The sequence below is a fragment of the Plecotus auritus genome, assembly GCF_963455305.1.
Source record: "Plecotus auritus genome assembly, chromosome: 2".
Lineage (NCBI taxonomy): Eukaryota > Metazoa > Chordata > Mammalia > Chiroptera > Vespertilionidae > Plecotus > Plecotus auritus.
The window spans coordinates 75,845,446-75,917,534 of NC_137771.1; the positions used below are offsets into that span (position 1 = coordinate 75,845,446).

Here is a 72,089-nt window from a genome sequence, read left to right on the forward strand (position 1 = left end):
AAAGACTAGTAGGTATTTATTTCCTCTGCTAGGCCCTACTTCTGTAAAGTCTACTTCTAAGTCCTCAAAGGGAGTTTTCCCACAGTGCTGAACTCCTATCGGTCCCACAGGACCCTGTTTGGCATTGTTCTGCACACAGAGGAGGCAACGCTGAGAAACTGAGGCACACAAGGAGGGAAGACGGGCATTTAGGTAGTATCTGCCTAAAAAAGTTTCTAGAGCAGTCTTTCCTAAATGAGTAAGTTCATGCTGCTGGAGGACTACCTTATGGGCTAACTATTCTGGGACATAGACCCTATGATCTGGGAGTATCCACCAACCTTCTTTTGTTCTCTTGCCCCCTTCTCGCTGAGCCCATTCCTCCTCCTGCGGAGTGTACTTTGGAGGTTCAGGTAATTTGGGAGCCAACATGATCCGTGCTGGTGCTGCTTGTTCTTTGGCAGCCTGCTTTGCTGCGGCGTCAGCACACTGGTTTCCTTCTGACACTGAGTCTTTCCCTTTCTGGTGACCTTTGCAACGAATGACAGCTATTTCTTTAGGCTCCCAAACTGCTTCTAGTAACCTTAAAATCTCATTTTGATTTTTGATTCCTTTTCCTCCTGCCGTCAGAAGCCACCTTTCCTTGTATATAGCCCCATGAATATTCAGGGTAGCGAAGGCATAGCGTGAATCAGTGTAGATGTTGGCACGCTTATCCTTACTGAGTTCTAAGGCTCTGGCGAGGGCCCAAAGTTCTGCCCTCTGCGCTGACCATCCTTCAGGCAGGGCCTGTGCTTCAATTGTCTCAAAGTCTGATACCACTGCATACCCGGCTTATCTTTTTCCTTCATCTAAGAAGCTACTGCCTTCTGTGAACAACACTAAGTCCGGATTCTTTAGGGTCTTATCTGCTTCTTTGAACAGCCTCATTAACAGCCCATAAATCCTGTACCGGGCGCTAGTCATTAGTCCCAGACTTTTTGACAGGCAAGAGGGGAGTATTCCATGGTGACTGGCATCTTTTAAGGAGACCCCACTGAAGTAGCCTGTCTAAGTGGACCTGAATTCCTAGGTGTGCCTTCTGTGGAATTGGATATTGGTGGATTTTGACAGGTTGTGCCCCAGGCTTTAAGTCAATTAGTATCGAGGCATGGTCTTTGGCCAGGCCAGGGGGATTTCCTTCTGCCCAGACCAGCAGGAATTCTTCCTCTAATTCAGGCTCTAAAGGTGAGGCCTTTGACTGAGGGGCATAAAGTCTCCATTCTTCCTCCCGGAGCACTGCTAAGGACAGGATCATTGGAGAAGTCTCCTCACTTAGGCAAAGCTGTGCTGAGCCATTTGGAGCAAAAGTGATTTCTGCCCCCATTTTGGCTAAAAGGTCTCTACCCATCAGAGGTACTGGACAGTCTGGCAAGTACAGGAATTCATGAATTACTCGGTGGCTGCCAAGTTGGCATCGGCGAGGCCGGCAGAACGGTCTATGGGTCTAGTCCCCAGTACCTCCAATAATGGTGACCTCCTTTCCTGAGGGGACCCTATTTTCTTGCTCTGCAGTTTGGGACATTCATTTTTCCAGTGTCCTGTCTCTTTACAATAGGCACACTGGTCCCGTCTCAGGCTTGCTCTTCCTTTCTCTCCTGATCTGTCTTCTTGCTTCCCTTTTTGGCCTGACTTGGGGCCCGAACCTCTGGAAGCTGCTGCTAATACATTGGCCCTTCTTTGTATTTTCTTTTCTTCCTCCTTTTTTGCCGCCCTGTCTCGGTTGATGAAAACCTTGTTGGCTATCTCTAGCAGTTCACTAGCATTTTTTCCTGCAAACCCTTCCAGCTTCTGTAATTTTCTCCTGATATCAGGCTGGGCTTGGCCTACAAAAGCGGCATTTACCATGGTTTGAGTGTCCGGGGCCTCAGGGTTAAAGGAAGTACAGATTCAGTATGCCTCACACAGTCTCTCATAGAAAGCTGCTGGACTTTCATCAGGCTTCTGGAAAACCTCAGAGACTTTAGCCATGTTGGTGTGCTTCTTGGCTCTGGCCCTGACCCCCTGGAGGAAAGCCAGCTGATATCTTTCTAGCCTGGTCTTTCCATCTTCTGAGTTCGGGGACCAATTAGGTTCCTCATCAGGGAGGGCCTCCCTTGCCCATCTGTCTGTGTCTAATGTCCCTGCCGGGGCCTGGGTCTGGAGCCACTTCCGAGCCTCTGTCATTACTCTCATGCTCTCCTCAGTGTTAAAGAATGCAAAAAGGAGCTGCTTGCAGTCCACTCAGGTGGGCTTCTGGGTCTGGAAGATCATTTCTAGGAGGTCTACCATGGCCTGAGATTTTTCAGAATAAGCTGGAGTGTGTTGCTTCCAATTCAGGATGTCACTTGTGGTAAAGGGCTGATAATAATAGACCGGCCTTCCTTCCTGTAAGGTCCCATCTTCACCAAGCACTTGGGCACCCCGAATCTCCCTGAGAGGCATCTGACGTGCCGGCTGTTGTTTGGGCCCTTGATCGGCTGAACGCAAGCGCCGCCCAACTGGCTCTGGAGAGCCTGGTTGAGGGGCGACGGAGGGAGATGGTGTTTCCAGACTCTCCGGACCTTCCAGACCAGCGGGGGGGCACTTGGTGCTGCCTGTGGCTCATATGGAGGTGGTAACACTGGTGGGACTTCCTCAGGGGGTCCTGTAGAATAGGGGGTTGAACTTCCTTCTGAGGGACCTGCTTCTCCTCTCTTGCCTGCTTTTCCTTAGCCTGCACCTGCCCTGCCTGCCTCTTCACTCCTGCTACTAAAACCTTACTCTGTCCCTTCTTACGCACGCAGAACTGGACCCAAGGCGTCAAGGTTTGAGCAATTTCTAACCAGCTGTCTATGTAGGAAAACTGATCTGGGTGTCCAGGGTCTCCTGTGACTCATTCCAGACCGCCCTGACCAATCCTTCATCTAAAGAGCCTTCCGAGGGCCAGCCAACCCTGAACGCTGGCCATTCCACTTCACAGAATTTCCTCAGTGTTTCAGAATTCATTTTAATTCCACAATCCCCATCAAATCCCTTTTTAAAATTTTTCAACATGCAGTTGAGAACAGTGGGTTTACTCTGTCCCGACCCCATGATGATCGGTGGCGAGAGACAGACAAGGGAGGGGGTGACCTGTTTTCACAGATCTTCACTCAGATACCTGCCTGGCTGCATCCCTTGGGAGCTTAGATTTGTCTTAGCTAAGGTGCACCCATATAAACCTCGGGCCTGGTCACCTCCACATGGGGGTGAGTCACCGTTATGCCATATGACGAATTGTGGAACCGCAGGTTGGGGCCCACTCGGACTCCGTAACCAAGGTTGTGGAGCCACACAAAGGAGAGGAGAGAGCAGACCCTCTCCCTCCACACTCACACACTTTCACCAGACATTCACTCAGAGTTTAAACAACAATCCACCCAATTCCTTATTCCTGATTAATTTGCCTGAGGAAGCTGTGTGGCTTCCGGGGAGGTGATCAAGCTCCCCCTTCCACTCACTTGGAGTGGCTGAACTGACGGGGCCCCTACCTTACTGATTCTGTTGACAGGTCCAGAAGTGTCCGTCTGCTCTCTCCAGATGCCGTCTGGGTCCTGGGCTGAGGTCCGGGAGCGCCCAGAGTCCCCTGGTTTAATTCTGCTAATTAAGCAGAGCGGCATCTCCCAGAGGCCTGTCCAGCGCCCCCAGAGCCCCAAACCTGGTCCACTCACCAGAGGCTAAAAAGCCAAGCATGGGTTGGTTTCCCTGGAATCACAGGGAACCAATGTTACAGAGAACCAGAATAATCAAACAATGCTTGGAGAGTTTGGAGTCACACTTTATTCACTGGTGGGCTTAGAGAAAATGAATTCAAATTCTAAGCAAGGCTACAAGCAGAACTTCCCTTTTAATTAAAGAGCCAGCCCTATGTGCACTTAGTGGTTATCTTGCTGCTGGCCTTGAAAACAACACAGTTCTATCCAATTAAAAAATGCACCTGGCATGGCATTGAGAGTCTGGGCATATCTAGTCTCTGGCCTACAAGGTCAGACAGCTAAGTTTATCTTCCTCATTATTCAAGCAGGCTAGAAAGCAAAGTTTGTTTTTTTTTTTTTTTTGAATAAGAGTCCACCTAAAAAAACAACAGAGAATTCCAAACAGTAGTTAGCCTTCTCAGGGGTGGGGGCTGTCCCTCAGCCTGGCCTGCACCCTCTCCAATCTGAGACCCCTCGGGGGATGTCTGACTAATGGACTATTTGGATTTTGTATTCCACATGGTCCATGTATCATATTTGATTTTACAATTTGGAAAAGTTGATGACACTGATCTTCATCTGGAATTTCTGCCTTAACTATATGGTCAATGTCATCTTCTGTTCGTAATTTGGATTCACTATCTAATATCTATAATATGTGAGGGTGAGGCAGTCCGCATTTCTGAAATTCAATGACATGAATTTTGGCTATTACTTTGCCAAATAAATAGAATTTACATATATCATTTAAAAGAGCATTCAGCTTAATATTAAAAACTCTGGCTACCAAGTTAGGTCTGTTTTCAACTTTTTGCCAGCATTGTAAATTGTTTGTAATATCTGCCCATTTGGGGTTGCATGTCATGGTTATGAATAAATCAGGCTTGCCATACTTTATTACAATTACCATAGCATCCTGATATCGCTGCTGCATATTTCTGGGACTACCCTCAAAAGATGATGAAAGTATTATCATTTTACCAATCGGTGCATTGTCATTTTCAGATTTAGATGTGAGATAATCCATCAAACCACTATGTTTTTCAACTCTCAACTTAGATTGGTTTGCTTTAATAAAATTTATCTGATTGGCCTCCATTTTTGAATATGAATCCACAATAAACTGTTGAGTTAACTTTCCTGCATTTAAAATATGATTGAATGTGTCCCGTCACAGAGATGAAATCCACAATACTGAATTTGTGTGACTCGTGTCCTTACATTTTGTCTAATATCATTGATTACACTGTCGTCTCTGAGTCTTAATGCAATATCTGTTCCCCAGCCTTTTTCACCATGTGGAAAAAGAATAGGATATGTCATTACATCTCATGTAGGAAACAGGATACTGATTTATTTCATTTTAGTGGCATTCAGATTATTGGGATCTGGTTTACAATGAATGAGCAAGTCCCTTTCAAAAGGAGGTTCTCTATCTTCATTTCTGAATATGATGGCAACCTCAGTTACACGGGGAGAATTACACTGAGTGGCCAGATTATTATGATCTCTGAACACTTAATAATCTGGCCACTCAGTGTATATTCTATATAATAAAAGGCTAATATGCAAATTTTCCCCTCAACCAGGAGTTCGACCAGCAGGCAGGCTGGCCAACCACCCATGTCCCCTCACCTTGGCCAAGCTGGCCGGACCACACCCATGCACGAATTCATGCATCAAGCCTTTAATATATATATACTATATACACTGAGTGGCCAGATTATTATGCATTCAGAGATCATAATAATCTGGCCACTCAGTGTATATCTACCTGGATCACTGTTATGATCATATTTAATCACCATTGTTACTTCTTTTTTTTAAAAATATATTTTATTGATTTTTTACAGAGAGGAAGGGAGAGAGATAGAGAGTTAGAAACATTGATGAGAGAGAAACATCCATCAGCTGCCTCCTGCACACCTCCTACTGGGGATGTGCCCGCAACCAAGGTACATGCCCTTGACCGGAATCGAACCCGGGACCTTTCAGTCCACAGGCCGACGCTCTATCCACTGAGCCAAACCGGTTTCGGCACCATTGTTACTTCTGTGGGAGCAATACCTTTTGCTGCTGCTTCAGATTGGGCTTTCTTTTCTACCTCATGTAGCATCTTGTACAATTTTGTTAATTCATTTATTTCATGCATGAGGTTGTTGATGTTGATCATGAGTCTTTCTGAGCAGCCCTGGCTTTCTGGCATTGCTAATCTTTTACTTGTCGCTTCGGCAGTATCTAAAATATAGAGTTGAGCAAACTTCTGAGAAACACCATCCGAAGGATGTAAAGTTCCAATACGGTGGTAAACTTGTCTGTGTATTCTAAAACACTATGGCCCAAATCCTGATGGTGATGCAATATTTGTACCCATTGAAGCAAAAGCAAAAGAACTATTTATGGAACGAATATTTTCCATGAAATTTTTACTGTCAGAATCTTCGTTTGTCATTAATCTTTTTAAATATGCCGGGTATTCTGGAAAATGTATATCATTTGGGCAAACTTTACCTTTGCTACAACAGCGAGTAAATTTTCCATCAGATGGTTTTTCATCAGAGAAATTTAGTGAGAGGCAAAATTCACATCTAACAGTCATTCTACCACAACTATGTTCAAGAGTTGCATTCTCATGTACTCCATTTTCGCTGAGAAGGCAGTTCCTACCAGTATTGGTAGTACTTGTTGATGACTGTTCTCTAGACATATTCTGTCGTAGCCAGCGCCTTCTTTCAGCTTCAGAGGCACATTGTTACTCAGACATTTTCTGTCGATGATGTCGGCTTCTTTCGGCTGCAGAGCTACATTGTATCTATAGTTGCTCTTTAGACATATTCCCACCTCCCTGCTGTCAGGGTCTGGGATGCAGGTGAATGAGAGTCCTGGCGGTCAGGCTGCTGAGAGCTGGCTGACCAATGGCTGATTCTGTGGGGGATGGGACTCCTTCCTCCCTGCTGTCAGAGTCTGGGCTAGCACCACGGGGACACAGTGTCAAGTCTGCCTGTGCCGGGAGACTCAGAGTAAAGTCCCCGCTAACTTGCATGTGCCTCAAAATCCCGCGAAATCCAGACCTGCCTGCGCCCACGCAGATGGATGCAGCATCAAGCTGTATGGAGCCTTGGGACCCCCCTGCGGAGCCGCCCCTGCGGCGCACAGGGGTGAGGGAACCCTGGTGGAAGCTGCACGGAGCAGCAGCCAGGACCTGCCCCCCCAGCAGGGCTGAGGGAACTCCAGCAGAAGCCACGTGGAGTGGCCGGCCCCGCCCCCGCTGTGCACACCTCCATCTTGTGACAGCGTTACGGAGTGAGGGTTAATTTGCATATTACCTCTTTATTATATAGAATTTTTAGATGCAAGCTTAAATTTGAGTTGAAAATCCTAACTTTAGAATTCACTTGCATATTACTAACAGATTCAAATAAACCTTTGCTGATTTGTTTGTATGTGTCAGAAATAAAATTTGCATATTGGGTAAAACTGTTTTTTGTAAATTTTGTTCCAGGACAATTAAAGCAAAAATTGCATACATAAATAGTTTAGACAAGGTTTTTAGGTTCAATAGAAGCAAGTCTAAGTAGTTGTAGGATATAATTCTTTTTGTAGTGTTCTTTTAGTCTCACTGTTGTATATTTAAATGGGTATAATTCTGAACCCAATTCCAATATGTGGGTTCCCCCCCCCCACACACACACACCCCAAGCTATTAATTCTCCAAAACCATCTGGATATCCTACAATTCAACGAAATTCTGACTCTGTCCCCCTAGAAATGGCTGCCGAACCCACAGGTTAAGGGCTCAGTCCCACAAGACTATCCCTTTCCTGTAGGACATCAGACACCAATCACAAATTCAGGTTGTCAACTGTGCTTCTGACCCAACAGCTATAGGTCTGATGTTCCAATGACCCCCCCTCCTTGGGTTAGATTATATTGCTAGAGCGAGCAGTTGACAGAACTTGGAGAAACATTTTACTTACCCATATGACTGGCTTATTATCAAAGGATATAACTCAGCACAGCCAGATGCATAGGGTGAGGTATGAGAAAAGGGCTCAGAATTTCCATTACCTCTCTAAGCACACCTCTTTTCCCAAATCTCCACATGTTCACCAATCCAGAAGTTCTCCCAACCCTGCTCTTTTGGGTTTTTATGGAGGCTTTCTTATACAATTGGGATAGATTAAGTCATTAGCCACTGTTTTACCTTCAGCCTGGCCCCCCTCTTCTGAGGTTAGGGTGGGACTGAAAGTTCAACCCTCTAAGCCAGCCGTGGGCAAACTATGGCCTGCAGGCCGGATCCGGCCCGTTCGACTGTTCTATCCGGCCTGTGGAGCCAAAAGAGCAAAGGGTTCTCTTGCTCTCCCCTCCGCTCCTTTACTTTGAATTTATATTAGTTCACACAAACACTCCATCTATGCTTTTGTTCTGGCCCTCCGGTCCAGTTTAAGAACCCATTGTGGCCCTTGAGTCAAAAAGTTTGCCCACCCCTGCTTTCTAAGCACTTGCTTGAGTCCCCAGGCAACCAACCCCCAAATTTAGGTTACTTGAGGGCTTTCCAATGTCATATCATTAACACAACAAACAACACCTTGATTGCTATCATCACTTAGGAAATTCCAAGGATTTTAGGAGCTCTGCACCAGGAATGGGGATGAAGAACAAATTTATTGTGTTTTATTATAAATCATAATATCAAAATGGGCATCTTATAAATGGTTATGAATATTGATGGTACCTTTCAGAGGTTGCTTTCTAAAAGGGGGAACCCATATTAGAATTGTGGGCTTCTGGGGAATACTTGATAAATATTTTATTTCTCTTGGGTAATTCTATGGCAGGCTGGAGCCATGGGCATAATTAGTCATGCCCAGAAAATGGTAATCAATAAAGCACTTCCAGCTTGGGGAAAGATAATAACCTCTCTGCTGACCCAGAAGCAGTTACAGTATTTAAAAACCAGTGGTTTAATATTGTATCTCTCAAATAACTGTTTCTGTGATTTCCACATTGCTTTTCTCTTTTATAGGCACAGCCAAAGAGGAAGGTCAGAGTTCTCCCTTGGGTTCTGTCTTGTTTATCTAGTTGGTTAGAGAACATGAGAGAGAGAAAGAGAAAGGACACTCACTGTAAGTCGGCTGAGGACACTGGCCTTCTGGAGAATCAGATTAGCATTTAATTAGAGGTTAGAAGCACAACTGAGTTCAATTCCTGCTAAGTTTATCTTTTTTTTTTTTTTTTGAGGGGGAAAAGCAGGCTTAATAAAACATTTATAGGATTCAATGTGATTCACTTTTACAAAAAATTTTAACACAGTCTTGTCTTTGCTTTTATGTTATTTTTCTTGGCTCTCTGTTTCTCTGCTTTGGTTCCTTCAATAATCATGTTTGTCAGTTTGGTTTTTACTTTCACTGTGATCGGGTTTGTGGGAATGTTCTTTGCTCCTGCTATGCTTTCTAGATTTTTCTTTGCTGGGGCTGTGCTCCCATTTTTTTTGATTTTTCAACACTGTCAGCCCTTCCTTGAATACCATTGTGACTTCGCGTATTTGACTTCTCCCCACTTTCACTTTTGTGGTTACTTAATTTGTCTTTGCTCCTGCTTCTACTCCCTTTCCCTGTTTCTACTTCTACTTCTATGTTTCCTTTCTTTGCTTCTGCTTCTACTGTGTTGTTTCTCTTTCTTGGAATATTTTTCTCCTTCCTTCCTTCCTTCCTTCCTTCCTTCCTTCCTTCCTTCCTTCCTTCCTTTCTTTCTTTCTTTCTTTCTTTCTTTCTTTCTTTCTTTCTTTCTTTCTTTCTTTCTTTCCTTTCTCTTACACTCTAGTAGCTAGTGTACTTTTTCTCTTTCTAATTCTTGGTCAGAACCAGAACACCAATGGCCCTCCCAATGATGGCTTCTCCATCTTGATCTTCTTGGGGACCTCGGGGGACTCAGTGATCTCCTTGAGGACCTTGAAGTCTGCGTTCAACATGTCTGTCTATTTTCTCAGAGCCTTCCTTCCCATCTTTCTTGATTTTTCTAGGCCAGTGTTTAATCTATTGATCCAAATTCTTCTGATCTAGAACTGGAATTCTTGGAAACAGAGTAGAAAACCACTCCAGTTTTGTGAGAAGAGACCTAAGTATTTCTCCAATGGCCATTACACAGCCTCCACCAGACTTCACATCTAGGTCCTCTTCCTCATCAAGGAAGGATTTAAGCCATCCCATAGATCCCAGAGGACTGTGTACCTATATGCATAAGGCCAACTGCTCTAATATATGGAGTCTCTCTGTGTTTTGAGACCCATTGCTTGCTTGAGTTAGCTTCAGAGTAAATAATTTGTATAACAGGCAAAAAACTGTAGAAACAATTCCTCTTGTTCAAACACCTCGAACTTCTACTGACCCCGTCTTCCCACTTCCTTTCTCCCATGGTTCAACATGTGTGACCTTAAAGGGTATCTCATTCACCATCTCCTGGTAGGCTGATGAAAGGAAATTGACCAAGACCATGGGTTTGATGCGGTTTATAGCCTCTCCTTGCCCCACAGCAGTGGCACATTGCCCTGCTTGCTTGACACCGTCGCTTGGTGGCACCACTGACGCTCTGCTGCTGCCGCCCTGCTAAGTTTACCTTATGCATATGGGGAGGATCAGCAAGTTTTGCAAAATAAAGTTCAAAAATACTCAGGGGAGAAGAAAAGGTTGAACAGCTTGCTGTTGTAGAAAAGCAAATGTGAGTTTGGGTTGGTAGGTACTTGAGCAGGAAAATAAAATATAGGCTATTATCTACTTCTGCTTACAATGGGTCACAGCCAGATTCGGTGCGGGTGTTTACACTAGACTCTACAACTGGGATAGCCAAGAAGAATTTGGAGTGATCAGAGAAGGTCAAGAGTACTTTAATGTTGGATGATAGCACTATCAGTGAGGGTAAAAGTAGCCACAATTTTGTTGGTCTGGAAAAGAGGAAGTTAAGCAATAAATGAACAAATCCAGTTCTCCTCATGGCAGTAGAGCAACAGAATCATATTTGAGTGGACCCTGGGGCATAGTATCTAATCTGCTACCTTATGCAGGTATGCCCTACATAACAAGCCCCAAGTGGCAACCATTTCAGTTGGTGAAACCCTCAGGTGACAGACAGCCTAGCACCACTATGCAGTATGATCAAAATTCAAGGCTTTCCTCAATGGATCTTAAATTTGCCTCTTGGGAGCTTCTCCTTAAATCCAGGTCCTGATCTGAAGAGGTGAGTAGAATGAGATCGTCCTTTCCCTCTGTCATATGGCAGAATTCTGTGTGTTTGAGGACAGCTGCCATATTTCTTTTTAATATGTTTTTATTGATTTCAGAGAGGAAGGGAGAGGGAGAGAGAGATAGAAACATCAATGTTGAGAGAGAATCACTGATCGGCTGCCTTCCACATGCCCCACACTGGGGATTGAGCCTGAAACCCAGGCATGTGCCCCCAACTGGAATCCAACCTGGGACCCTTCAGTCCGCAGGCCGACACTCCATCCACCAAGCCAAACCAGCTAGGGCAGCTGTCATATTTCTTGTAGGGTTTTTCAAGATAAGCCCTAACCGTCACTACTTAGTTGCTTTAACTCTGTCAAATGCACAGTTTCTCTCTCCTCTCGGTCTTTTTTCTTTAAACAAATTTCAATATGTCAATGTGTTTTTAAAGTTGTAGCACAGAGAACTGGGCATAATACTGCTGAATAAACCCTGAATAAACAGGACATCAGCTTCTTGCTCTTGTAATCTTCTGCTAAAGAAGTCTAAGGTGACGCTGAATTGATGACAACCACATTACTCCAAATGTGCAGTCACATGAAGACCCAGGCTCTTTATGTATACACCATCCACCATCATTACATCACAACTCCTCTTATTTTCAGTAGTGTAGAATACTATGTTAGTTTCCTGTCATTGCTGTAACAAATTAACACAAACTTGATGGCTTAAAAGAAGAGAGATATATTCTAACACAGAAACCTCAGGGCTGTACTTCCTCCAGAGTCTTGAGGAGAAAATCAATTTCTTGCCTTTTTTTTTTTTTTTTTAAATATATATTTTATTGATATTTTACAGAGAGGAAGGGAGAGGGATAGAGAGCTAGAAACATCGATGAGAGAGAAACATCCATCAGCTGCCTCCTGCACACCTCCCACTGGGGATGTGCCCGCAACCAAGGTACATGCCCTTGACCGGAATCAAACCCGGGACCCTTCAGTCCGCAGGCCGACGCTCTATCCACTGAGCCAAACCGGTTTTGGCAATTTCTTGCCTTTTTAAGTGGCTATTGGCATTCTTGTGGTTGCTTCTCTCTCTGCTTCATCTTCATATCGCTTTCACCTCTGTGTGTATAGGTCTTTCTCCAAACTCTCTGTCTCTCTTTTATAAGGATAAGTGTGATTGCATTATAGATCACCTAGAAAATCCAGGATAAGTTTTTCCTCTCAAGATCTCTCCTGGACAATTTTTTCCTCCGCCTATAGACCTGTGACACTAGAAAGTTACCTGTTTTCAAAATACCAAGGCAGACAGGCATAGGTTTATAGTTATAGATATTGCCATTCAAAAAGGTAAAAAAATGTCAGGAATTAAAGGCTCACCCATTCCAAGGTAATTCCAAACCCAACAAGGCAAATTCCATTAGATTTCAATGCATGAGAATAGTTCACTGTGACTTAAGGATCTGCCCTTTGGGATTACAACTCTGCCCTTTGCCTCTGTGCCTGTAACTCAGGCCTCTGACTCAACTCACTTCTAGCTCTGCCTTTGGGATAATTCTTTCTTTTGCTTGGGTGGTAGCACACATTTGCAACTACTCAGTCAGGAAACATCCTGTTTTCTGACTGTAGAATCTTAGGAGTCTGACACCCTTCTTTCATTTCATTTTATTTCTGTTGTTTTTTTTTGTCACAAGGATGTTCACACCTTTAGACAAGAAGGCCCTCCACAGATTTTTCTTCCATAATCGTATCTCTATTCCTGTCTTGCCTAGATGGCTTAGTAGATCCATGAGTTGCATACCCAATCTCTTTAATACTATCCAGAGGTCACTAATCCACACCCTCGGCCTTACCTTCAGAGGTTGCTTTCCCAAAAGTGAACCTCCTAATTTTAGCACCCTTTAAAATCTAGATAAACAGAATTTCCCAAATCATCAAATCCTGGTACCTTTTGCATAACAGTTCCTCAATTTATCTCTTGCCTCTTGAATTTTACTATAAGCAACAAGAAAAACAAAAACAAAAAACCAGGATGCACCTTCAATGCTTTGCTTGGAAATCTCCTCAATTACATATCCAAGTTCATCACTTACAAATTCTGCTTTCCACACAACTGTAGGATACAATCAGCCAATTTTATGCTGCTATGTAACAAGGATAACCTTTCTTCCAGTTTCCAACAGCATGTTTCTCATTCTTTCTGAGAATGCTTGGTTGTGCTCTACCTCCCTCCTCTCCATCTTCACATTGTGTTTTTGGTGTGTGTCTGTCCCAAAACTCTGCCTCTCTCTCTTTTTTTTTTTTTTTTTAAATATATTTTATTGATTTTTTACAGAAAGGAAGGAAGAGTGATAGATAGTCAGAAACATCGATGAGAGAGAAACATCGATCAGCTGCCTCTTGCACACCTCCCACTGGGGATGTGCCCGCAACCAAGTTACATGCCCTTGACCGGAATCGAACCTGGGACCTTTCAGTCCGCAGGCTGACGCTCTATCCACTGAGCCAAACCGGTTTTGGCTCTGCCTCTCTCTTATAAGGATACATTTGATTGAATATAGGTCCACCTGGATAATCCAGAATAACACCTCTTTTCAAAATATTTTATCACAAAGATTGCCTTATAAGAGTATTCACAGATTTTGGGGATTAGAAAGTGGATATATTATTGGGAGGACATTTTTTTTGTTAGCCTACTATATGCCTAAAAATTTGTATAATCTCTACACATTATCCAATTCCTAAGCCACTTCCTCACTTTCAAGTATTTGTTATAGCAACATTCCACCTCTGGTACCAAACTGTATTCATTGCCTATGGCTGTTGTAACAAATTACCATAAATTTGATGGCTTAACATAATAGAAATTTATTCTCACACAGTTCTGGAGCCAGAACTTTGGACTTAGTTTGGATTAAAACCAAGGCCTTGGTCTGGCTGTGCTCCCTCAAGAAGCTCTAGGTAAAATTCTGCTCCTTACCTCGTCTGACTTCCAGTGGCTACTAGCACTCTTTGACATGTGAAAATATCACTCCCATCTCTACCTCCAAGGTCCAGTGCCTCTTCTCATCTCTGTGTGTTGTCTCCCTCTGTCTCTCTCTTATTAGGGTTCTTGTGATGGCACTTAGGATCCACCCAGATAACCTTGGGTTCATTTCCATACCAGCATCCTTAACTTAATCACATCTGCAAAGACCCTTTTTACAAATATAATTCCATTGATTAGGATGTGGATGTCTCAGGGGTAGAAGGTGCACATTTTTCAACTTACACTAAATACTATCATATTCAACCTCCTTTTTCTACAAAAAATACAAGAAGATTTGAGAAGGTAAGTCAGCCTCTGCGAATTGGTTTATACTCTTCGAATGAATAGCTGGAGCAAAGAAAACTTTCAGCTCCTACTGTAGTGAAAGAAAGTGACTATTTCTTCGCCCATGATTTATGCAGTTGATATTTAGAAGAAGTAAATATACTACTTCTTTGATCCCCTACTGGGGATCGATGCTATAATGATCTTGATTAAATCTTGCTATATTTAGCCCTTCATCTTAATGTGTTCACTTATATTGGGTTTTCTCAACAGTGGCACTATTGATATTTGGATTAGATAATTCTTTTTGGTTGGTAGAGTCAGGGAGGGAGCTGTCCGCCTGCATTGTAGGATGCTTATCAGCATCTCTGGCTTCTAGATGTAATAGTACCGCTTCATCCCTTTATGAAAACTAAAGAAGTCTCCAGACATAAACAAATGTCTTAGGGGGTGGGGTGAGGGCAAAGTTATCATGAGTTGAGAAACTACTCACCTACATGGGAGCATTTAGATTCAAGGCATTCTTTTATATTTTAACCTTATCATCTCCTCATTTTATTGAAAATCATTTTCTGTAGCCAAATGTTAAGATGTAAATGTTGTAATAATGTTTTTTTGTTTTTTTTTTTGTTTGTTTTTTTTCTTAAAGAACAGGACTGAGGTCAAAGCACTGCAGATCACAATTACCTTCTTCCTGATGGACCATAAATCTACTTTTGGAGCCAGTTTTCAATCCACCTAACAATATTATCTAGCTTACATCATTCATGAGGGTCCTTTGAGAGTGCTTGCCAAATGCCTTGCTGAATTCAGATCCTAAGTCAACTGCATTTTAATGATAATTCTCTAAAATGATAGATAAGTTTGACTAAACTTTAACCTGTTCTGGCATCTAGTAATTGTGGTTTTCTTTTTGAAGATCTCATAATCATCTGATTACTCATCTGTTTTAGAGTCCTTTGGTGTTTCTGTTTTCAAGAAATATATTTTTATTGATTTCACAGAATAAGGGAAAGGGAGAGAGAGATAGAAACATCAATGATGACAGATGACAATCATTGATCGGCTGCCTCCTTCATGTCCCTTACTGGGGATCGAGCTCACAACCTGGGTATGTGCCCTGACCAGCAATGGAACGTTGACCTCCTAGTTCATAGGTCAATGCTCACCTGCTGAGCCACATTAGCTAGGCTAGGCTGGAATCAGCTTCTTTCTCTTCAAAATATTTGTCAACCCTCATTCTTTTGGTACTTAATCCTTTTAGTGTATGATTTCTAAAAGCTTAAAAACCATAGATATAAGATATTTCTCTTAAGATCTATGTATATATATATTCTTTATACATAGATCTTAAGAGAAATATATATATATATATACACACACACACACACACACACACACACACACACACACACTGAGTGGCCAGATTATTATGATCTCTGAACGCATAATAATCTGGCCACTCAGTGTGTGTATGTATATATGTATATGTATATATATATTAGAGGCCTGGTGCATGAATTTGTGCATGGGTGGTTGACCGGCCTGCCTGCTGGTCAAACTCCTGGTCAAGGGGACAATTTGCATATTAGCCTTTTATTATCAGTGTATATCAAGCACCAAAAGGCTTTCTTTTGAAGCCTTGCCTCTAGATAGCAGAATTACATATACAACTGACTATGTGACATCTTCACTTGGATGTATCAAACATAATTCAAATTATCTTGAACTCATGATTTCCACCTCCCAATTATGGTCTTCTTCACTGTTTCTTAGCTTGGTGAAGGTCACCACCACTGTTAAGTTTTTCAACCTGGGACAGCAGTAAACAGTCATATGGACACCTCCTTCTTACTCCATGTCCAACTCATAAAAAAATCCAATAGATTATACCTTCTGAAAATATTTTTCAAATCTTTCCCCTCTCTCACACCAGTTCAAAGTTTACCATTTCTCACCTGGGCTAATGCAATAGCTTCGTAATTGGATACCCCGAGTCTACTCCTGATAGGCACCAGGCCTTTTTTAACATATGGATCTGATTATGTCATCTCAATGAATGCCCTTTATTCCAAGATGCAAGTTAAAATCTTGACCATGGCTTAGAAAGCCCAGTCCAACCTAGAGCTACCTATCTCCATAGCTACATCTCACTCTGTCTTCATCTCCATGCCTGCCCACACTGGCCTTCTTTCAGTATGTAACCATGCACACCTTGCTTCCTTGCCATGAGACTTTTCACTCATAATTCCCTCTTCCAGGTAGGCTTTCTCTCCATGTTTTGATCCTAATTCAATTTCCACTCATCATCAGGTCTCAGCTTGATCATCCCTCCCAAAGAGGCCTTTCCCAACCACTAACTCACACATTACTTTGTGTCTCTAAATCAAATCTTCCTAACATATATTGTCATAGCACCATATACTTCTCAGCATGTATACTAATAAAAGGGTCATATGCAAATGGGTGGGACATCCTCACACATAATGACCTATCAGCAGGCTGCGTGCGCAGCAGGCGTGGGTGGGTAGGGACTTGCAGTGTCGGGCACTTGTGTCACACCATCACAATCCATCACCAGGAGGCCTGGGGCCTGGTGGAGGCCTCTGCGTGCCTGCATTGGGCGTCCAGAGTCCTCTGTATGGCCCAGCCTGGGGGCAGGGCCCAGCGGAGGCTTCCATGCGGCCCGGAGGTGGGACCCCTGACTCCAGTCTACCTCTTTGGGGCAATCCATTGAGGAGCTCTGTATGGGTGGGTGGGGCCTACCTCTTTGGGGCAATGGATCACGGGGCTCCCGCACTCTGTGACAGGGCACAGGCCAGGCTGGGGGACACCTCCCCCCCCCCCGGAGTGCACGAATTTTGTGCACCGGGCCACTAGTTTTGGAAATATAATTTTTTTGTTTGAGTGACTATTTTATTTTATGTTTTTATTGTTAAAGTGACCATGGAATTAAATGTCTCCTACACTAAATCAGTAAACTTTTTGAGGTAACAGGTGCGGCCTCATTTTGCTTACCTTTAGATCCTTGTCACAATTTTATCTTTCATTAGGTCACTTCTGTATCCCTTGCAAAGTACCTAGCATATTGTAAAAACCTAACTTTTTGGTGATGTGTGAAGGAATGAATGAATATTATGTCCTGTTCCCTTGTAATGTGTTTGTAATGTGTAAGATTCTTCAACAGAGAATACAGAATGAAACCGGAGGTGATTTTGCTTCCTCTGCTCTGATTAATATAAAATTATTTGCCTTTAGAAATAGATAAAACCCTCATTCTTTTTTCTTATAGAGTAATTTAAAAAGCCATTTTATTTTACTATTTATTTATAGTTATTATTATTATTATTGCTGTTTTTTGTACTCATATTTGGTTTTAGGGTTTAAAATTTCTGACATTATTTAAATTATAGGTCTGTGATTATAGATTTGTGATTGGGATTTAACACTGACAGTCTTTCTCATTCCAACTGTTTCATGCAGGCTTTAAAAGCTATTCCTCCAGAGATCTATGTAGCCATCCCTATTCTCCCCTTCCACAAATAGAGGTCTGTGCTTGCTTTCATTTAGACAACCAGTTTCATGTCTTTTGCCAACTTTCTTAAAATCTCAAATTCACCTCTAAGGTGTTTCAGAATTCCTTTCTCTGGATATCAAGGACTCTAACAGATTATTGGTTTCTCCCAAAGTTATAATCACTTCTATTCCACCAACCAGTTAGTCAGTTATCTATGACCTGTGTCTTAGCCATGTGGCCTCAGGTAAGGCCCATTATCTGTCAAAATTCAAGTTCATTATCTGTTGGAAGAGGAGAGGAAACTAGATAAGGTTCTATCATATTCAAAGTCTTCAAAGCAATGAAAGTATATCATACTGAAGAATCCATTTTCTTTTATTTCTATTGAGGTTGGAATATGATGAAAAAGTAGTTGGTTTATTACATAAGGGTTTTTAAATGAGCCCAAAGGAGGGACTTCTAAAAATTGAGGTTTCCCAAATACAAGAACAGATTAAATAATTCACACAAGAAATGGGAAGACAACTTCTTCTTTGGAATCTATAACAAAACAATCATTTATTTTTCAAATATGGTTTACTGTTCTCATGCTTAAAGGTAGTGGCATAACTTATTCTTGAGGGTAGTGATGATGATTAGAACATGGGTGGTATTGGAAGGTAGTAGAAAAATTGACTGTTTTCTAAGCACTGAAGTGTTTGGTATCTCTTCATAGGAACACTGGTCTGAAACAGAACTAGAAGGAGGTTTTAGCCCTCTGATTTTCTTGCTGTTCTTCTACATCTCTACTGCAATACATCCTGCTGTCTCTCTTCTAAGTATCTCTTCAGACTGGGTTCTCTTTGGGCTCTGTCTTTTTTTTTTATTAAGGTATTATATGTGTACATATCTTACCATTGCCCCCCCACTCCACTCCCATACATGCCCTCACCCCCCAATGTTTTGCATCCATTGGTTACTCTTATATGCATGCATGTAAGTCCTTCAGTTGATCTCTTATTTCCCCCACCTCTCCCTAACCTTACCGCTGTAATTTGACAGACTGTTTGATGCTTTACTGCCTCTTGTATCTATCTTTTTGTTCATCAGTTTATAATGTTTTTCATTATCCCCAAATGAGTGAGATCATGTGGTATTTTTCTTTCATTGACTGGCTTATTTCACTTAGCATAATGTTCTCTAATTCCATCCAGGTGCCTACAAATGGTAGTAATTCCTTCTTTTTTATGGCAGCATAGTATTCCATTGTGTAGATGTACCATAGTTTTCTGATCCAGTCATCTGCTGACGGGCACCTAGGCTGTTTCCAAATCTTAGCTATTGTAAATTGTCCTGCTATGAACATAGGGGTGCATATATCCTTTCTGATTGGTGTTTCTAGTTTCTTAGGATATATTCCTAGGAGTGGGATTACTGGGTCAAATGGGAGTTCCATTTTCAGTTTTTTGAGGAAACTCCATACTGTTCTCTACAGTGGCTGCACCAGTCTGCATTCCCACCAGCAGTGCACAAGGGTACCTTTTTCTCCGCATCCTCGCCAACACTTGTCGTTTGTTGATTTGTTGATGATAGCCATTCTGACAGGTGTGAGATGGTATCTCATTGTCGTTTTGATTTGCATCTCTCGGATAATTAGTGACTTTGAGCATGTTTTCATGTGTCTCTTGGCCTTCCTTCTGTCTTCTTTCAAAAAGATTCTATGTAGGTCCGTTGCCCATTTTTTTTTTATTGGATCATTTATCTTCCTTTTATTAAGTTGTATAAGCTGCCTGTAGATGTTGGAGATTAAACCTTTATCAGTGATAACATTTGCAAATATGTTCTCCCATACAGTGGGGTTTCTTGTTGTTTTGTTGATGGTTTCTTTTGCTGTGCAAAAGCTTTTTATTTTGATGTAGTCCCATTTGTTTATTTTCTCTTTGGCTTCCATTGCCCTAGGGGCAGTATCAGTGAAAAAGTTCTTTTGGCATATGTCTAAGATTTTGCTGCCTGTGGATTCCTCTAGTATTTTTATGGTTTCCCGTCTTATATTTAAGTCCTGTATCCATTTTGAGTTTATTTTTGTGTATGGTGTAAGTTGGTGATCTAGTTTCATTTTTTTTGCATGTATCTGTCCAACTTTCCCAACACCATTTATTGAAGAGACTGTCTTGACTTCATTGTATGCTCATGCCTCCTTTGTCAAATATTAATTGACCATAGTGGTTTGGGTCGATATCTGGATTCTCTATTCTATTCCACTGATCTATATGTCTGTTCTTGTGCCAGTACCAGGCTGTTTTGAGGACAGTGGCTTTGTACTACAGCTTGAAATCTGGTATTGAGATCCCTCCTACTTTATTCTTCTTTCTCTGGATTGCTGTGGCTATTCGGGGTCTTTTTTATTCCAGATGAATTTTTGGAGAGTTCTTTCTAGGTCTGTGAAATATGCCGTTGGTATTTTAATGGGGAGTGCATTGAAACTATAGATTGCTTTGGGTAGTATGGACATTTTAATGATGTTGATTCTACGAATCCATGAACATGGTATGCTCTTCCATCTGTTTACATCTTCCTTTATCTCTTTTTTCAGTGTCCTGTAGTTTTCCGCGTATAGGTCTTTTACCTGCTTGGTTAGGTTTATTCCTAAGTATCTTAATTTTTTTGGTGCGATGGAAAATGGGATTGCTTTTTTAGTCTCTCTTTCTGTAAGTTCACTGTTGGTGTATAGAAATGCCATAGATTTCTTGGCGTTAATTTTGTATCCTGCTACATTGCCGAATTCATTTATTAAGTCTGTTAGTTTTTTGATGGAGTCTTTTGGGTTTTTTATGTACAATATCATGTCATCTGCAAATAAGGACAGCTTTACTTCTTTTCCAATTTGGATGCCTTTTATTTCTTCTTCTTGTCTAATTGCAATAGCTAATACTTCCAGTACTATGTCAAATAGGAGTGGTGAGAGTGGGCATCCCTGTCTTGTTCCTGTTCTTAGGGGAAATGGTTTTAGTTTTTGCCCATTGAGTATAATGTTAGCTGTGGGTTTATCATATATAGCTTTTATTATGTTGAGGTATGATCCTTCTATTCCCACCTTGTTGAGAGTTTTTATCAAAAAAGGGTGTTGGATTTTGTCAAATGCGTTTTCTGCATCAATTGATATGACTATGTGATTTTTATCTCTCAATTTGTTTATGTGATGTATCACATTTATTGATTTGCGGATATTGTACCATCCTTGCATTCCTGGGATAAACCCTACTTGGTCATGGTGTATGATCTTTCTGATGTACTGCTGGATCCGATATGCTAGAATTTTGTTGAGGATTTTGGCATCTATGTTCATGAGGGATATTGGCCTGTAATTCTCCTTCATTGTGTTGTCTTTATCTGGTTTTGGTATTAGGGTGATGCTGGCTTCATAGAAGGAGCTTGGAAGTGTTTCTTCCTCTTGAATTTTTTGGAATAGTCTGAGGAGGATAGGTTTTAGTTCTTCCTTGAATGTTTGGTAAAACTCTCCTGTGAAGCCGTCTGGCCTTGGGCTTTTGTTTGCCGGAAGCTCTTTGATGACTGCTTCAATTTCTTCCATAGTTACTGGCATATTGAGCTGTTTAGATTCTTCCTGATTGAGTTTTGGAAGGTTATATTTTTCTAGGAATATGTCCATTTCCTCCAGGTTGTCCAGTTTGTTGGAATAAAGTTGTTCATAGTATTTTTTAACAATCCTTTGTATTTCTGCGGGATCTGTTGTTATTTCACCTCTTTCATTTCTGATTTTGTTTATTTGGGTCCTCTCTCTTTGCTTCTTGGTGAGCCTGGCTAGAGGTTCATCAATCTTGTTTATCCTTTCAAAGAACCAGCTCTTGGTTTTGTTGATCTTTTGTATTGTTTCTTTGGTCTCTATGTCGTTTATCTCTGCCCTGACCTTTATTATTTCCTTCCTTCTGCTTACACTGGGCTTTTCTTGTTGCTTTTTTTCTAACTCTTTGAGTTGTTGGGTTAGGTAATTTATTACCATTGTTTCTTGTTTTTTGCAGTAGGCATGTAGAGCTATGAACTTTCCTCTCAAGAGTGCTTTCGCTGTGTCCCATAGATTTTGGATTGTAGTGTTTTCATTGTCATTTGTTGCCATGATGTTTTTTTATTTCTTCTTTGATCTCTCTGGTAACCCAGTCATGGTTTAATAGCATGCTGTTTAGTCTCCATGTGTTTGATTTCTTTGGGTTGTTTTTATTGTAGTTGATTTCCAGTTTTATGCCACTGTGGTCTGAGAAGATGCTTGATATGATTTCTGTATTCTTGAATTTGAAGAGACTTTGCCTATGTCCCAACATATGGTCTATCTTTGAAAATGACCCATGTGCACTTGAGAAGAATGTATATTCTGTGGCTTTGGGGTGAAATGTTCTGAAGATGTCAATTAATTCCATCTAGTCTAGTGAGTCATTTAGGATTGATGTTTCTTTGCTGATGTTTTGTTTAGAGGATTTGTCCAATGGTGATAGTGGGGTATTAAAGTCTCCTACTATGATTGTATTGCTGTCAATCTCTCCCTTGATATCCTCCAGGAGTTTTTTTATGTATTTGGGTGCTCCTGTATTGGGTGCATATATGTTTACCATAGTTATTTCTTCTTGTTGGATTGCTCCCTTTAGTATTATGAAGTGGCCTTCCTTATCTCTTGTTATGTCCTTCACTTTGAGATATAATTTGTCAGATATAAGTATTGCTACCCCAGCTTTTTTTTTCAGTTCTATTTGCCTGGAAAACCTTTTTCCATCCCTTCACCCTCAGTCTGTGTGCGTCTTTTTTTCTGAGGTGGGTTTCTTGTAGACAGCAGATATATGGGTCGGATTTTCTTATCCAATCCGTTACGCTATGTCTTTTGATTGGGGCATTTAATCCATTTACATTTAAAGTTATTATTGATAGGTACTTAGTTGTCGCCATTCCTATTCTTTACCCCTGTGTTCCTTCTTCGCTTCCTATTTCTTTTTTCTTTTTTTTTTTTTACAGCAGACCCTTTAGCATTTCTTGCATTGCTGGTTTGGTGGTAATAAATTCCCTTAGTTCTTTTTTGTCCTTGAAGCTCCTGATTTCACCTTCAATTTTGATTGATAGCCTTGCTGGGTACAGTATTCTTGGATTCAGCCCCTTCCTTTGCATGACTTTGTATATTTCATTCCATTCCCTTCTGGCCTGATGAGTTTCTGTTGAGAAATCAGTTGTTAGTCTGATGGGGGTTCCTTTGTATGTAACTTTCTGTCTCTCTCTTGCTGCTTTTAAGATTCTTACTTTGTCGTTGGTGTTTGCCAATTTAATTATAATGTGCCTTGGCGTCGGTCTTTTGGGGTTCATTTTGATTGGGACTCTGTGAGCTTCTTGGATTTGTGTGGGTTTTTTCTTCCCTATATCAGGGAAATTTTCTGTCATTATTTCTTCAAACAGGTTTTCTATTCCTTGCTCAGCTTCCTTTCCTTCTGGAACCCCTATTATGCTGATGTTGTTTTGTTTCGTGTTGTCCCAAAGTTCCCTTAGACTCTCCTCCTGCCTTTTAATTTTTTTTTCTAGAAGTTGCTCTACTTGGGTATTTTTTCCCATCTTGTCTTCTAGCTCACTGATGCGGTCCTCTGCTTCTTCTAGTCTACTCTTGATGCTTTCTATTGAGTTCTTTACAGCAGCGATATCATTTTTCATTTCTTCTTGGTTCTTCTTCATTTCCTCTTGGTTCTTGCTCATATTGTCGAATTTGTCTTCCATTCTTTTCAGCCAACCTTATGACCATTTCTCTGAATTCTTTTTCTGGAAGATTGCTCGCCTCCATTTCGTTTACTTCCTTTTCTGGTGCTGCCTGCTTTTCTTTCATATGCGGGCTGTGTCTTTGTCTCCCCATGGTCTCTCTTCTCTGGGTGTCTGGTTATGTAGTTCTCTCTCTCCTTATCCCAGGTGAAATCTGACCTTTCTGTGGTGGAGTGTAGAGCTCCTCTGAACCCATGTGTTTGCGCCAATTGGGGAGCGGTGTTCTGGGGCTCGCAGCTGTTCAGTGGGTGCCGCAGTTGTGGATCTGGGCTCTGTCTTATAGCCCATGTCTTTATGGCATGTCCTGTTGAACAGGAAAAATGTTTGGCTATGATGTAGAAGGTCATTGTTATATACTGACTGACTAGCCCCCTCTCACTCCAAGATGTTCTGGAAGAAGCTGAGCTGTTCTGTTTGGAAGACGGAAGCTCTGGCTCTGCATTTCAGCTGGGTTAGTTAGAGGACAAGGATGATGTCTCACCTAGCATAGCTGCCATTGGAAATGTTCACAGAGCCTTACACTCAATTACCTGCCTATTGTGTTATTGAAAATTGGCTTCTCTTATCCTTCTAGCAGAAACTGGAAAGTTTTGCTTTCTTATTTTTACTGTATAAATGGAATGGTCACTTGTCTTCTTTCTGGCTAAACAAATCTTACCATCCTTCATGAACTCATTTAGGGAAGTTCTGTCTTTAACTTATAGTCCCAGTCTATATTTACCAATGCTGCTATGAATTTTTATGGTAGGTATTATCTGGATTAAGTGACAATGCTTTTATAAAAAGACATAAACATTTTATTTTAAAAAAAATGTAGATTAATGTTTAGTTGTAGGAAAAAAATACAGAGAGACCTCCTGTAACCTTCACCTAGTTTTGCCTAATGGTAACAACTTACTAAAATCACTATCGTATAAAAACACAACCAAGAAATTGACACTGTTATAATTCATTCATCTTATTCTGTAGTTGTATATGTGTGTGTGTGTGTTTAATTCTATCACATTTGTAGATTCATATACTCACAACCATAATCAAGGTCCAAAACTGATCTAGCAACTCAAGAATTTCTTCTCTTGCTCTCTATAATCACACTTATCTGCCCCTAATAACTCATTCCTAAACTCTGACAATCACTTATGTGTTCTCCATTTCTATAATTTTGTTATATCAAGAATAACATATACATTGAATCATACTGCATATAACCTTATGAGTTTTGTTTTTTTTCACTCAGCATAATTCCCTTGAGATTTATTCAAGTTTTTATAAGTATCAATAGTTTATTCCTAATTATTGCTCAGTAGTATTATATTGTATGGATGTATCATTTTTTCCCAGATTTACTGAGATATAATTGAGAAATCATAATATATATGTAGTGTACTACATGATGAGTGAATATATGTATATATATGTACAAATCCCCACAATCAAATTAGTTCCCACATTATTCACCTCACATATTTACTTTCGGTTGCCCCCCCCAATTGTTTATTTATTCACCTATTGAAGATTTGTGTTGTTTCCATTTTTTTGTCTGACAATAATAAAGTGAGCTGCTATCACATTCATGTGTAGGTTTTTATGTAAATACTAGAGGCCTGGTGCACGAAATTCATGCACTCGGGGGTGTGGGGGTGTTTCCCCAGCCTGGCCTGTGCCCTCTCACAGTGCGAGAGCCCCGTGATTGATATCCCCAAAGAGGTAGGCCCCGGCCACCCATCCGGGGCTCCTCGATGGATTGCCCCAAAGAGGTAGGCCGGAGCTGGGGGTCCCACCTCTGTGCCACGTTGAGCTGCCAGACCCACCCACCTGCACATGCCCACTGCTCACACAGCCTACTAGTGATGGATTGTTATGGTGTGAGGGCATCATGGCGTGAAGGCATGACGACCACATAGGCTTTTATTAGTATATATATATATATATATATATATATATATATATATATATATGTTTTCATTTATTTGGAGTGGATGCCTAAGACTGCAATTGCTGGATCACATGGTAATTGTATATTTATTTTATGAAAAATGGCCAAATTGTATTTCACAACGTCTTTACAATTTTATATTCTCATCAACAGTCTATGAAAGATTGATATTTCTCTGCAATCATGCCAGCATTTGGTGTTATCATGATTTTTAATTTTAGCTGTTCTAATAGTTATATAGTGATATACCATGGTGGTCTTAATTTTAATTTTTTAATAGCTGGTTATGTTGAATTTTTCATCTTATTTGCCATCTCTATTCTCTTCAATTAAAATTTCCTTTATATCTTTTGTCCTTTTTCTAATTGGATTATGTTTTATTATTCAATTTTGAGAGTTCTGTATATAGTGTAAGTACTAATGCTTAGTCAGATATGCCTTTTTATTCTTTTGATTCTTCTTTTCATCCTTTTAGTAAAGGCATTCACACAACAAATATTTTAAAATTTTGATGAAATCCAGTTGTTTCATTTTTTTCTCTTATGAATTTGGTTGGTGGTGTCAAGTCTAAGAACTCTTTGCTTAACCTCAGATCTGAAGATTTTCTCCTATGTTTTTTTTCTAAACATTTTATAGTGTTTTTTTTGTTTGTTTGTTTGTTTCACAGTTAAGTCTGTGATTGATTTTGAGTTAATATTAGGATAAGGTTTGAGGTTTAGGTTGAGATTCATTTTTTTGCCCATGGATATCCAATTACTCTAGCACCATTTGTTGAAAAGGGTATCCTTTTCCCATTGAACTACTTTTGCATCTTTGCCAAAAAACAGTCAAGCATAATTGTGTGTGTCTATTTCTGTATTCTCAGTTCTATTACATTGATTGGTATGTTTATCCCTTTGACAATACCACACTCTCTTAATTTCTGTAGCTATATAGCAAGACTTAACATTGGATAAAGTGATTCTTCTACTTTATTTTTCTTTTTTCAAGGTTATTTCAGCTATTCTAGGGCCTGTATCTTTCCCTCTAAATTCTAGAATAAGATGATCTGTGTTCACAATATATCTTGCTGAGATTTAGATGGAAATAGCATTAAATCTGTAGATCAATTAGGGAGAATTGGCATCATTACTATATTGAGTCTACCAATCCATGAAACTATTTCTCGCCATTTCTATAGGTCTTCTTTGATTTATTTCATCAACATTTTGTAATACTCTCCATATAGATCCCGTACTTGTTTTGTTAGGTTTATACCTAAGCATTTCATGTTCTTAAAAGGGATTTTAAATAATATTGTGTTTCAAAATTTTGATTTCTGCATGGTTGTTATAAGGGTATAGAATTACAATTGATTTTTATGTGTTGATTTTGTATCCTGTGACTTTGCTAAACTCACATATAGTTCCAGGCTTTTGTTTTTTTCTTTTTTTGTCCCTTGTGATTTTCTACTGAGAATATTGTGACAATGTCTTTTTTCCTGAATGTGTGTGTTTTTTTCATCAGCTGGATAAGGGCTTTGGGGCACTGTATGTTTCTATGCCACTCAAATAGTGGGGCTTAATATACATTTTGTGTGGGAGATCCACCAGCATTAGCACCGTGACTGTGACTCTCAGTGATGTTTAAAAATACCTCACTTTTGTTTTTGTTTGTTCCTTTCTCTTTTCCCTGAAAGAGCTAATTCACAATGCATTTATCTACATGTTGAAACTCCTGTTTTTACTTGGAGTGCAATGCACTTAATCTATCTAGAGCAGTTCTTATTTATTTACAACTTCAAGAGAACAGTGTCTCAGTACAGATGGAAACTGGATTTAATTAATGTCTTTACATAGTACTTGGATACTAACCTCTTTTAACTACCAGAGAAATACCTCTATATCTGATTCCATTTAGAGTCTTTAGCAGGTACACAAAGTGCTGTCAACAGTGTTGTTGTTTTTTCCTATGTGACACAGGCAATAATTAAAGTGCTAAAAACTGTGTATTGGCCTTTTTTCAGAGTTCACTTGGGATTAATTCTTGTTCATGGTTTGGTTGAGGACCCTCATCTTGTATTTTTTATTATGTGTGCAATGTGTTTGTATGGATATCATGTTTTTCAAGTATGTGTCATCATTCTTTATAAGGAAACGTCCTCATTTCATTTTCTAGTCTTTAAAAAAGATAGTTAATACCTGGCAGAATGTACAAATGAAAAAGAGAACAGATGTGAGTGAAGAAATTCTGTGATTAAAAGGTAATAAGCAAAGGAATAAAAAGTAACCATTTCCTCAGAATACCAAGCTTGTAAATGATTAATAAAACCTAATAATACTACTTTCACTTTATTGAAGCTTAATATTCTGTGAATATCTATAGTCAAAAGTTAATATCTAACTTTGTCAAAGCAAAACTGATGGCACTAGATGACAAAATCTAAAATGTTCTTATGGCTTGCTAAGACCCCCTTAATGTAATACTATATGTGAAGAAATACAGGGAACTCAGGAATTCATAACCCAGAGATCATCTTCCTAACATAAGATCCCCCCAAATAAAACCAAGAAAGATTGAGTATAATTTAACATCAAACCTTCAAGAAGAAATGAAGGTCAACTTAATTTGACAAATGTATATTCAGTCCTCAGTGTATTCCAGGATTTATAGTATATTCTAAGGCTACAAAGAAGTACAAGACAGATATTTTTCTACATCTATTGAAACACATGGCTTTCCTTGCAGATTCCTTGGAAAAATATCCTAAATGCATAATACTCAACTTTCAATCATTTGGCATTTGTAATTTCAATGATAATCAAATTAAAAATAATGAGGCTAATCAAAATTAGATATTCCTAAGACCAACTGGCATTAATAATAAATGAAGGAAAGTTAAAAAGCAATAATCTCTCTGAGCACCAAAACTTTATCAATGAAGCAGTTAGCACAATATGAACTTGATCAATGCAAGTCACATTTCTATGTGTTAATTTCTGGACCTGTTAAGTCAGATTTTTTTTTTCAAATTGGCAAAAGATGCTATGGTTGATATTTTGGACAGATTTGCTCAGGTGGATGTTGGTATGACATTATTAAAACACTAGAGGCCCGGTGCACAAAATTCATGCACTAGGGGTGGGGAGTGTCCCTCAGCCCAGCCTGCAACCTCTTCAATCTGGGATCCCTCTCACAATCTGGACTACTGGCTCCTAACAACTCACCTGCCTGCCTGTCTGAATACCCCTAACTGCTTCTGCCTGCCAGCCTGATAGCTCCCTAACTGCTCCCCTGCCGGCCTGACTGACACCTAATCACTCCACTGCAGGCATGATTGACACCTAACTGCTCCCCTACTGGCCCGATCGCTCTCCCCTGCAGGCCTGGCCACCCCCAACTGCCCTCCCCTGCCAGCCATCTTGTGACAATGTGGGGGTGGCTATCTTGTGATGATGTGGGGGTGGCCATCTTGTGAAGATGTGGGGATGGCCATCTTGTGATGATTTGGGGGTGGCCATCTTGTGGTGGCCATCTTGTGATGACGTGGGGGTGGCCATCTTGTGATGACATGGGGCAGCTATCTTGGGACAACATGGGGGCGTCTATCTTGTGACACGAGGGCATGAGGGTCAATTTGCATATTACCTCTTTATTATATTGGTTATTAAATTTGGGTCTTTAAAGATTTGATAGATAAGACAACCAGAGCAGAGAAAATCCTACCCCCATGGTTTTCCAAATGGAGCCAAGTGAAAAGGCTCAGGTGAAAGAACTATTCATTTCCAACAAGGTCTCTGTGTGGTTGAGCATCCACTTGGGAGAAACAAAGACAAGTAAGTCATAACTGATGCCTTCAAGAAGTTTAAAATTCAGTAGGACAGATAGATTCATGTGTGAGGAGTCTGGCTCCATGTTAAAATCCTATGTATGACTTCTCAGGCATAGCCACAGGCAATTACAAGGGCTTTACCTGACAGGCTTCATGGGGAAACTGTCCTCCCCACACCAGAGCAGGAGCACAGCTAGGGCACTGCAGTCCCCATTAAGAACTCAGACCCTCTCCCCACTAAGGATTTTTCACATGTTTACATTCCTATCTGCAGTACCTTCATTCCTGGTCTCTACCAGATGTCCTCCCCAGGAACCTCTGCTGAGGTCTCTTTACTGGAATGGAGGGGAAATTTTGAAGGCACTTTTGTCCACTATGACTCACTTGCTCCTAGTCCACTTCATTTGCTTCTGGCCCACCTCAGAGTCCATAAAACAAAAGTCAGGAAACAATGAGGGGACCCCCAAGTCTACGCTGCTCCCCTTGATTCTCAACCCCTGTACTGCTTCATGGTGGAGAGTGGAACAGGGGAATTGATGCTTTCTCCAGCTTTAGACTCTGACTTATATGATCACAGTAAGAGATTAAAGCCTGGACTCTTTTATTTCTGGCTTGTTGCTTTAATGGGCTATTTCACTTCTGACAACTCAGCTCTATATCTCCCAGTTTAACAGAGCTTTGGCAATGTGGACACAAATAATCACAGTAGAATGAGAGAAGTATAAATAAGGGCATGTGAAAGAGCTCCAAGAGTCCAATGGATGGAGAGATTGAGAGGCCCAGGAGATTATAATTCTGCTTGGGGTCAAAGGTATATACTGAAACAAAGATATCCCAGGCCAAGGAAGCAGCCCGTGCAGAAGCCTAGGGACTTAGCTACATGGCCCACTGGGAAATGTCAATAGAATGTGTAGAAATCATTGGGAACCGGTAGTACAGATGAGGTCAGACATGTAGGCAGAAGGAATTTGGATTTTATACTCATGGGAAGCTACTGAAAAGAAAAGAAAAATAGATTTATCAGAGGAAAATGAAGATGGCTTTATTTACATTTGAAATGACAAGATTTACAACAATAATATCTCTAGAAGCTATATTATCATTACCTAAAATACTTCACTTGTCCTATTATCTCTAAACAAAATTAATTATACTGACTTCAGGAAATGTAAGAGAATAAAGTAATTGCCCATTTATAAGCTGTTTTGTCTATTTAGTTTTTTAGCTTGTTGTGTTTGGATCAATTTATTAAAAATAAAGTGAACTTGCCCCGACAGTGTGCTCAGTGGTTGAGCGTCTACCAAGAAGTCACCAGTTCAATTTCTGGTCAGGGCACATGCCCAGGCTGCGGGCTTGCTCAATCCCCAATAGGGGGTGTGCAGGAGGCAGCCTATGGATGTTTCTCATGGATGTGGCTATCTCTCTATCTCTCTTCCTTCCTCTCTCTCTAAAATAAATAAAAATATATTTAAAAAATGAAATAAAGTGAACTTTTTAATGATTTTATTGACAATGCTGAATAAACATTCAGCATTTATTAACATAGCAAAAAGGTCACCTTTTGGGCAAGCAGAACATGATGACGGAACCTCAAAGCCCCAAATGCACTTATTTCCTGTGGCATTGTACATCACACACACACACAGGCTTGTGGAGCAGGAGTCCTAAGCCAGCCTCCTGTAAGAGGCATTTAACATTACAGTTAAGTGCATGAGTCAAAGGTGAGATGGCCTCAGTTCCCAGCCCCACTGGTTACTAGCTACAAGATTGAAGAATTTATTTAATCTTTCTTGGCCTCATTTTTCCCTTTCATAAAATGGAGATAATAATAGTGTTACATTTCCACACTGGAGGTTGGCCATGCCCAAGCATGGTCTGGGACCCTTCGCATGTCAGTTGACCTCCAGGTTCTTGACTTGCACAGGAAAATTTTTAAAACATGAGTCCAGGTTAAAGTGAAGCCAAGTTTATTAAATTTTGGGACAGTGAGGCAAAGGAAGGAACCCTGAAGACAGGATCAGGGGTAAGCCTCGGATGGGCTGCCCCTGCCCATTGCTCCCTGGGTGCAAGTCTAGAGCTTAGGTTAGAAGAAGCAAAGTAAACGCCGAGGAAAGGGGTGGCGGGTGTGCCAAAGAAGAGCACACACTGGAGTTCTTTGTCCTGAGGATTTTATCTATCTCTTACAGGTGGGAATTTTCGGGGAGGTCCCAGGGGAGAATTACATCATAATATTCATTAGATCTCTAGATGTGTTGTTTAGTATGCTGATGTACCAAAATGAGTGTAGAGTGGAGTCAGGGGTCATTCTCTGGTTAGTTTCACTTCTATCTTGGACTAGCCTGGCTCTAATTTTTTTGTTTTGTTGTTGCTATCTGTCTCCCTGACTAAGGTGATTTAAACCACTTGTTCTTAAGTGTCTTTGGTTAGGAAGGATAGGTTTAAACCACCTGCTCTTAGGTATCGTTGGTTAAGGAGGATATTCTTGTGATTTATCAGCTGGCTGTTAACCATGCAGCCTTCTGAAGCCATTTGTTCAACCATCTGCCTCAGTTTCCTCATTCCATGTGCCAGGGAATTTTCCTAGTTTTTTACTAACCTGCCTCAATAATACCTACCTAATAGGATTGTTGGGATAATTACCTGAGTTAATAAATGTAAATAAAGCATTCAGAGCAGTCTAGGAGAGAGGAGATAAGTGGTTACAGAATGAGATGTAGGAGCAGGAGACCTCTGTTTCTGTAGGGGTTCGTGGTCTAGCAACTTAGATTTTCAGAACTGGCAAACTGGTGATGAAAGCGGAACTGAAAGAGTTCCAGTGGGAGGAGATGGGAGATATACGGAGTGAATGTAATTGGAAAAAGGCAGAAATGAACTGGCCTCTTTTCTTGAAATTTCAGGGTTTTGAGAAAGGTAGATAATTTTAGCTTCCAGAAACAGTGTTACTCAGAGAAGTTTAGGACAGAAGAGTTCAGCTTGTTTGAAGGTGGAGGCAGGGGAAAACAATCAAATAGAGGGGAATTAAAGATGCTTGAGAGAGAATGCTTTTAAAATAATAAGTAAAAGATTTTTAGTTGATTTGTTATTTTTTAATTTTTCAGTATGCATATTTTCAAACAATTGTCAATATTTACCCAAACTTGTTTCATCCTTGCATTGGATTAAAAAAGTTGCCAAAGTATTTTGAAACATCCTAGATACCATATACACTTATCTCATAATAATTTAGTATTCATCTCTAAACTAATAAGGACTTTTGTTTTCATAAGCATAATGCTATTATCAGACCTAAAGGCTAACACCAATTCCTCATGATCTCAGTCCACTTTAAGTGTCCTTTGTTGTCTCCAGATGTCTTTTTACAAATGGCTTGTTCAATATGGCATCAATATAGGTCAATACATTGCATTTGGTTATTTCTTTAAGTGTCTTTCAATCTGTAACAATCTTTCCCCCATAATCCTTTTCTCCCATATCATTTATTTGTTGAAAAAAACAAAATAATTTATATTGTAGAATGCCCCACCTTTTGGATTTGTCAGATTATTTCCTTCTTGTGTCTTTTAATTTATTGAAAGGCAATACATGATGGCATAGATTCAGAGAGGAAACATTTTTCCCCCTACTACAGAAGCAAGAGGGACAAAATGATTGAGATGGAGAGGAGAAAGCTGTGCATTTCATATTTAAGGGCTTCAGTCACTTTAGTAAAATGGAATGTAAGGTCATTATTGAGATAACAATCTGAGGGACATGGCTAGGGTTTGAGGGCCAAAGATTTGGAATTGAGTTTGAGGATTGGTGATTGGGAATCAAAATGAGATGTATTAAAGGCTCACCAAGGAATAATGAGAACTACACAGAGTTGATTAGCATTGCTTTGTGTACAAACAATGATGTTGTTTTCTTGACCTTCTTTATTTCCAGTGAGTGGCCTCCATCTGTAGGGTTCACTCAGGATTGATGAGTGCCACAGTGGGTAGAGTTGTGGAACTGGAAGCATATTTGTAGTCATCAAGGATGCAGTTGAGTAAAAGGCTGAAATGGCTGAGGTGGGAAGAATTTGTGCTAAAGATGCTGATGGACTATGAGAAAAAGGAGATAAAGGGCCAGAGAACTCAGTGGAAGAAATGCAAAGATAAACACGCTGCTCAGGAGGGCTCACCATCAGTGAACTAACTTCAGATGTTTATGAGGTTGATAAGTGACTGAAGGTATGAGTACCTGACAGAAAGTTGGAAGGAAGGAGTATGGGGTAGTCACAAGCCTGCCTCCCACTCCCACTTTACTACCACTTTGCTTGTGACCTCAGGCAGTTCATTTATTCTCTCTGAATCTCAATTTCCTTTATCACAAACTGGGAGTAGAAACCACATTACATCAAGTTGTGGGAAGAATGAGTGAGATATGGTATGCAGAGCTTCGATGGGTCTGACTTAATAAGCACTAACAAAACATCAATTGCTAGAACTGACAAGGTCAAGAAATCATGAGGTCAGTGTGTCCTGTAGCCCAGGAGGTAAGCCGTGTGTTTAAGGATTGTTGTCCATTATGAAGTCATTAGTACTTTTGAAGGGAAAGCCAATAAAAAAATTAAAAAATTAAGAAATAATAATCATCAGTGACAATTCTGGCAATTTGAAATCAATAAAGCTAAAAAAAGGACAGTTGTTCATACACATATCCTCAAACACACATACAGTTTGCCCATTCACACTGTATTCATGCCTACAAGTCCATGCTTTAATGTGTTCCAGACTGATGATGGTTGTTTTGTAATCTCTGATTTATAGCCATGCAATCAATAATTAGGTATTCTGGCTGGGTAAGCCAGATAGTCATGAATGTAATCAAGGCTGTTTTTTAAGCAATATCCCCCAAAAAACAAGCCTGTTTGCAGATTCCACTCTCCTATCTTTCAGTATTCACAATGTAGCAGAGAAATTCAGAAGAACCTCATCGTGGTAAAAGTTCATTGAATATTCAGTACATATGGGAAGTCACAGAGAGCACTACAATTTAATCAGGCACTTCTGATTAAGGTAAACAATAAACAGAACATCTCAGAGAAAAGCTCATTTCTGGCTAAGGCCGAGTTCTTAGGGAAGATTTAATAGGGACTGGTGAGACGAATCCAACAGTTTCCAGCTCAGGCATTTTTTGAAACACTGGAAGACTGATCTACGAGTTTATGAATATAAATGTACCAGACAGTCATCTCATAAGCTGCACAAATGGTCTTGGCTGCCGCTAAGTGGATGGGAAGTGAACGGGAAAGAAAGAGAAGGGGGCTGCTTTGTTTGTGTGGAAAACAGTCTCCGACTGATGAAAAATGCTGGCAAGGTTCCACATTTTGAGAGACTTGCAAGAATCTCCTGCCTGTGTTTTATCTTTGGGTGTTGCCATGGCTACTGATGGAAAGAAATGAAACCCAAAAGGTGGAGGGAGGCAGACAGATTAGGGGGTGGAAGAAATGGGGAAAACAATCTCAGCAGCCAAGCATCTGGGAAAATTTATTGTTGAAGATCTTGATTGCTTATCCCGCTGCATATACTGCATGTTCAAACATCTGTTCTGACGCCAGTTACCTTTCAGAATAAAGCTCCATAAAGGACTGCACTGCAGATCAATCCACCTGCTCTGGTGCAACTTTCCTTACATTTCTTATCAGGGAAGGTAAAAAAGTTAGCAAACTTACCTTCAAATCTCAGCTTTGCACTTTCCAGCTATTTGTTTTTGGCCAAGTTATTTAACTTCTTGATGTTCCAGGTTATCCACTACTTCTCACTGTTGTAAAGAAATCTCCTGTGTGAAAGCTCTTAGCATAGCACTGTGAGTTGTAGCACCCACTGTAGGTCAGTTTTTATTCTATTCCTTATAAAGTAGTCTATGAGTTGGTTGTGAGAAGACAGTCCACTTGTTCGTTTCCCCAGTCTTCCTTCAGGGCCATGCACATATGGAATCGGTTTCATTAAATTGATATGTTATGGCTCATAAGAGCTGGTGAGCGAACAAATTATACCCTCAGCTTATCCCTGGGCAAATCTTCCCCTCTGGTCAGGCCTCATTGAGGAACAAGGCATACTCCAACACTGCTGGCTGCAACATTCCCACACAATCCTGGTACTTTTGGGTATAAATAAGAGTTTTATAAATGGGGACATCTTTCCATAGAAGATCTTTTCTGGTACAGTGCTCTTATCTTCACCTCTGATCGACAGGAAATCGGCAGTGGTATTTAACCTAGTTTCCCTTTAGCTGGTTCTGCCAAGTGGTTAATTTTATTAGCAATTTAAATGCAGTAAGATCATTATTTATATTTAAAAATCCTTTCATAGAGTGAGTGTTGCCTTTGAAATGTGAATGTTTATCTCCCCTCATCTCAATTTGTTAGTTTATAAATATGGGTTTTCATATGCCATACTAAGTTTTCATAAGGTACACAAATGAAGGGTGTCCACTATTTTGAGCATCTTATTAAAATAGACACAGAATGTACTCCCCTTCTCTTTATTAGGGTAGCCCATTATTTTAAAGCGTGCTGTTATAGGTATTTTAGATTTTTAAAGAAGTAATCTAACATCTTCTGGAGAGTAATAGTAATGCATTGTTCCCACTTATGTTTTCCCCTTACATCTGATAAGATGTTTTTTCCCTTTTCGGTACTGTCAACATAACTGCTGAATCTTATCGCTTAGGACAGTGTTTTCCATACTCCAGGATACAACCTGTTTGTGAGCCGTGGAATCAATGTGGCGGTTGCAATGAGTATTTTTAAAAAGTGAAATGGACTAGAATAGAAAATATCAGAGTCCAATATACGTGGAAGGTTACGTACTGATTCTTGACATTTTGCTTCAGTTATACATATACTCTCTCACACATGTACATGTGGATTGAAGCTAAAACAATTTTTATTTTTATTTTTGGTAGCTGTTGACTTCAGGGATGTAGTCCAAGGCAAGTGGGGAGGATTATTGGAGTCAGGCAAGGTTAGGATATTGCAACAAAGTTTTCATCTCCCTAATGGTGTGAGAATTTGTGATACCTATAAAGTACAGGCATTCGTTTGGTACTGGAATATCTCTTAGAATTTTCCACATTCGTTTTGGACATGCTAACATTTGGCCAGTTACTAAGGTTGCTGGGTAATGATGACTCTACCCTACCTGACTCTACCCTTCCTTACCCATCACGACTCTCCCTTCGCTCCCTTCATTGTCCCACCTGATTCCCCCCTCCCCACCTCATTCCTGGGTTATGATAGTAGCTTTCTTACAACCTCCAAATTTTCTGCTGCCCAATAAGTTATCCTAAAATATAGTTCCAAATTACTACTCCTATGCTTAAAAACTTTCAGAGCTCCCCTAATACCTAGTCAATTTCAAACATTGTTCCTCCTATTTAAGGACCTCATGATCTAAGGCTAGCTTACCTTGCCAGTCTTGTCCATTGCTCTTGTGGCCCACACTCCAGCCAACTGGAACTTCTTGTTGTTCTCCTTTGCTTGTGTCACCCCCATCTCCATAACTCTTTTTCCACATGGTTCTTTCTTCCTGGATACATGTTTTCTTATATCATTTTACTTCCAATTCCCTAAATCCATAACTTTATTTCTTGTTCAAGTTTATGGCCAAATACCACTTTTCTCTTGATTTGTTTCTCCAGGTAGGAGCATCCTACCCACCTTTAAACTCTCACTGCATCTTATCTATATCACTCTGAGGAAACATTTAGGCTATTTTGATTTTAGTTGTTCATGTACATGACTTGTCTGCCTTTAGATGAAATCACTCTTCTTCATCTCCTATTTATCACAGAATCTTGCAATAAATAGCACTGATTATGTATTTGCTGTGTATGTTTGTGGTCTAAAAGGGTTAACTATTTCAAAACTACCTTGGATAGTACCAGAAATTATTCATCATATTGGAAAGACGAAAACCATACAAATCTGAGAATAACTATTAATCCTTTTACCTGCTTTCAGAAACCTCCAAACTGTTGCCTGACATATTGGTCCTTCTCAACCCATTTGCGCATATAATTAATTTTCTTCAGTCAGTTATATGGCATCCTGCCGCATCATGCTAATATGACACCTACCAGGGCCAACAGCAGCGCCTCCTGCAAGATTTTAGTATTGTCTCTGGCTTGAACTTTTGGTGTTTTGAGTAATGGTTTTCAAAGTCTTGTCCCTGGATTAGCAGCATCAACATTACCTGGAAATTTATTGGAAATGCAAATTCTCTGCCCCCAATTCCAGACCTATTAATTGTATGGTCTGGCACACGGCTGAACAATCTGTGTTTTAAGTCCTTCCAAGGGATTCTGATGCTTGCTGAACTTTTGAGCACTTCTGGTTTAGACCTCCCACTTCTCTCCTCCACCCATCACTCTCTCTATATATATAGCTTGTATGAGTTCTGAACACCATTACAATGTGAACAAGGGCCCCAAGTTAACGATCTCTACTCATAGATGACTATGCATCAGAAAGAAAAACAGTATTGCAAATATACTGAGAATAAGGAGAGCCAAAGTTTAGGAAGCAAAATTAGATATAACTAATAAACCTATTCCATCACTCACCAGAAGTTTTAAAGTTTCCAAAAAGCCCCTTCAAAATCCTCTCTCTTAACCCTCCTTCTTAAACCTGCATTCTCTGTGTAGTACCGCTCAAGATAAATGACTTCTCATCCAATATTTCTTATTACTTACCCCCTAGTTGTGTAACAGAATTCTGTTTTCCATCACTAATTTTAGAGTATTAGCAACATTGTAAGTTGGGCTGGCTTTTGTAGACTTGCTTAGGGCTCTAATTTGCAATTAATATCATTGCTTCTACAGGGAAATGTAGTCTCAGTTCCAAAAATCTGACTCACAAAGCATTGAAAGGTGGCATTGGGAACTTGATGTGCTGGGAGAAGATATTGTGCTTTATCAGGTTGTTCATTTTATATTTCATATATGAAAAATTGACACCAAAACATATCTTTCACTGAGAATATTGAGAAGGCTTGGGTAGAGCAGGGTGGGCAATAGCCTATGTCAGAATCTTTTCCTTAGGTGCAAAGAAATGCTGACTACCACTTCTCCTGGATCTTTCATCATTATATTTAATCTTTGTATCCTGGTGAACTATAAGGACCCCTGGGGAATGACATTTTCAGGTCTTTTTAGTTAATTGTATCTGAAGTTTTTAAAAGAGGGGGTAAATGTGAAGGAACTGGGCATCTGAGGTAGCGGATGCATTGCCTCAGGGCCTTTGCACCTGTTGTTCCCTCCACTGGGAACACTTTCTCCTTCAGTCTTTGCTTGGTTGGGTCCTATTTTATCATTTTAGACCCACCTTAAAGATCTTAAGGAAGATCTTCCCACACTACTTATCTTAATTAGCTCTCACTTCCCACTTTATTTTCTTCACAACATTTATCTCTACCAAAATAATTGTATTTTCTTTTACTTGATTGTCTTTCTTCTACACTGTGATGTAAACTTTATGATCATAAGAACCTTGTTGGTTACATTTTCTGCAGCTTTTCCACTGCTTATAATATGCCAGACTTACTGTAGATGATCAATAACTTTAAAAAAAACTAGTTAAATAAAGAGATGAGAAGAAATAGGAGGTTGTGTCCTAGAAGAGGCACTTTCTGACCCCACAGGCTTCAGGAATCCATCACAGAGAAGTGACTTTGAGAACTGATTCACATTCTGCCTTGATATAGCTTTGAACATTTGAACCTTAGTTTTCTTATCTGATGATGATTATAAATACTTTGCAAGGTTGTTTTCAGGCTAGGGATAGCATACAAAAGATGTTTAGTATAGTGCTCATATCAGCTATTGCTACTAAATGTTTATTCCTTATTTCTTCTAGAACACAAACTAGTTGGACAAAGATGGCCTTGTCTGTAAATTTTTATCCCCAGGGTTGTAGATAAATGATGTGTTTATTATTCTGGTACCATTTTTTTAAAAAAGAAATTTATTTGACAATACCCCTCGAGGGTAGAAGTTGTCGATAGAATGTCATGACATTTCTTACCCTCTTCCCTTTACTATATTCACATCAGGTTCAGGTGTTCCAGAAGAATTGCAAATGTTTTTTCTTATACAAAAGCTCTACTTGAGTCAGATATAAATTTCATGACAGGACACATCTCTGAATACGTGCACTGTATATGGACAACAGAAATGTTCTCCCATAGAACTTAGAGTAGTCATGGCTCTAGGATTTCATTTTAAGGGGATTTTGGAATAATAATAATATTGTTGAAATTGAGGATTAGAGGACTTTTTTGAACTTACATTTGCATACGAAGCACATCATTTTTGTACTAAGATCTTCTTTACATAGGATAAGTGAGGCAACACGTGAAGAATTGATAGATATTATGAGGGTAGACTAAAGTCACCTGCTAAACAACTCTTTGTCTCTGTTACTGGTAATAGTTAGGTCAACTTACTGATTGCCTATAAGAGAGCACATGTTCTAATTAGACAAACAGAATAAGGTATACCAAGATCCTAAGTTCTCCATAATGCAGTTTAAATGCCAAAGACAACAAGCTACCCATTATCTCCATTCAGCATTTTACTGGATGTCCTAGACAGTGCAATAAATCAAGAAAATGAAATAAAATTCTAGAAGAATTCAAATAAATAAAAGAATTAGGAAAGAGTAAAAAAATGTCCTATTTGTGAATATGATTGTGAATATAAAATACTCAACGCTGTACAGATAAATTATTTGAGTTAATAATTAACAAGTTTTTAGATACAAGAACAATGAAAATTAACCACATTTCTATATTGCAAAGAGACAGAATAGTACATGGAATTTGAAAAATAGCATAGTCCAATGTGGGTTGGTAGTGACAGGGGTTGGGGATTGCTTCTTCACAAATTACTTTGGGTTGCAGCCATCTTCCATCATAGATTCTACTACCTATAGGGTTTATCTTTCTCTGCTTGCAGATAGGAAAAGTAAGAGAAAGTTTATTTGGCGGGGCGGGGGGGTGGGGGGGGGAGGAGAGGGAGGCGGGGGGGGATCTTTATAGACCACATTCCATTGACTAGAAGACAGTGACATCTCACTATAAGGGAGTCTGATAAATTTTGCGTAGTTATTTGGGCAGGAGGGAAAGTAATTAGGTTTTAATGTATAAATAAGAGTTTTTATTGTAACTTCTCTTAACAACTTCATTATTAGATAGATCCCCTGTGGATATCAGGGAGAAAAAAATACACAGTTCCTGTAAGCTTAGAAGAAATATAAAGCACTCTAGATGACTGATCTCTGCATCAATTCTTCCATACGATTCTGGTTTCAATTCTAACAATTTTCATGAGGATGTCAATGCATTTGTGGGCTAAATTGTCTATTTAAGAAATAAGTGAAAGCTACTTCTGTGTGACAGTTACTATGCATAGATTCTGTTTGTTGGACATTAATTCTACAGTGGCAAAAACATCGATGAATGTGTTGCTGTGTGTGTTTTTTTTGTTTTTTTAATGGATTGAAACCAATTTGCAGAATGAAGCCATATGCTAACTATTCTTGCTTCTATCACTGAATGAATTAGCTTGTGAAAGTGTTTCCTGAGCTAATGAGGCAAACATTTTCTTGAATTCAGCTGGAGAATAAATCCTTAATATTATTATCATTTCAAGAATGAGGAAAGCAATGAGAATAACATCATCAAAATTTGCTAAAGCAACCACCATAGTTATGGACATAAATTTTTAAAGAATCACCAGTAGAACAGTGAAAACAGTGACTTCGTGATAATAACTAGAAAAATTCATGAGCAATTTAAAAAGCCTTATTAAGCCGAAACCGGTTTGGCTCAGTGGATAGAGCGTCGGCCTGCGGACTCAAGGGTCCCGGGTTCAATTCCGGTCAAGGGCATGTACATTGGTTGCGGGCACATCCCTGGTGGGAGGTGTGCAGGAGGCAGCTGATCGATGTTTCTCTCTCATCAATGTTTCTAGCTCTCTATCCCTCTCCCTTCCTCTCTGTAAAATATCAATAAAATATATTAAAAAAAATAAAAATAAAAAGCCTTATTAAAATGCCCTGGCCTGTGTGGCTTAGTTTGTTGAGTGTCACCTCATGTACAAAAAAAAAAGGCCACCAGTTTAATTCCTGGTCAGGGCACATACCTCAGTTTTGGGTTTGATCCCCAGTTAGAGTGCATTTGGGAGGCAGCCAATTGATGTTTCTCTCTCTCTCTCCCCCTCTTCCTTCATCTCTCTTTAAAAATCAATAAAAACATATGTAAAAAAATTAAAAATATTATAAGAATGGGAGTGAGATAAGAATAGTTAAACATAACACTATGAAAGAGAGTCCAAATAAAGCTTTGGAAATAGATTATTTGTTTAATAAAACATTAGAGATTTTGGACCCATTATTTAATCTCTGGGTATAGTTTTTTTCCCTTCATCCTATATAATAAAGAGGTAATATGCAAATTGACCCACACACCCTCGCACAAGATGGCCACCACCATGTGGTCAAAGATGGCCACCACAAGATGGCCGGCAGGGGAGGGTAGTTGTGGGTGACCAGGCCTGCAGGGGAGGGCAGTTAGGGGCAACCAGGCCAGCAGGGGAAGGCAGTTGGGGGTGGCCAGGCCGGCAGGGGAGGGCAGTTGGGCGTTACTGGGGCAGCAGGGGAGGGCAGTTGGGGCTGATCTGGCTGGCAGGGGAGGACATTTGGGGACAATCAGGCCAGCAGGGGAGCAGTTAGGCATTGATCAGGCTGGCAGGGGAGTGGTTAGGGGATGATCAGGCTGGCAGGCAGGCAGGGGTCCCAGAATGGAAAGGATGCAGGCTGGGCTGAGGGACAACCCCCCCCCCCCCACAGTGCACGAATTTCATACACTGGGCCTCTAGTATTTGAAATAAAGGTGTTGGAAAGGAGAATGAAACTTGAGGGCATTATGCTAAGTGAAATAAGTTAGGCAGAAAAAGAGAATTACTATGTGCCATCACTTATATGTGAAATCTAAAAAAGCTGAACTCAGAGAAACAGATTAGGATGATGATTTCCAAGGGTTGAAAGTTGAGACAGTGGAAAAGGAAGATGTTGCTAAAAGAGTATAAACTTCCAGTTATAAGGTGAATAAGTTCTGAGTAACAATGTACAGCATAGAGATTTTGGTTAATACTGCTGTATTACAGTAAATACTTAAAAGTTGCTAAGGAGGTAAATCTTATCATTTTCTCACTAGGAAAATGATTTAGTAATTAAGCGACATGATCCAAGTGTTAACTAATACTGTGGTGGTAAAAGTTTTGCAATAGATAAGTGTATCAAATCAACATGTGTATACTTTAAACTTACATAATGTTATAAGTCAACTATATTTCTACAAAGCTGAGAAAAAGGTGACATTGGTTTTTATTTGGTAAAATTGTACTTAGTATTTTCATCAATCTTTAAAATTATACTTGTGATTTCTCTTTTGTACCATATTTGATATTCTGCTTGGACATCAATATTGTAATTGCTTTATAAAAAGAATTTAGAAGATTTTTTTATATGGTATTCTATGAAAAAAAAAGTAACATTGAGTTTTAAAAATTTTATAGATTTCTCTATGAATTACTTTATTTCTGGTGTTTTTATGGGAAAGTTTAAAAAATATTCTGCTTCTCCTGGAAATTAGGATGGTTAATACTTTCTATACTTAATGGGTTCCATTTTGGTAGACTGTACTTTCCTAGAATATTATCTACTTCATTGATTTTTGTGAATTTATTTGCATAGAAGTCTACAAAGTAGCATTTTATTATTTTTACAGTTTCTTTTGTTTTAATACTTATTAATTTGTGTATTTGTGTTTTCTTCCTTTTGATTTTCTGATTAAGTTAGCCAGTGATTATTTTGTTAAGTTAAATAATTAATGTTATAATTAGCATGTTATTATTATTTAGCACTTTATGTTCTCATGTTTATTGTTACCTGCAGTTTGATTAGTTTTGTTTTACTTTGTTGTTCTTTCTCTAGCTTTTTTTAAAAATTTAATTCATTTATTTTCATTCTTTGTTACAAAAGTATTCTTTAGAAATTATGTAATTTTAGTTTTTATTTCCATTTTTAATCAAGAGTTCTTTAGTAGAAAAAATTCCAGGTGACATGTGTTTAAACATTTTTGTTCATAATTTGTAATTTTTCATTGTAGTCCAATTACAGCCATTTCATAATATTTAAACTTTATAAACTTGGTGGTGCTTTCTTTTTAATGTAATATATGACAATTTTTATGAATGTTCCATGTGCATGAGGTAAAGTTGTATTCTTTGTTATCAGAGGATAAAATTCAAATATATCTACAAGATTGGTTATATTATTTAGGTTTTCTATATCTTTATTTATTTATTTTCATGTGTTTGATTTGTCTTGTACTGAGAATAATGTGATAAAGTCTTCTATTATTCATATGTTTCTTTACATGTCTACTGACATCTCTTATAGCTTCTCTATTACAAAAGTGCTTACTTTAAAAGGTGTTAATATATGAATATATCAATATTTATAAATGTTTTATCTTCAAAATGAGTTGTCATTTTTAGAATTAAAAGGTGTCCTTCTGGATCATGTTAATGCTTTTTGATGGAATTCTACTTTATCTGGTATTAGGATTACAGTTTTTGCTTTCTTGTTGTTTCTACTTGCCCGGTATACCTTTGTCCATTCTTATAAGTTTTGCCTTATTGGATATGCTTGGGTGTGTCTCTTGTAATCAATATATAGTTGGGGTTTTCTTTATAAACCAAGTGGAAAATAATTTTTAATAGATGAGAGGAAATCATTCAATTTTATTGGCTGTTCATGTTATTTGGTATATATATTATCTTATATTCTCTCTACATAGGGTGCCCCCCCCCAAAAAAAAAAAAAACATATACACACTTAACAACTGATGTTTCAATTGATTTTTCTTTCTTCTCAGATTTAACCCATTGGGATTAATAATTATTCTAAGTGTATACATTTTTTTGGGGGGACACCCTATACTTTATTTTATTTTATTTTTTATTTTTATTTTTTAATTGATATTTTACAGAGAGGAAGGGAGAGGGATAGAGAGCTAGAAACATCGATGAGAGAGAAACATCGACCAGCTGCTTCCTGCACACCTCCCACTGGGGATGTGCCCGCAACCAAGGTACATGCCCTTGACCGGAATCGAACCCGGAACCCTTCAGTCCGCAGACCGACGCTCTATCCACTGAGCCAAACCGGTTTCGGAGGGACACCCTATACTTTTTCTGTTCACTTTCTAAAGTTTCTTTTGAAATCTAGAAAACCTTGTATACCTAGTTACCTTTGTATTTATACTTGTCTTCAATTAAAAAAAAAAAAATTTCCCCAGGTTCCTTATTTTGTTTAACCTTTAATTTGTGGTTTGTCAGTTGTAAATGGTATTGTTTAATTCCCACTTATTGGTAGAATCAATGACTTTATTCTACTTTTCTCTATCTCCCTATACTTTTACTTTGCAAAAATAATAATTGTACCATTTATATTATTCTGTAACCCTTCTTTTTTTTACTTTATTATTGGATCAACCATTAAACCTATATGGTCTTTTTACCAATGTAATTGATTTATATCCATTATTTTACTCTTCAGTGTAGAAGTATTTTAAGCTGAGAATTAAGCTCTGGTCATTGCTTTAAATGGAATCAGAATCTCATATTCAGTATATTCATTATTCTTATTCTTTTTTAAAAAAATATATATTTTATTGATGTTTTTACAGAGAGGAAGGGAGAGGGAGAGAGAGTTAGAAACATTGATGAGAGAGAAACATCAATCAGCTGCCTCCTGCACACCCCCCACTGGGGATGTGCCTGCAACCAAGTTACATGCCCTTGACTGGAATCGAACCTGGGACCCTTGAGTCCACAGGCTGACACTCTATCCACTGAGCCAAACCGGTCAGGGCATTCTTATTCTTTAGAAATGTGTAGTCTTTGTTGACAAAGTGTGGGGTCCTCTTCCCCACTAGGTGCTGCAGCCTAGTCAGCCCTACTTTATTGGGCATGTGCCTGTCTACCCTCTGTCCAGTCCCCTTCCCCCAATGTTTTGTGGAAACATGTCTATATTGTCTGGCCTTTCCTTTGCTCATTTCCAATTATTGATTATTAGGTAATTACAATGGATATTTGGGCAAGGTTTCTTTAGCCATTTCTTGGTTGTATATAACTCATCTTTAAGTAGGACTTATGGACATAGCATTCTCTGAGTTCTTGCAAGTTTAAACGCTAATATTGTAGCCTTGATTTTTTTTATAAACAAACATGTTTGAATATAATATTACTAGAGGCCCAGTGCATGAAATTCATGCACTTGGGGGGTGTCCCTCAGCCCAGCCTGCACCCTCTCCAATCTGGGACCCCTCGGGGGATGTCCGACTGCTGGTTTAGGCCCGATCCTGTTTAGGCCTTGCGGGATCAGTCCTAAACCGGCAGTCAGACATCCCTCTCACAATCCAGGACTGCTGGCTCCTAACCACTCGCCTGCCTAGCTGCCTGATTTCCCTTAACCACTCTGCCCGCCAGCCTGATAGCCCTCTAACCACTCTCCTGCTGGCCTTATTGACACCTAACTGCTGCCCTGCCAGCCCAATCACCCCCAACTGCCCTCCCCTGCAGGCCTGGTCACCCCCAACTGCCCTCCCCTGCTGGCCATCTTGTGATGATGTGGGGGCGGCCATCTTGTGACAACATGGGGGTGGCCATCTTGTGATGCGAGGGTGTGGGGGTCAATTTGCATATTACCTCTTTATTATAAAGGATTGGTTCACACTTTTTTTTCTTGGTCTTTGTATAAGGGCCACTTCATTCTTGCCTTGCTTTGCATACTGATTTCAAGAAATGTGGTGCCAGTTAAATTCTCTTGCCTTTGTAAATTATTTATTGTGGAGCTCTGAAGAATTTTTTTAAATATCTAAATTTGATTAGCTTTACTAGAATAAATTTTAAAACTTATCTTCCTAGATAAATTTTCTCAGTAATTAGTTGGTTTTTATGTAGATTAAGTTTTTTAATTTTATTTTTGCAAAGGTTTTTTGAATTACCATCTAAAATAATAGACCTGTTTCATGTCATTATTTTTCTTCTTTAGGGTCTCCACTTATACATATGTTGATTTTTCATTGCCTGTTTTTCATTTCAACCCATTTCTCTCAGCCTCATTTTAAAAACAATATTTTTATTTTCTTTGTTGATTTTATATTTTTCTTCACTGCTCCTCATAATAATTCAAATCTATTTTGAATATTATATAAGCACCATATAATTAAGCTTACTTTATTATAGGATATTACCTTCTACTTCTTTCCTGAAATCCACCAACTCTTGTTTCATTTCTTCTTGTTTTAGCCCCCATTTTAGTTCTTAGATTTTAAAATTTTAATTTTATATGTCTTTATGTATCTCCAATAGTTTAAGGAAATAATTCAGCTTTGTTTGTTGTGTCAGTTTACTTAAAATTTATAATTATTTATTTGAAAATGCTTTTTCAGCTAAAATTTTTAATTTAATTTTTTATAGTAGCTTTGTGTACAAGAAACCTACAAGTATCCATATATTTGATTGGCTAAGCTATTAGAGTGGGGTCCCATATTCCTTGTCCAAGGTTGCCATCTTCTGTTAGAGTAGAAGATTGCAGTTTCTTTAATAGGTGGTGTGGGGGTGTGGCAGGGAGGGGCAGTAAGGAATAGGGTTGTGTGTGTCTTTCCTATTTCCCTTTAAAAATGTTGTCTGGAAGGATTCTAACATAACCTTTTTCATTTTTTTCTTTCATCAATTTATCTTTCCCTTTTATTCTCTTCTCCTAAAAAACATTTCAAGACTGCCTCCTTCTTAAGTCTGCATCCTATTTGAAGTTCCTTCCCTGCAGTCAGTGCTCTGATCCTCCTGTACTCTATCAATATTTCATAACTTAGGGTTATGCTAGCTTAATTATCCTCCCTTCTATCATTCTGCACACTTTTCCTAGATGCTCTTCCTTCTCCCTTTCTGCTCCTCTCCCAATCCTGCTCTCTGAATGGGCTAGAGGGAGTTTTAGAGAAAGATTGCTGGGAATTGGTAATTATTTTTCTAAATACAGATACTTTGAAATTATTGTGACATTTATCCTCTCTATATGCTGAAAGTATAATATTTGTGTGGATTTATTTGCATCATATGTTTATCTGTATAGTTCTTTTCTGAGGATGTGTGATATAAGATTCATATTTAGGTAGCTGCAATTATCTTGGATTTCCAGAATCAGCCCCCTTAACTGCTACAGCCCTCATTAATACTGATCCTTTAAATTTTACCTGCAGTTTCTCTTTTGATTGGCTCTGGTATAATTTTCGTGAGCTCGGTTTACAAAACTGGAGAAATTACTCATTTTGCATATACTCGCCTCATGGATATATGCAAATTTGCCTTCTTTGTAAGCTTCAGATAAAACATTGCACTGGAATATACAAGCAAAACAGACAATTAAAGAAATCCATTCAAAACGTATATGCAAATCTCAGATACCTGTGCATGCCATTTTAGGTTAATGCTGGGCCGTGCTGTATGGAATCATGTACCTCCTCCCGATTGCTGATAGACTCTGCTAGAATGTGTGTGTGTGTGTGTGTGTGTGTGTGTGTGTGTGTGTGTGTGTGTGTGTGTGTGTGTGTGAGTTATGTGTGGTGGAGGGGCAGAGATGGTCTCAGAGGGAAGGTGACATTTGACTTCAAATTGAAAGGGTAAGCTGGATCCTTTCAAAGTGAACAGGAAAGGGACAGGAAAAGACATTTAAAGCAGAAATTTTACTTGATGGAAACCATGAAGGTATTAAATGCTTGAACTGTTTGCACAGGTAATCTCAAGTGGCTTTAACACAAGTGGTTGAGAGTGGGGTGGCAAGGTGTGGGAGGTCTGGGGGGAAAAGAGATGAGAGATGATGCTGGAACAGTGGCTGGAGACAAATGTGAAAGTCTTTGCTTGCCATATCACTCACTCACAAAGAATAATATCATCCAGGATTGCATTTTTTAACTAAGAAAAATGAAAAAAATTAAACACCTGCTGCTAAACCTGATATATTGTTAGGATGATAGATTTGTAACCTTAACACAAACTGTTTTTCAGGGAAAACAAAAAATGTATCGAGTAAGTCTATTTTCAGAACTAAGTGAACAGTTTTTTGTTTTATTTTTAGCAAGTGAATATCAGTTCATTGTTGTAAAAAACTGGTTGATAAAGTTTAATAGTTTATTTTAAATACCAGTTTGGGGACATCAGAATGACCAGGCATTTGAGCAGGGGATCTTTCTCCCTTAAACAGAAGTCCTCCATTGAATGATTCCATAAGTCCTGTGGTGTTGACCTCTTTAACCTTGTATCCTCAGTACCCAGTGTGGTGTAGACCCTAAAAGAATAACAAATATGAATTGAAAAAGAGAGAGGGAGAGGGAGGGGGAGGGAGATGGAGGGGGAGGGAGAGAGAGAGAGAGAGAGAGAGAGAGAGAGAGAGAGAGAGAAAGAAGAAGAAGAAGGAGGAGGAGGAGGAGGAGGAGGAGGAGGAGGAAAGAACTTTTCCTTTCTTGAGAATCTAAGACATTTGGGCTTAAGAACTTTTCAGTGTTCATGCTTTTGAACACTTTAGAACATACTTTAAACAGCTTATTCCTCCACCTCCAAATAGAGAGCTATGAACCTTATAAATGAATGTAATTTATAGATAATTAATACATATATAATAACAAATGGGGCATAGGATAGGTGCCAAAGGTCAAATCCCATTCCCTACATTAAGATGGGACATTTGATCCCATAGGGCACTGATGAGGGGGGCTAAAAGGAGCCAAGGAAAGATACCTCCTCTCTGTTTTTTATTTTTATTTTTTATTTTAGCATTTGTCCACACTTGGCATGGTCAAAGTAATGACTCATTGTTTAAGTTCTAAAATAATCTGAAAAATTTTTTTTTTAAAAAAGATAGAAAAGTCACATGCTCTTCTAAGAAACACTCTAGGAAGAGTCAGAAATAAAGGAAAGTTTATTAATTTTTTTCAGGATACCCAGAGTTAAATGACAATCTTAGTCAGAAAGGGAAAGAAATAATTTATGATACTTATTAGATACCCATATGTATAAAACTTGGGGTTTATATTTTAAACAGAGCAAATCAGACTCTACCAAGGATAAGGAAATAGTTAAGTTTGTGTTTGAGATATTTTCCCAGATTTAGTCCATATAAATATCACCCATTTCCATATTAATAGAGATAATAATATTCCTGAAAATGCAAAGTTCAATTTCTCCAAAACAGGATGATATGTGATTTTCAAAATATTGGACCATATGGAATTTTGTTGCGTTAACTGTGTGTGTCTGAGGCCTTCTGGAGCAGTTCTCCTGGGAAGGGGTTTTACCCAGAGATGACAGGCACAAAATTCAAACTTTGGCATGAACCTCAGAACACATGGGAGCAAATTGTGATGGGACTACGGTGGTTGTCCATTGCCAGGTTATCGATTGAGAACACCCCCAATATGTGTCCTCACATTTAGTTGTTGATTGGCAGAACCCCACCTCTCCATCTCCCTTCCCCACCACCACCTCAGGTCCCCCTTCCTAAAGTGGAGAAGTGTAAGATAGCCCAGTGATGTTCACTAGCAGTCCACTGTATTGCTTACCACTTATGCTAAGGTAGTGAGTAAAAATTGTCACTTCAATTCTTGACTATAGCAAATTGATTTAGGGAGTGAAGGAAGCCTAGGACACAAAAAGGATACCGGGGTGTGTTGTTACCTTCCAAATTCCTTTTCCATAGTTGATAAAGAATACTAAAAACAATATTTTAAATTTATTTTTATGTAATTTTAAATATTTTGATGCAATCAACAAAATAGTAACCAAATAACTCTGGATGTTGGATCTGGATGTTGCACCATTCCGTGTGTGTGTGTGTGTGTGTGTGAGAAAGAGAGAGAGAGAGAGAGAGAGAGAGAGAGAGAGAGAGAGAGAGAGAGAGAGAGAGAGAGAGGTTCATCTGTGCTATAACAATAAAGCTTGCCACTCAGAAAATGCAGGTTGCCTGCATTGCAGGAGTTGGTACTTACTGCTCCAACACTCTGGCTGTTTGTAGCTGTACATCCACTTCAGAGATAAAATGCTATCAGGTTCAATACCTGTTTCCCCTTTGGCCACGGTGGAGGACCTTTTCAGCTCCTTCCTAGGCTGCATTATTGCTCTGGATAGTCTCCTTAATGGGACATAACCCAACTTGGCGACATTACTTTTGTTCAATTGACTCAGAAAATCATGGTATGGTTTGTTCTCTCTCTCTTCTTTTCCCTTTTCTTATCTCCCCCAAATGCAGGGAAAAGAAGAAAAATGATGAAATTTTAGAATTAACAGGCACTGAAAAGAGAGACTGAGATCATGAGTTACTAAACCAATTTTTCTGCCTAGAGGGTGTAATTCAGTGATATTTTTATAAACGCGATTCAAGCTGTGGCTTTTGTAAGAGATCAGGAGCCGCATTATAAAAGAGGGAGGGAGGGTCCTAACTGCTCACCAGCGAGATGGTCCTACTTTCACCGGTGAGGTTTAGGTAACCTCAGTGACCCTCGTGCTCGTATCCATCTATAAACTTCTCAGCTGGACAATGAAACCAGGACGATGAAACAAAGGAGAGCATGTACCTACCCCTGTCGTTGGTTAAGAGCAATATGAAATCTCTATGCCTTGGTGTGCAGTCTGAGCAGAATACTGGGCTTTGCCTTAGGAAACCTGATTTGCTTATAAGAACATTAAACATGTGTTTAACATCTTGATTTTAACTTGGCTTTATGTTTATTTGGTCAAAAGTTAACCATGTCAGGGTAGAAAAACATAGCTTTTATTTTTCAGGTCAAAAATCATTTTATTAATTTAGGATCATAAAAATGTATTATGTATAAGTTGATTTTGCTGCAAATTATCACAATCAGTATATTACATTTCCAAGTGTAATTCTAGTTGTCAGGCAATAATTTCAAATCTGTGGTTGACTCTTAATTTATTGAATTAAAAAAGTGGAGCTTTAGCTGTTCAATTTTTTAAAATATGTTCTTATTGGTTTCAGACAGAGGAAGGAGAGGGAGAGATAGTAACGCAGGCATGTGCCTTGACCAGGAATTGAACCGGTGACCTCTCAGAACATGGGATGATGCTCAGCCAACCAAGCCACACCAGCCAGGCTCAGCTGTTAAATGTTAAGGAATCTCTTCAATTTGCCTGTTGAAAAAAAGCAGCATCTCCCACACCTGACTAAAATAAGGCCTCTGATGTTGTGAATCTTAGGGTCGATAAAGAGAGGCCACACATCTTTAAGAAAGGAAAAACATAACTTTTAAAGTGACAAATGACAAGTTTAATGTTATATTTTGAAGCAAGGTCAAGGGTTGGTTACTTGACCTCTCAAGGTGATCTTATAACTGGGGATAGGGCTCCTGCTAACATCCCAGACTAGAATATATCCATTTTACTAAGGACCTGAGTATAAATACTGGCTGACTTAGTAATTTTGAATGAATTACCTGCTTTTATTTTGAGTCTCTGTATTGTTATCTGTGAAAAGAAAGTTAATACCTAGTGACCATGCAATTAAAAATGTTATAGGTACCCTTAGCTGGTTTGGCTCAGTGGATAAAGTGTTGGCGTGAGGACTGAAGGGTCCTAGGTTCAATTCTGGTCAAAGGCAGGTACCTCAGTTGCAGGCTGGATCCCAGGCCACTGTTGGGGCTAGTGTGGGAGGCAACCAATTCATGTGTCTCTCTCACAGCAATGTGTTTCTCTCTCTGTCTCTCCCCGTCCCTTCCACTGTCTCTAAAAATCAATAGAAAAATATCCTTGGGTGAGGATTAACAAAAAAAAGTTATAGGTAGAAACATTCCCTAAAATTGTGATGCCCGCATCCCCCAAATAGCTGAGTTGCTTTGGGAAATCAGCCCAAGGAAGTCTTTAACGTGGCTACTCCAATGAACACATTTAACCAATAGCAATGTTTAGTTAGCCCAACTTCAGAACTGGAGATACAAGCCTGTTATAATATTTGGATACATCTTTCCCCCCCACTTAGCCCTGGAACATACAAAGGTACCTTGACTGATTCTCTGTTGATGCTGAGGATTTATTACTGTCTAAGGTAGTGTTACATAATAGTTATGTGCTTAAACTCTGGAATCCGATTCACTTGGGTTCTAATCCCGACTCCACCACATATAAACCACATGAAAACTTAAAATCACTTAACTTCTGTAAGTCTCTGCATTCTGATGTGTCAAACACTTATAATAATAGCACCTACCTCATAGAGTTTTTAAGAGGGTGATAATGCATATAAAAATTTAATGAAGAAATTTGCTCCTAATAAGCATCCAGTAGGCACTGGCTACTATTACCACTACTGTTACTATTACCCTCCCTCTTGAGGCTTCTTGTTCTGTGTTGTATGCATTATCAGTTCCATCTCCGTCCAATGCAGAGGCTTCTCCTCCCATTTCTTCCCCCCTCACTTTAATAAGATATAATTGACAATTGACAATTGTATATATTTAAGGTACTCAGCTTAATGATTTGCTATACATATACATTGTGAAATAATCACCAAATCAAGATAATTAACATATCCATCACCACACATAGCTTCTTTTTCCCCTTTTTCTTTGTGGTGAGAATACTAATGATATATCCTCTTAGCAAACCTAATTGTACAATACAGTATTATTTTAGTCAAATTGGTGTAAAGTAGATCTTCAGAACTCTTTTTAGCTTGAAAAACTGGAACTCTATACCCATTAAAAAAACAAACAAACAAACAAACAAAACCTCTCCATTTTCCCTTTATCAGCCCTTTGCATCCACTGTTTCACTGTTTGCTTTTATGAGCTTGATTATTTTAGATTTCACATATTGGTGAGATTGTACAGCAGTTGTCTTTCTGTGTCTTATGTCTTGAAATGTATTCTTTTTTAAAAAACAAAAACCCTCACCTGAGGATATGTTTATTGATTTTAGAGAGAGGAAGGGAGAGAGAGAAACATTGATGTAAGAGAGAAACATCAACCAGTTGCCTCCTGTATGTGCTTCGACGGGGGACTGAACCCTCAAACTAGATATGTGCTCTGACTGGGAATCAAACCTGCAACCTTTTGGTCTACTGGCCCATGCTCCAACCAACCCAGCCACCCAGCCAGGGTTTGAAATATATTTTTTTATTTGCTTCTTTGATGAAGTCTTGAGCTTTCTCATTCTTGAGCTGTTTTGCACAATTGTTAATGTTTTAGGGAGATTTTTCACTTTCTTTATTTGCAAAATGGCGATAACAATAAAATATGTCAATTTGCACAAAGTAAGCACCCAACAAATGTTAGTAAACAAAAGAAAGTTATAAAGTATAAACCAACATACATTTGTGCTTAAATTCCTAATAAGTATTGGCAACTTTATTTCAAGAGGTGCATCAAATTATACTTGTAACAAATGCTACAAAACATTTTAATTGCTGACAATACAATAGATGGAAAATGGTATGTTATAATTTTTATTTGCATTTCTGTTTATGTGACTGATATTTAGTGTCTTTCCATATGATCAGAACATTCTATTTTCTTTTCCATGAACATTTTTTCAAATCTTTTCATAACAATTTTTTAGGAGATCTTTATATGTTTAGGAAATTGGTGCTCTGTGCTGTATTCTTTAGCAATTTGGCCCTAGCTGATTTGGCTCAGTGGATAGAGCATCGGCCGGAGGACTGAAGGGTCACAGGTTCGACTCTGGTCAAGGGCACATGCCAGGGTTGCAGACTCAATTCCCAGTAGGGGGCGTGCAGGAAGCAGCCGATCAATGATTCTCTCTCATCATTGATATTTCTCTCTCTCTCTCCCTCGTCCTTCTGCTCTGAAATAAAAAAGGATATATTAAAAAATAAAAGAAGAAGAAATGTTGGCTTCCCTTTTCTTTCTCACTCCTCCCCTGCCCTGGTCTTATGTCTTTGGACTTTAATTATAGTACTTATGTTTTAGCCAAAAATGTGTATTTTTATGAAGTCAAATTTATTCTTCCTTTATGGCTTCTGGGCTTTGTATAATACTCAGAAACATATTTGTCACTCTTCTTATGCTTGTGTAGTTTATTTCTCACAATTAAATCTTTAAGTCATTACCAAAAAAAAAAAAAGGGGGGGGCAATAAATATAAAACAAGAGGAACAAACTCTTTTGTAGTTTTTCCAAATCAAACCAATATGATTTTATTGTATTTTTTTTCACTGCAATGGCAAATTTTTACAAGATTCATAATATCAAATAGCGTGGGGAAGTGAGTAAATATACTGTAATCCCTCTGCCCATGGTTGTGCTTTCTGTGGTTTCAGTTACCCATGGTCAACTGTGGTACACAAACATTAAATGGAAAAGGAAATCTTTGAGCATTACAATTTTATTTTGTGAAGTAGAGAATCCAACACATTTTTCCAGTTGTCTACCCATTTGTCAAAACACCACTTACAGGGGAGAAAAATGGCGGCGGAATAGACAGACGTGTTCCGAGCCTTGTCCCGGAGCAGAAAGAAAGAACAGCTGAGGGTCGCACTAGGAGTGTTTGTTGGCAAGTTGGGGGACAGCTGAACTCCAGAAGAAGGTGGGAGACTGCTAGACTGGGTTCCCCTGACCTGGCAGCTCCCACTGCGGCTGGGTCCCCTCCCGGAGCTGCGGGCTTGGACACGGAGTCGCCGCCATCTGGAACCGGAAAGTGGAGCTTATCGGAAGCCTGAGAATCCACAACTGCGGCACCCACGGAACAGCTGCGAGCCCCAGAACAACGCTCCCCAATTGGCGCAAACACACGGGTTCAGAGGAGCTCTACACTCCACCACGGAAAGGTCAGATTTCGCCTAGGATAAGGTGAGGTCTCTGGTCCCAGCGCGAGAGAGGAACGCGCGTTTTGCGGGAGCTGGAGGACCAGGGAAGTCTGTGCCTAGAAAAATCGGTGGCTGCTGGGGCTGGCATGATCTGTGAATGTGGAAGGGGGTCCTCAGAGCTGCTAACAGAAGGGCTCTCTAAAAAGCAACCCATTTTGATCTGACGTGCAGGGACACCCTAAGAATTTCAGGGGTGTGCTAGACTTACGCGCAGCCACGGAGTGCGCACACTTGGGCTTTTTCCTCTTGAAATTCTTGCTTCTGATTACTAAGCCCAATTCATAAGTTCACCCAGTTGGGGTCACCCTGGGAGACTGCAGGGGAAAGTTGTTTTTCTGGAACCTGGGGATTGGAGCGGGGAGTGACCATCCGAGAGCCAGCTCTGAGGCAGCCCACTCCCACAAACCGGTAGTGAGTGCCACAGGGAAAGAAGGCTCTAACACTCCCTAGAGAGGTCATAGATAAACCCGGAAGTCAACCCAGAAACACTGCCACCCAGGGGCTGAATCACAAATTGACTCTTGTGTAATCAAAAATAAAGGAATACGAATTAAGACACACCGCCTGCTTAAAATCAGGACTGGCATACATCACTGAAGAGCAGTGGAACGCAGGGAACTGCAATACTGTCCGGACTGAGAAACAGGCGTGCCAAACAGAACAACAGAGGAAGTGAATGACCTTCACTACTCCACATTTTATTTTTATTTTTTATTTTTTTATTTTCATTTTTTGCATCTTTTACTCAAGAAACTAATTTTTTTCCTCACTTGATTTTACCTTTTTTATTATTACACTTTTATTTTCAATCCGTATTATTACTACTGCTATTTTATCTTTTTTTTTTTTTTTTTTTTTTTTTTTTTTTTTTTTTAGTGTCATTTTATTTTCTCTTCATTTTGTTTTGGGATTAATGTTCTACATTCTATTTTTATCTTTCCTTTAGCATCGTTTTACTCTATCTCAAATCTACCTTTATGCCATCACTCTCTTCCTCACTTTTCCCTTTTCAGTGTCCTGTTTATCTTACCCCTTTCCTGCTTTAGATTTTCCCTATTCTTTCTGTTTACCCCCTTTTAAAATTTCACCCTACTTATATATCTAATCTCCAATCCCCTGCTCCAAGTCCATACACACCTCTCTCTTCGCTGTCTTAACTATCCAAAAAATTGTTCTTCTCTCTGTCCTTTTGTTGTTGTTCGTTTGAATGCAGATTATATCGAATTTTTATGCTTTTTTGTGAGATTGTTTTGCTTATTCTTCTTTTGTTTATTTTTTTGTTTGTTTAGTGCTTCTGTTTTCCCTTGCCTCACTCAATATTAGTTGGTGTTGTAGTTTGTATTAATCCCCAGGTACTTGTTGCTGGCATTTGCTGGGATAAGTGATTGTTCTATTGGAGTTTTATCCCCAATATATATAGTCTGTTTCCCTTTCTCTCTTAGTCTCTTTCTTCTCTCTCTTACTTTTTTTTCTTCTTTTTTTCCCCTTTTCCCAATTTCATTTTGACACCCCCTTTTTTTCTTCTTCTTCTTTCTTTCTTTTTCCTCTTCTTCTTTCTCTACTATCCCCTGATTTGTCTTTCTCTGGTGGTCACCTTTATTGGAGGTTGTTAATATCGTGAATACATTTCTGTTCAGTGCCTTGTGTGTTGTACCTGGTAGTGCTGTATTTTGTGCCTTTAAATCGACGCAGGAGAGAGAGAACTACATAACCAGACACCCAGAGAAGAGAGACCATGGGGAGACAAAGACACAGCCCGCATATGAAAGAAAAGCAGGCAACACCAGAAAAGGAAGTAAACGAAATGGAAGCAAGCAACCTTCCAGAAAAAGAATTCAGAGAAATGGTCATAAGGTGGCTGAAAAGAATGGAAGACAAATTCGACAATATGAGCAAGAACCAAGAGGAAATGAAGAAGAACCAAGAAGAAATGAAAAATGACATCGCTGCTGTAAAGAACTCAATAGAAAGCATCAAGAGTAGACTAGAAGAAGCAGAGGACCGCATCAGTGAGCTAGAAGACAAGATGGGAAAAAATACCTAAGTAGAGCAACTTCTAGAAAAAAAAATTAAAAGGCAGGAGGAGAGCCTAAGGGAACTTTGGGACAACACGAAACAAAACAACATCAGCATAATAGGGGTTCCAGAAGGAAAGGAAGCTGAGCAAGGAATAGAAAACCTATTTGAAGAAATAATGACAGAAAATTTCCCTGATATAGAGAAGAAAAAACCCACACAAATCCAAGAAGCTCACAGAGTCCCAAGCAAAATGAACCCCAAAAGACCGACGCCAAGGCACATTATAATTAAATTGGCAAACACCAACGACAAAGTAAGAATCTTAAAAGCGGCCAGAGAGAGACAGAAAGTTACATACAAAGGAACCCCCATCAGACTAGCAACTGATTTCTCAACAGAAACTCATCAGGTCAGAAGGGAATGAAATGAAATATACAAAGTCATGCAAAGGAAGGGTCTGAATCCAAGAATATTGTACCCAGCAAGGCTGTCAATCAAAATTGAAGGTGAAATCAGGAGCTTCACAGACAAAAAAGGACTAAGGGAATTTATTACCACCAAACCAGCAATGCAAGAAATGCTAAAGGGTCTGCTGTAAAAAAAAAAAAAAGAAATAGGAAGCGAAGAAGGAACACAGGGGTAAAGAATAGGAATGGCGACAAATAAGTACCTATCAATAATAACTTTAAATGTAAACGGATTAAATGCCCCAATCAAAAGACATAGGGTAATGGATTGGATAAGAAAACATGACCCATATATCTGCTGTCTACAAGAAACCCACCTCAGAAAAAAAGACGCACACAGACTGAGGGTGAAGGGATGGAAAAAGGTTTTCCAGGCAAATGGAACTGAAAAAAAAGCTGGGGTAGCAATACTTATATCTGACAAATTAGATCTCAAAGTGAAGGACATAACAAGAGATAAGGAAGGCCACTTCATAATACTAAAGGGAGCAATCCAACAAGAAGAAATAACTCTGGTAAACATATATGCAGCCAATACAGGAGCACCAAAATACATAAAAAAACTCCTGGAGGATATCAAGGGAGAGATTGACAGCAATACAATCATAGTAGGAGACTTTAATACCCCACTATCACCATTGGACAAATCCTCTAAACAAAAAATCAGCAAAGAAACATCAATCCTAAATGACTCACTAGACCAGATGGAATTAATTGACATCTGCAGAACATTTCACCCCAAAGCCACAGAATATACATTCTTCTCAAGTGCACATGGGTCATTTTCAAAGATAGACCATATGTTGGGACATAGGCAAAGTCTCTTCAAATTCAAGAAGATAGAAATCATATCAAGCATCTTCTCAGACCACAGTGGCATAAAACTGGAAATCAACTACAATAAAAACAACCCAAAGAAATCAAACACATGGAGACTAAACAGCATGCTATTAAACCATGACTGGGTTACCAGAGAGATCAAAGAAGAAATAAAAAACATCATGACAACAAATGACAATGAAAACACTACAATCCAAAATCCATGGGACACAGCGAAAGCAGTCTTGAGAGGGAAGTTCATAGCTCTACAAGCCTACTGCAAAAAACAAGAAACAGGGGTAATAAATTACCTAACCCAACAACTCAAAGAGTTAGAAAAAGAGCAACAAGAAAAGCCCAGTGTAAGCAGAAGGAAGGAAATAATAAAGATCAGAGCACAGATAAACGACATAGAGACCAAAGAAACAATACAAAAGATCAACAAAACCAAGAGCTGGTTCTTTGAAAGGATAAACAAGATTGATGAACCTCTAGCCAGGCTCACCAAGAAGCAAAGAGAGAGGACCCAAATAAACAAGATCAGAAATGAAAGAGGTGAAATAACAACAGATCCCGCTGAAATACAAAGGATTGTTAAAAAATACTACGAACAACTCTATTCCAACAAACTGGACAACCTGGAGGAAATGGACATATTCCTAGAAAAATATAACCTTCCAAAACTCAATCAGGAAGAATCTAAACAGCTCAATATGCCAGTAACTATGGAAGAAATTGAAGCAGTCATCAAAGAGCTTCCGGCAAACAAAAGCCCGGGGCCAGACGGCTTCACAGGAGAGTTTTACCAAACATTCAAGGAAGAACTAAAACCTATCCTCCTCAGCCTATTCCAAAAAATTCAAGAGGAAGGAACACTTCCAAGCTCCTTCTATGAAGCCAGCATCACCCTAATACCAAAACCAGATAAAGACAACACAATGAAAGAGAATTACAGGCCAATATCCCTCATGAATGTAGATGCCAAAATCCTCAACAAAATTCTAGCAAATCGGATCCAGCAGTACATCAGAAAGATCATACACTATGACCAAGTAGGGTTTATCCCAGGAATGCAAGGATGGTTCAATATCCGAAAATCAATAAATGTGATACATCACATAAACAAATTGAAAGATAAAAATCACATAGTCATATCAATTGATGCAGAAAAAGAATTTGACAAAATCCAACACCCTTTCTTGATAAAAACTCTCAACAAGGTGGGAATAGAAGGATCATACCTTAACATAATAAAAGCTATATATGATAAACCCACAGCTAACATCATACTCAATGGGCAAAAACTAAAACCATTTCCCCTAAGAACAGGAACAAGACAAGGATGCCCACTCTCACCACTCCTGTTTGACATAGTACTGGAAGTATTAGCCATTGCAATTAGACAAGAAGAAGAAATAAAAGGCATCCAAATTGGAAAAGAAGAAATAAAGCTGTCCTTATTTGCAGATGACATGATATTGTACATAAAAAACCCGAAAGACTCTATCAAAAAACTAACAGACTTAATAAATGAATTCGGCAAGGTAGCAGGATACAAAATTAACGCCAAGAAATCTATGGCATTTCTATACACCAACATTGAACTTACAGAAAGAGAGGTTAAAAAAGCAATCCCATTTTCCATCGCACCAAAAAAATTAAGATACTTAGGAATAAACCTAACCAAGGAGGTAAAAGACCTATATGCGGAAAACTACAGGACACTGAAAAAAGAGATAGAGGAAGATGTAAACAGATGGAAGAACATACCATGTTCATGGATTGGTAGAATCAACATCATCAAAATGTCCATACTACCCAAAGCAATCTATAGATTCAATGCACTCCCCATTAAAATACCAACAGCATATTTCACAGACCTAGAAAGAACTCTCCAAAAATTCATCTGGAATAAAAAAAGACCCCGAATAGCCACAGCAATCCTGAGAAAGAAGAATAAAGTAGGAGGGATCTCAATACCAGATTTCAAGCTGTATTACAAAGCCACTGTCCTCAAAACAGCCTGGTACTGGCACAAGATCAGACATATAGATCAATGGAATAGAATAGAGAATCCAGATATCGACCCAAACCAATATGCGCAATTAATATTTGACAAAGGAGGCATGAGCATACAATGGAGTCAAGACAGTCTCTTCAATAAATGGTGTTGGGAAAATTGGACAGATACATGCAAAAAAAATGAAACTAGATCACCAACTTACACCATACACAAAAATAAACTCAAAATGGATACAGGACTTAAATATAAGACGGGAAACCATAAAAATACTAGAGGAATCCACAGGCAGCAAAATCTCAGACATATGCCAAAAGAACTTTTTCAGTGATACTGCCCCTAGGGCAATGGAAGCCAAAGAGAAAATAAACAAATGGGACTACATCAAAATAAAAAGCTTTTGCACAGCAAAAGAAACCATCAACAAAACAACAAGAAACCCCACTGTATGGGAGAACATATTTGCAAATGGTATCACTGATAAAGGTTTAATTTCCAACATCTACAGGCAGCTTATACAACTTAATAAAAGGAAGATAAATGATCCAACAAAAAAATGGGCAACGGACCTAAATAGAATCTTTTTGAAAGAAGACAGAAGGAAGGCCAAGAGACACATGAAAACATGCTCAAAGTCACTTATTATCCGAGAGATGCAAATCAAAACGACAGTGAGATACCATCTCACACCTGTCAGAATGGCTATCATCAACAAATCAACAAACGACAAGTGTTGGCGAGGATGCTGAGAAAAAGGAACCCTCGTGCACTGCTGGTGGGAATGCAGACTGGTGCAGCCACTGTGGAGAACAGTATGGAGTTTCCTCAAAAAACTGAAAATGGAACTCCCATTTGACCCAGTAATCCCACTCCTAGGAATATACCCTAAGAAACCAGAAACACCAATCAGAAAGGATATATGCACCCCTATGTTCATAGCAGCACAATTTACAATAGCTAAGATTTGGAAACAGCCTAGGTGCCCGTCAGCAGATGACTGGATCAGAAAACTATGGTACATCTACACAATGGAATACTATGCTGCCATAAAAAAGAAGGAATTACTACCATTTGTAGACACCTGGATGGAATTAGAGAACATTATGCTAAGTGAAATAAGCCAGTCAATGAAAGAAAAATACCACATGATCTCACTCATTTGGGGATAATGAAAAACATTATAAACTGATGAACCAAAAGATAGTTACAGAGGCAGTAAAGCATCAAACAGAGTGTCTAATTACAGCGGTAAGGTTAGGGAGAGGTGGGGGAAATAAGAGATCAACTGAAGGACTTGTATGCATGCATATAAGAGTAACCAACGGATGCAAAACATTGCGGGGGGGAGGGCAGGTATGGGAGGTGGGAGGGGGGGGGCAATGGTAAGATATGTACACATATAATACCTTAATAAAAAATTTGAAAAAAAAACAAAAAAAAACACCACTTACAGAATAATTAATCTTTACCTCAAAATATAACATCATATTTTATACTACTAGGGGCCCAGTGCGTGAACTCGTGCACCTTGAAAGGCACTGTGGGCCACGAAGCTGTGGTGGGCACAGGGGGGTCTCAGCCCAACCTCCCTGCCCCTGCCTGGCCCCTCCGACCACAACCTCCATCCCCGGATGTCTGCTGGCATCCCTGCTCCCCACTGCTGCTCCCATGCACAGATGGCACTGGCCCCGCTCGCACCCGCACCCACTGACGCCGCGAAGCGATTGGGGCCGGCACCATCAGTGGGTGTGAGAGGCAGCTGCTGATCGCCCCTCAGGAACAGGGGGAGGTGGAGAAGCCTTGAGGAGTGTTCAGGGCCTGCAGCCACCCTTGCACCTGCTGACAGCACCTAGCGATCAGGACCAGCACTGGGAACCTGCAGCGGGTGGGAGTAGGGCCGGTGCTGGCAGCAGGTGCAAGCACTGGGTGGGACTGTGGCATGTGGGAGCAAAGAATTTTCAGTAACCACCAGAGGCTCACCCCAATAACAGTGACCAGTGCCCCACCTTGGTCTGGCAGCCCCACTCACCTGCTCCATCATTGGCCGTCACCTGCCATGTTCCGCACTCTGCCACCTGCTGCTGACGCCTGCCATGTTCTACGCACATGGCCCTGTGGGTCAGCTCATGTCATAGCAACTGGTTGTTTGTTGTTCTGCTGTTCAGTCTATTTGCATATTGGGGTTTTATATATATAGACTAGAGGTCTGGTGCACGAAATTTGTGCATGGGGGCAGTGGGGGGTGTGCCTTAGCCCAGCCTGCACCCTCTCCAATCTGGAACCCCTCGAGGGAAGTCTGACTGCCCATTTAGGCCCGTTCCCACCAGGATCGGGCCTAAATGGGCAGTCAGACATCCCTCTCAAAATCCAGGACTGCTGGCTCCCAACTGCTCGCCTGCCTGCCTGCCTGACTGCCCCTAACTGCTTCTGCCTGCCAGCCTGATCACCCCCTAACCACTCCCATGCCAGCCTGATTGATGTCTAATTGCTCCCCTGCCGGCTAGATTGCCCCTAACTGCCTTCCCCTGCTGGCCTGGTCACCCCTAACTTCCCTCCCTTGCCAGCCTGGTTTCCCCTAACTGCCCTCCCCTGCCAGCCTTGTCACTCCTAACTGCCCTCTCTTGCTGGCCTGGTCCCCCCCAACTGCCCTTCCCTGCAGTCCTGGTCCCCCCCAACTGCCCTCCCCTGCAGGCCTGGCCTCCCCTGCTGGCCTGCTCACCCCCAAATGCCTCCCCTGCCAGCCTGATCACCTCCAATGTCCTCTCCCCCCACTGGCCTGATCACCCACAACTGCCCTCCCTTCTTGGCCCCTAACCGCTTTCTACCTCGGCCCCACCACCATGGCTTTGTCCAGAAGAACATCTGGAAGGTCTCCTGGAAGGTCTCCCAGTCTAATTAGCATATTACCCTTTTATTAGTATAGATAGAAGCCTGATGCATGGGTGGGGACTGGCTGGTTTGCCCTGAAGGGTGTCCTGGATCAGGGTGGGTGTTCCTTGGGGGGTGGAGAGGCCTGGGCAAGGGGCTGGGGCAGTTTGCAGGCCAGCCACACCCCCATGGGGTGAGGGTCCCCACTGGGGAGCATGGCCAGCCTGGGTGAGGGGCTGAGGGCTGTTTTCAGGCTGGCCACACCCCCTTCAGGGTGGGGGTCCCTGCTGGGGTGCCTGGCCAGCCTGGATGAGGGGCTGATGGCTGCTTGCAGGCTGGCCATGCCCCCAGCTGGGACCCTCACCCCATGGGGGCATGGCCAGCCTGGGTGAGGGGCTGAGGGCCGTTTGCAGGCCCCTCCCTTGGCAGCCAGCCTGGGTGACCCAAGCCTCTCGTGCGCTAAGACCAGCTCCGTGGCCACCACCCACAGGCCCCTCCTTCAGCGGCTGGCTCAGGCGTGCAGGAAGCTTGGCTTCCTCTGTTGCTGGGGGCAACCCAAGCCTTCTGCCAGCTCCAGCTGGCTCTATGGCCACCACCATCTTTGTCCCACTAATTTGCATATTCCCTCCTGATTGGCTGTGGGTGTCATGGAGTGATGATCAATTACCATATTTCTCTCTTATTAGTATAGATATCCTTTCTACATTCATCTCTTAAATTTTATCTTTCCTTTATAACAATCTGTATTGTATTTTGGATAATTTTATTAGATTCATTTTCTAAAAGAGACATTCTCTCTTCTATTGTATTTATTCTGCTATCCTTCCAATGCATTTTTATTTCAATAACCATCTTTTTCTTGTTAAACCTCACCTGAGGAGATTTTTCCATTATTTTTAGAGAGAGTGGAAGGGAGGGAGGGAGACACACACACACACACACACACACACACACACACACATCAATTGTTTGCCTCTCACATGTACCCTGACTGAGGTCAGAGATTGAACCTGTAATACAGTAAAAACCATCTTTTTCATTACTATAATTTATCTTTTGTGTTTTGTTTTAATCAAGTCACCATGTCATTTTGAAAATCTCTTCTACTTTTTTGCCTTTTTATTCCCATTCCTGATTTTATACCTTTGAATATTTTAAATAGGCATTTGAAAGTCTCTATAAAGAGAGGTTTAGGTTGTTGTATTGATTGAGTCTCCTCAGAATTGTAATATGTCACTCTGAACACATCTTCAGTGATGATTGTTTGCAATAGCAGTCCAAGTTCTCTAGAAGTATTCCTACAGCACAGTTGGACATTTGCTTTCTATAGGAAGATCTCATGGACTTCACAGGAACCTGATTAGTTTTCCTGCTAAATTCTGAACTTGGAATCATACAGTGAATTTGGTACATATTTGAAACTCACACAAATATACGGTAAAGGTAATTGGTGAAAAAATGTGTGCAATTGACTATGTTCTTATCTTCAAGCTGTAGCAAGCATCTCTGCCTGATGTTGGCTGGCACGGGGGAGTTTTTCTGGACCCTGTTTCAGAGATAGTGATTACTGCTGGTACTTTAGTTCCAAGTTGCTGGGCTTACAGAGTCTGCAACTGAGGCATTCAGTTCCTCCTGGGGAGATATTAGACCTAAACCTCCCTTGATGCCCCTGAGAATCATCTGTGCTTTAGTTTCCCATTTGTCCTTTGAATTTCATTTCCTCCTCATTTCTGGAGCTTGAGGGTGATAGTGTGTTACGCATTTTGAGTTTTAAGATACATTATAAAGTTTTTTCTTTTAGAATACATTTTCAGCATTCTGGAATTTGGGAGTGAGAAGGTGATTTCTTCTCTATCAACTCCAACATACATATTGACCAGGCGTGGATTTTCAATGGGACAGTTGAGCAAAGCAGAATATGTGTTTCTGGTTTTGAACGCATCTCTCTCTGTTTAGGTCTCAGTGTCATTAACCACACAATTAATTAAGTATTAGGGGTTTCGTGCTGAAGACCAGGTTAGCAGAAACATTTGTGCGACATGACCTCTTGTGCAGATTTTTATAGCCCATTTCTCAGGGAGCCCTTTTGAGAGAGCCTTTCCTTCTGATGAATGCTTCCAGTGCCAGTGCATGTATCTGTAAGAAAAAAGCAGACCAAACACTGTTATTATTCACTCTGCGGGAAATGCTGAGAAGAACTCAATGAAAGAAATGGCAGCCTAAAATTAAAGATCCATTTGGTGTGCGTGGTGTGTGTTCTTGACATGTGTTTTCAGCCCTGCTATCAGTAAACTCGATGACTAATATTTTATACAATGTTACAAATATAGAAAGAAAAGTTGGAATCAGTGTAAGACAAGATGGTAAAAAATCATTCATAAATCCAGGGATTCAATAAATGATGAAGATGCTGCAATGGTTTGTAAAGGCTTCACTCTGGTGTTTCCAGGTACCATCTTTTATGCTGCTGCTGGGCTTATTGATGCTCTGTACAATGTCAGAAATAATCCCCTATTGCTCTTCAAACTCTGATTTTAGCTTCTTGATTTATCTTATGTGGTTAGTCAGGGTTGGGTTGAGTGAACAATGAGGGAAGATCCTGAACAGCTAAATTTACAGTTTACAAACCCATGAATGTCAATCTTTCTGTATGACACAGTAATACTTTTTTTATGGATGATAAAATAAAAAAAATGGGAGAAGTTGGATGCCTTGTTTAAAAAATAAGAATAGTACTAATAGGACATTAAGTGCTTCCTGTGTACCAGATATTTTTGTAAGTGCTGAGTTCTCACAACACTTAATCCTCACAACAATCCTGAACAGTGTTTATGAGAAGGATAGGTGGGAATTTGGGCACTCTAAGCACAAGGTGTGCAAAGAACTGCTAAACAAGTTGGCAGGTGCTGAGAATAGGAATAGCGCTCAACGTGAAGTGTGGAGAGATGAGAAGCAGGGCCAGACCAGCGAAGATCTCATCTGTTTGCCGAGGAGTTTGGAACTTGCCTTCTAAAACAGGGATAGACAAACATTTTCTTTAAAGAGCCAGATAGTAAATACAGGGTGTCCCCAAAATGTATATACACTTTAACAGCTGATAGCTCAATTTTAAAAATGAAATGTATTTTAATAAATACTGCCTTTATAATTATTCAAAGAGTGTGTATAAATTCCTTTTTTAAGGCACCATGTATGTTAGGCTTTGTTGGCCATGTCATCTTTGTTGTAGCTGCTAAGTGCTGCTGCTATTCCATGAAAATAGTCACAGATAAATATGTAAACAAATGGGCATGGTCGTGTTTCAATAAAACTTTATTTCCAAAAACAGGTGGTAAGTGAACAGCATCTGGCCAATGGCTTATTATTTGCTAGCCCGTATTCTGGAAAATGGTGAACCACTAAACTTTAAAAGCAAATAAAGCATGAGGCATGTATTACTTCTTCAAAGAAGTTAAACGTCACGTTTAACTACTGCCATTAAATTGAGGCAAATGTAAATTATTTTTCCCACTCTGTCAAAGATGAATGATTCCATGGGAGTAATGGTTAGGGCCTTTCTCTAGATAGAGTGACCATAGGTCCATGTTTGCCTGGTGCTCAGGATTATAACTAACAGCACTTCCTATCACCTCAAACGTTTCCCTGTTTGAAGAAGTCACTTTATTTTAAACCTAACAGGGGGTTCACTTTAGAACTTCCACGTAGAGATAGCCACTGGGGCTCATCTTTCATGGATGGTATCCTGAGTAAGAGCAATGGTCAAGTACAGTTCCACCTGGAGAGGAGTCCCGGCCAGCTCTGCTCCCTATTGACTGTGTGATCTTGGGCTAATGCCCAGTCGCTCCAAGGCAAGATTTGTTTCATTGAAAATTGGGAGTAATATGTCCTTCATTAGGGCTATGTAAATATAACAGAATGATGTTTGTAAAATTTCATGGGGGGAATTATTCATAAAATGCAATCCAAGTCAAAGAAAGGTAGAATTATAGGGTGGGAAGGGCTTTGGGTCTGGACTGGGAGGGCTTAACCCATCTCCACCATGTAGAGTTCATGAAAGCTTGCAGAAACCACTGCATCTCTCTGAGCCGTAGAGCCTCATTGGGGCTAATAATACCACCTCTTCAGAACTATTGTAATACTATCTAATAAAAGAGTAATATGCAAATTAACCATCACTCCGCTACACCCACAAGCCATGCCCACAAGCCATGCCCACCAGCCAATCAGGAGCGAATATGCAAATAAACCCAACCAAGATGGCTACAGCCACAGAGAGCAGGAGGGAGGCTTGGGTTACCCTGGCAATGGAGGAAGCCAAGCTTTTCTCCTGCCCTTGCAGGCCTAGACCTCCACTCAAGGCTACAAAGTTTCAATGATAGAAGATACATAAAACCAAACAGAAATGGCAGCAGCCATGGAGCTGGAAAGAGCAGGAGGCTAGGGTTGCCCCAGCAATGGAAGAAGCCAAGCTTTCTGCACACCCTGGCCAGCCCAGGCCTCCGCTTAAGGCTACCAAGTTTCAATTATAGAAGATACTTAAATCCCAACAGAAATGGCTGCCGCCATGGAGCAAGCAGAAGGCTTGGCTCCACTCCAGGCTACAAAGTTTCAATTGTAGAAGATAAATAAACTCCAGATACCAGGGCCACCACTTGGGTCTCCAGGGGGCGTGGCCAGCCTGCAAACCACCATAGGCCTGTGCCCAGGCCGCCCCACGCCCCAAGGGAACCCCCACCCTGATCCAGGACACCCTCAGGGCAAACCAGCTGGCTCCCACCTGTGTACCAGGTCTCTATCCTATCTAATAAAAGAGTAATATGCAGATTGACCATCACTCCAACACACAAGATGGCTGCCCCCATGTGGTCAAAGATCCTGCCCCATGTGGACACAAGATGGACACCAGAAGATGGCCATCAAGGGAGGGCAGTTGGGAGGGACCAGGCCTGCAAGGGAGGGCAGTTGGGAGGGACCAGGCCTGCAAGGGAGGGCAGTTGTGGGTGATCAGGCCAGCAGGGGAGGGCAGTTGGGAGGGACCAGGCCTGCAAGGGAGGGCAGTTGGGGGCAATCAAGCCTGCAGGGGAGGGCAGTTAGGGGTGACCAAGCTGGCAGAGGAGGGAAGTTGGGGGCGACCAGACCTGCAGGGAAAGGCAGTTGGGAGGGACCCAGGCCTGCAGGAGAGAGCAGTTGGGAGAGACCAGGCCTGCAGGGGAGGGCAGTTAGGGGTGACCAGGCCTGCAGGGGAGGGCAGTTGTGGGGACCCAGGCCTGCAGCAGAGAGCAGTTGGGGGGACCAGGCCTGCAGGGGAGGGCAATTAGGTGTGACCAGGCCTGCAGGGGAGGGCAGTTAGGGGCAATAAGGCTGGCAGGAGAGCAGTTAGGCATCAATCAGGCTGGCAGGTGAGTGGTTAGGGGGTGATCAGGCTGGCAGGCAGAAGCGGTTAGGGGCAATCAGGAAGGCAGGCAGGTGAGCAGTTGGGAGCCAGTCCTGGATTGTGGGAGGGATGTCAGACTGCTCGTTTAGGCCCGATCCCACCAGATTGGGCTTAAACGGGCAGTTGGACATCCCTTGAGGGGTCCCAGATTAGAGAGGGTGCAGGCTGGGCTGAGGGACACTGCCCTGCCCCCCCCATGCACGAATTTTGTGCACCGGGCCTCTAGTTATTAAGATAATGTGTGTACACTGTCAAGCACAGTGCCTAGTGTATAACTAGCACTTGGTAAAATGCAGTTATTACTTTCCAAATAATTACCTGCCATATTGAAGCTATTATGTATCTTTATTTTGGCATGTGCCTCAAGTTGTTTACCCAAATTGTGATGATGATATTGATGATGTTGATGATGGTAATAATAACTTAATGAGCAATTTTGGGTTATAGGCATTTCTAAATGGGGCATATATTATGTGTAGTCAAATGTGGCTAACTTCATCTGACTTTTGAGGCTTTGATAAGCACTATATATATGTATATATATATATATCCTATATAATAAAAGGCTAATATGCAAATCGACCAAACGGTGGAATGACTGGCCACTATGATGTGCACTGACCACCAGGGGGAAGACGCTTAATGCAAGAGCTGCCCCCTGGTGGTCAGTGTGCTCTCACAGGGGGAGTGCTGCTCAGCCAGAAACTGGGCTCACAGCTGGCAAGTGCAGCAGCAGTGGTGGGAGCCTCTCCCGCCTCCACGGAAGCGCTAAGGATGTCCGACTGCCAGCTAGCCAGCAGTCAGACATCCCCCAAGGGCTCCTAGACTGCGAGAGGGTGCAGGCCGGGGTGAGGGACCCCTTGAGTGCACAAATTTTGTGCACCAGGCCTGTAGTGTATATCTATATCTCCTATATAATAAAAGCCTAATATGCTAAGTGTCCAGTTGTCCATTCAACCAATCAAAGTGTAAAATGCTAATGATTTGCTAAGGCCTCTCAACCACTCACTAGGATGTGCACTGACCACCAGGGGGCAGACAGTCGACTGGTTGACCAGTTGCTATGACGTGCATTGACCACCAGGGGACAGATGCTCCAACTGGGGTCTGGCCGATCGAGACTGAACGAGATGGACTGGACACTCCGTAGAGCCCTCCCATGGCCCCTCCCCTGCTGGCCAACCTCCCGTATCTCTCCCCAGCCCCGATCGTGCATTGGTGGGTTCTCTCGGCCTGACCTGTGCCCTCTTGCAATCCGGGACCCCTTGGGGGATGTCGGAGAGCTGGTTTTGGCTTGATCCCACAGGCCAGGCCGAGGGAACCCACTAGTACATGAATTTGTGCACCTGGCCTCTAGTATATATATTTTTTGATCCAAGAGAGGAAGGGAGAGGGAGAGGGAGAGATAGAAACATCAATGATGAGAGAGAATCATTGATGGGCTTCCACCTGCACACCCCACACTGCAGATTGAGCCTGCAACCCAGGCATGTGCCCTGACTGGGAATCGAACTTTGACCTCTTGGTTCATCAGTTGACCCTCAACCACTGAGCCTTGCTGGCCAGGCAATAAGCACTTTTGAACCCTTGATTTCTGGGCCATTCTTGGGTCCTGGCATAGCTCCCCATGGTTTTCTTTATTAGGGAAGGCCGGATGAAATCACAGATTGAGGAAGCAGAGCTGTGAACACCATGTTATTTCTCTCCTAATGCTTCTATCATGGCTGCTTGAAGACCTGAAAATAATTGGTTGAAACTATTACCCACTTTTAGCCTTTTATCCAAGTTGGACAAGTATGTGGCTCCAAATAACACACACTAAAAATGGCTTGAATCTAATAAGCAGTCTCTTTGGACATGAGATCTGTTGTCCTTCTTCCTTCCTTGAGAGGGAAATTACAATCTTCCAAGATACTCCTTCTATTTCTATAGAATGTGGGTGCTAATTTGAAAGAAGACTCATAAAATGGAAGCAAATAGGCTAATTAGAAATATTTATGGGCCTGTTAGTGAATATATGTCTAATTGAAATAACAAGACTCTCCCAGAAGGGGAAAACATTACTTTGGTTGCAGGAATAATTAGCTTGTGCTGTTAGACTGAAATAAGATGAAACCCTTTTTATCCAGATCAAATCCAGTATTTCCTTGATCAGACCAAGGTGTCTCCAGGAGGTTTCATTAGTATTTTTATTATTTAATTTTTATTATTTTATCAAAGCCAGACTTGTACATTTCATATTCCTCTAAGATACTCACTTCTAACTTATCCAGTTGATTATTTTGGTGTTTACCTCCATATCTCTAAATATTAGGTTTACATTACCTTTTTTACATAAGTTCAAGTTTTTAGTTTTTATTAAAATTATGCACATGCATATACTTAAAAGAGTCAAATATGTATACATTGCTTATTAGTAAAACTAGCATATTTATGTTGCACCATCCCCTTCCCACCTTCCTAGAGGAAACCATATTTAGTTCTACTTCCATAATTCTATTTGACATGATATTTTTGCTACTTATTGACCTTTTGTTTTAAAAATTACCTATTGACTTTGCACTCTGGAAAATAATAATTTTCTTTTCTTTTATACATATTCTAATAGTCCCGTCCCATGCATGCATCCTTCACATTTCCCCAGCCTCCCAATAGTTTTACCCTAATTTTGGCTAGATCAGCATTCTGTACTTATGTTATCATGACTATATGAAAACTATTGATAGCTGAGCCATGTAATATATTTTTTAAATTATTTTTGCAACCCTGAAAAATTGCATTTTTATAAATAGTTTTAGATTATCTTAAAAATGCATTTGCTTGATTTTCTTTGTATTTAACATTAAACTCTCCCACACCACTATGTTAATCTGTGCTAGGTAAGTTCTTTCACATCTGGTATTCCTTCAATTTGTCTTCTGGAAGAAACATTTCCCAGAGCCCACTGACATGTCCACATCTGGATTAATTTCTCTCTATTTCTGTTGTCATCCAGAGATTTTACTCCACCTCCCTCATTTTCACCTTTGCCTTTCTCATGTATTGAACCCTGTTTCCTGGATCCACAGTCTTCCTCTTTATTGCCTTATTACCTCATTTTGATTGATTATAATTTCAGTAGTTTCCTGAAAAAGGTAGAAAACTATATGAAAGATAGGTTATTTGATATTGTGCATGCTTGAAAATGCACTT

General features: G+C 40.2%; 1 pseudogene across 1 annotated transcript; it reads right to left on the bottom strand.

Annotated features, from left to right (window-relative positions):
- Positions 1–9,539: 9,539 nt before the first annotated feature.
- On the bottom strand, positions 9,540–36,831 carry LOC308241119 (pre-mRNA-splicing factor 38B-like; annotated as a pseudogene). Its single transcript has 2 exons — positions 36,723–36,831; positions 9,540–10,068 (listed from the first exon to the last, which is right to left on the bottom strand). The product of its transcript is annotated as a pre-mRNA-splicing factor 38B-like (transcript).
- Positions 36,832–72,089: the final 35,258 nt, after the last annotated feature.